General features: G+C 33.1%; 4 protein-coding genes and 1 pseudogene across 4 annotated transcripts; 4 read left to right on the top strand and 1 right to left on the bottom strand.

Moving 5' to 3' along the window:
• Nucleotides 1–22,911: 22,911 nt before the first annotated feature.
• On the top strand, nt 22,912–26,149 carry LOC100254880 (uncharacterized). The gene is made up of 6 exons (XM_010652123.3): nt 22,912–23,088; nt 23,834–24,051; nt 24,160–24,400; nt 24,530–24,615; nt 25,519–25,610; nt 25,736–26,149. The coding sequence occupies exons 1-6, from the start codon at nt 22,981–22,983 to the stop codon at nt 26,002–26,004; spliced, it is 1,014 nt and encodes a 337-aa protein (XP_010650425.2). The 5' UTR covers nt 22,912–22,980; the 3' UTR covers nt 26,005–26,149.
• Nucleotides 26,150–28,288: 2,139 nt separating this feature from the next.
• Nucleotides 28,289–33,538, bottom strand: LOC100259981 (uncharacterized; annotated as a pseudogene).
• A 3,398-nt stretch (nt 33,539–36,936) lies between these two features.
• On the top strand, nt 36,937–38,079 carry LOC104879415 (F-box/kelch-repeat protein At3g06240-like). The gene has a single exon (XM_010652150.1). It carries the CDS (start codon nt 36,937–36,939, stop codon nt 38,077–38,079), a length of 1,143 nt encoding a protein of 380 aa, XP_010650452.1.
• Nucleotides 38,080–42,079: 4,000 nt separating this feature from the next.
• LOC109122611 (retrovirus-related Pol polyprotein from transposon TNT 1-94) lies at nt 42,080–52,593 on the top strand. The gene is made up of 7 exons (XM_059737104.1): nt 42,080–42,146; nt 42,265–42,336; nt 42,430–42,674; nt 42,772–42,919; nt 50,594–50,805; nt 50,887–50,982; nt 51,094–52,593. Exons 1-7 carry the CDS (start codon nt 42,080–42,082, stop codon nt 52,591–52,593), a joined length of 2,340 nt encoding a protein of 779 aa, XP_059593087.1.
• Nucleotides 52,594–55,079: 2,486 nt separating this feature from the next.
• On the top strand, nt 55,080–62,697 carry LOC100854683 (UDP-glycosyltransferase 92A1). The gene is made up of 2 exons (XM_003632003.4): nt 55,080–55,379; nt 61,156–62,697. The coding sequence occupies exons 1-2, from the start codon at nt 55,304–55,306 to the stop codon at nt 62,568–62,570; spliced, it is 1,491 nt and encodes a 496-aa protein (XP_003632051.1). The 5' UTR covers nt 55,080–55,303; the 3' UTR covers nt 62,571–62,697.
• Nucleotides 62,698–72,089: the final 9,392 nt, after the last annotated feature.

Below are 72,089 nucleotides of genomic sequence, written 5' to 3'. Positions count from 1 at the left end.
GGATGCTCGAGTGGTGGAAGCAACGTTCAAGCATTGGAACTGCTCAAGTGCTTATCCAACGCTTAAGATCCCTATGATATTAAATCGAGATATAAAATTTGGATCAATGATCTACAAACAACCACACGCAAGCTCCCCATGAATTGATGTCCATAATCTAAAAAGGTAAATGTCATCATCCTTTCAATATTACATCTACCATCCTTGAGTCTCAAATACTCTTATTATGTGATCAATTGAGATACTCTAACTCTCTAAGAGTATATGTCAAATTCCACTTAAGGAATTACTACGACCACAGATTTCATGATCACATGTCCTTAGAATTATCTAAGGGAACACATTATCTTAAACTCATGAGATATCATAGTGTCTATCTTTAGAATACCTATTGCCACCTACCTTAATCAATAGGGACCTAATCTGTAGGGAATATGTGACCAACTTAGTGGCTTACCCATAGGTCAAAGCCATTGAAGGCCTCAACACTAGCTCAATATTCTCTCAAGGTTGAGAGTGTATGTAATATAATAATTTGGTGAAGTCATGACCACTTGATTATGACTCATCGTAGGTTTTATCCAATGTGTAACCATACGTATTAGTGCACTCACCATAAGAAACCCATGTTGATAACCAAGAAAAGTCATTCCTTTAATTAAGAGGTAGTGCACTATGACCTTAGATGGATTGCTCCAAACCTATGAACCAGTTGTGACTAACTCATTTACATGTAAGGAACCCATGACTTAGATGTTCCTTACAACTCCTAATGCAACCAAGTCATGTACAATTCAAGTGATGCAAACTTGAATGCTTAAGATTGATAATGCATAAATAGGATAGTAAAAGGAGAGTTGGAATCATAATATAAATATTAAGGAAATCCTTTCATTATTACATCATGTCACACTTTTAAGGGCTCTATAATAACAAAACATAGTTTTATTAAATACTAAAGTTGCTTATAACGTATAACATTTTAGAATACTTAGATTACAAAACCATTAATTTGAATTTAATTAAAAATCTAATTTAAAATATTATATATTATATATTTATATTATTAGGAAAGTGGATAATGAGATTTTAGTGAAGTTAACAATTAGCAAACTTACAATGGTCAACTAAGAGGGGGATGAATTTAGTGGTTGTCTTTAATTTTCACAAAATTTATATTACATTTCAACATAATGAGATTACATTCAATGAACAATAATCAATAACAATTGAAGTAGTAAAGTAAATAAGAAAATGTAAACTCAATCTATGTGGTTTGACACAAAACTTACCTATGTCCAAAGATCCTTAAGCTCTAAGCCAAGCCATGATGTTTCTGTACGTTAGGAAACCTCAAATTGCTCTGTTCCTTGACTTTGGATCATTAGGTTACATGCAATCCTATCTTATGCTCTTTAGATCTAAGCATTGTAGAAAACTTTGATATTAAAAAATAAACCAAAAATCTAGAAAAAAAAAGTGTTATACTTGCGATCTAGATGTTCCCAAATCAACTCCTATCGGTGTAAAGAGATCTAAATCTACATATGATCTCATAAACTCAATTGTCCTCCACTCAATGACCCCTCCTTGAATGTAGGAACTAAGATGGTAGAGATCTCTAGGTTGGAGGTTAAGGTTTTCTCTCTTTGGAGTAAAGAGAGAGGCTACAAGATTGAAATCCTAACATTTAAAAGGGGTATTTATAGGCTTCCTAGTAGGTTTAAGTGACTTGAGTCTACCATGAGTTTGTGTTACTTGATCTAACCTGAGAAAGTTGCTAATTGATTAATTAACTTAACAAGGCTCCAAATTAATCAATTAGCCTAGTCCGGAGATACTGTTGACTTACCCTTGTGCAACCTTGCATAATTACCAAAACACCTTTATGCCTATAAGTGAACTAAAAACCCATCCAATTCTTATAAACCATGTTATCAAGGAATATGATCTCCAATGGGACCATTTAGACCCATATGACAGTACTAGCTCCCTTAGATCAATCCAATTTTAAAGTTGACTCAATATTCTATTATAATGAGTCAACTGCACTCTGGTGCCCTATGTATATTACAACGAGATACCAAGTGCTCAGGTCTATGACTTGCTATCCACTATATATAGTCTTCCTATGAAGGCTATCAACCTTTCAAGATTACCCCTACCATCCTTGAGTTACAAATCCTCTTATTATGTGATCAAGTGATGTATTCTAGCTCATTAAGAGCATATGTCAAATTTCACTAAAGAAATTATTATGAGCCCACAAATTTCACAATTAAACATCATTAGGATCACCTAAGGGACATACTATCTCAAAGTCCATGAGATATCATGGTGCTTTTATTGAAAATACCTGTTGCTACTAGCTTTCGTCAACAATGAGCCAATCCATAAAGAATATGTGATCACTTTAGGATCTTACCCGTAGGTCAAAGCTAATGCTAACTTCTACACAAGATCAACATTATCTCAATGTTGAGAGATAATTGATGGGAAAAACCTAGATCTCTCCGTTTTCCAAGTCCGAATCAGGTTAGAAACATGCATAACTATCATAGGCTTTTTCTAAATCCTATACACAATGGAAAAAAAATAAAACATTTTTATACTTTAAAAGGATTTAGAAAGTGCTAACGAAAACCATACCTCATATTTCGATGTTTCCAAATCAAATCCACATGGTGAAGATAAAGATCAAAATTGAATAATTCTTGCAAACCCGAAGTCTTTCGTCTGATGACTTGAACATTGATCTTGACACACTTCTAGTGGGGAGGAAAAGAGGATGGATGTTATAACTCTCAATCTCTTTAGATGGTGGAAGGCAAAAGCTATAGAAACCTTAACCTTTAGGGTGTATTTATAGGGTTCCTAAGTGGGCTTAAGTGACTTGAGCCCACATGGGCTTGGGTCACTTAATCTAGTTTAAAATGGGTTCTAATTGATTAATTAACCCAATAGGGCCTACTAATTAATCAATTAGCCCAATCTAGAGACCTTGTTCACTTACCTCTATGCAACCTTGCGTAGTTACCAAAACAGCCTTATGCACAAAAGTGAACTTAGAGCCAATCCGACCCTCATAATCCGTGCTAACAAGGTATATTGAGCCAATTTTAAACTTGATTCAACATCCCACTACAAAGAATCAACTGAACTCTAGTATCTTATGTAAATAACAATGTGACACTAAGTGCTCAAGTCCGTGACCTGCTATCCATTGTGTTCAGTCTCCCTATGAACTGGTGTCTGTAATATACCAAGGTGAAATCTATCAACCTTTCAAGATTACCTCTACCATCATTGAGTTACAAATCCTCTTATTATGTGTTCAATTGACATATCTTAGCTTTCAAAAGAGCCAATGTCAAGTTTCACTTAAGAAACTACTATGACCATAGTTTCCATGAACACACCTCTTTAGAATCACCTAATGGGACACACTGTCTCAATCCTAAGAGATATCATGGTGTCTCTATTGAGAATACCTATTACTATCGACTTCCATCAACAATATCCATAAGGAATATATGATCAACTTACGATATCACCTATAGGTCAAAGTCATTACTAACTATAACACAAACTCAATATTCTCTCAAGGTTGAAAGACAACACAATGAAGTAGCTTGGTGAGGTCATGACTACTTGATAGCCTTAAGTCATGACTCACTGTAGGTCATGTTCAATGTGTAACCATTTACACTAGTGCACTTACCATGGGAAACCCATCTCAATAGCCAAGACTGGCTATCCTTCCAATTGGAGGTGGTGCACTACAACCTCTAATGGATTGCCTAAACCCATGAACCCGTTGCGAACAAGTCATCTATGTGCAAGGAACCCATGACTTAGATCTTTTGTACAACTTCTAATGCACCTAAGTCACGTACAATGCAAAAGATGCAAGCAACAATGCTCATAAAGTATAATACATGGAATGAGGATAGATAAAAGTGAAACTAGAACATCATTAAATAAATAATGAATTCCAATTTTATTACATCATGTCATGCTTTTTAGGGCTCTATCCTAACATTATCCCACTAACCCTCAAAGCATCATGCCTATAAAAGATGTCAGATACTCATTTAAAACCTATGTTATCCTAATGACCAACAAAGACTCTTCATGTTAATGTCTTGGTGAAGGGATCTACCAAGTTCTCCACATAAGGTATCTTGTCAACTATCATGTCACCCTCTAAACTATCTCAACACTTTGGAGACAAACACATAATTCCTTATTCTCTTAAGATACTTGAGTATATGCTTGACAGTTGTCCAATATTTTGGACCTAGATTAAGTTAATATATACTCACCATACCCACTTCAAAGCAAATATCTGGCCTAGTACATAACATTGCATATAAAAGACTACCCACTATAGAGGTATAGGTTACTAACTACATGTACTCTTTCTCTTTAGGTGTTTTAGGACATTGATCTTGAGAAAGGGAAATTCCATGCCTAAAAGGTAACAAACCTTTCTTGGAATCCTGCATCACATACTTGATCAAAAGCTTATCTATGTAGGTAGCTTGATATAGCGGGAATTTCCAAATCTTGTGGTCCCTAAGGACCTTAATCCTAAGAATATACTGCACTTCTCCCAAATCTTTCATCTGGAACTGAGTAGGAAACCGGATCTTAACCGATGACAATAATCCTACATCATTACTAATGAGTAGAATGTCATTAACATACAAGAGCATAAAGACTATCATGCTTACCTGCACCTTCTTGTACACACAAGACCCTTTGCTATGAGAATATCTGATTACATCATATAGATACTAATATCAAGATAATCATTTAAGAACACTATATTGACATTCTATTGTAATATCTCATAAATAAGATACACCGTAATCAGTAGGAGTACTATGATGGATCTGAATATGGCTATTGGTGAAAAGGTTTCTTATATTCGGAACAATGTTTCAAACTATAACCTTTAGTTACAACCTAGCCACATAAAAATCAACTTTTCCATCTACTCCTTTGTTCCTCTTATAGGCTAACTTACACCAATAGGTTTTATCCCTTTAGGTGCTTCTATAGGAACCTAGACTACATTAGAATCACAAGGATTCTAACTCTACTTCCATAGTTTTTTTTCCAAATATGTGCATCCAAATCACTCATTGCTTTATCATAATCTATGGGATCGATCTCATGTTCCTTTAGAATGACATTGAAAGACTTTCCCAAATACATGAATCGGTCTAGTTGTTTAACAATCTTCCATTACAACTAGGCATTGGTGTATGAGAAATAGGAATGGTTGGTACTGGATCCATAATATGTTGTGTATAGTGGGACTATCTTCTAGTATTCTCCAATCTATATCATTGTTTGCCTTATTACTGAATGAAGCCAAAATATGTGCTCTAATGGCACATATTTGACATGATTTTTGTACCAAAGGACACTCAAATAACCCAACTTGACCTAAATTGAATCCAAGGCCCTAGCCATGAGTTTAACTTGTATTTTGGAGATTTATCTCAAGTTTAAGGGAATAAAAGGGTGCAAGTTGAATCACTTTAGATTTTGAAAGATCAAAAAAGGGTAAAACGAGGAAATAAGTGAGTCAAGACTCATGAACCATGAGGAAAGGCAAGACGAGGATATCATGAGTCTGAAAGATGAGAAATGACCATTATGGAGTAAGAAAGAAGGTAAGAAAATATGGGAAATGAGGTATGAAGCAAGATTCAACTGCATAGAAACTTAGAACTCAAAATCTGATGATAACATATACTCTGAATTTGAGGACAAATTTGGAGCACTTTATAGAGTCCATTTTATACATTCTATAATTGTTTCAAATTTTGGTTAGTGAGGAGTCTAATGCTTCAAATAGTGTGCAAATCGGAGTTGAAATGAAGAAGTCATGGCCATTTGAAGACAATTGCACAAAGTTGAACGACCATTTCGAAATGATTTCGAAATTTAAATTATGAATTCGAAATCCAACTTATGAATTCGAAATCTAATTTGAAATAACCCCAATTTCGAATTCACCCACTGCCACTTTGATGTTTCACCTCCATTACCTCAGGAATTGCATGTAGAGTACTCCATCTGCTCTAAGTGGGCCCTATACGACTAGAAATCACCATTTTATTATTTTTAGTCATTTTTGGGTAATTATTTTGTAATAAGTGGCCAATGAGAGTGTGCCACATGTTAGGTAATTGATGATATTATATAAACTCTCTTAGTTCTAGGTTTTAGAAATCTTGGATATTTTTCCAGAGAGTTTGACATTGAAGGTGGAAGAAGACAAGAACTTTGGTTTTTTTTTTTTTTTTTCCTTTTTTATTAAATATATTGTTTTTAATTTCTTTTGATTCAAATTATGGATTTTTACCCTATTATGGATTGTGAATGTGACATTACCCCATGAGAGACTAAGAAGCCAACTTGGGGCTTGAAACATGAAAACCTAAGGGCTAGGAAACCTATAGGGACAATGGGTAAATTATTATAACAATGAGATTAATTATTGGTTAGGTGACAATTTATCATTTTTTTTTTGTTTTTTATCATATCCTTGTGAGTTAGTTTAGGAAAGATTATTACCCGATACTAGTGATTCTTGGTAATTCTTGATCATTAGTTATTCTGATCTTTCCTATCGTTATTTGCCCCAAAACAAAGCTATAAGGAGCAAGAAGGGTTAAAAAAGTCATATATTAAACTGGTAATCAATCTCATTCATTTGATGGTTTTAGGAATCTGTTTTAAAATGGGAAAAATTAGGTTTCAAATGCAATTTTGAGTTATTGAACTCAAGTTGATCGCGAGCAGCTAAGAACCCCAAAACTCTAAGATCACTTTACTTAAGAAGCCCTTGTTCTCTCTATTTCTATACCTTAAGTTGGATTGTGAAAAAACCCATACTTGAATCATTTGAATTTAAAATCATATTTGGTTTTTTTTTATTAATTTAGTTCTTTTACTTAGTTTCATTTCATTCACATATTATTTTTCACTTTAGGATTTAAACAAAAGCAATTCATTTATTCTAGTATTGACAATTTTCATAAGCTAGTCCTTGAGGACGATACTCGAAGTGCTACAAAAGCCATAGTGACTTTTTTCTCTAGTTTTTCTTGACAAGAGTTGCTATGTAAAAAGGCTAAGTATTTTGGTACAATATAGAAGTTTGGTCAATTACATATCATATAGTCTTCATCAGAAATATGGTATTTGTAACAACAAACACCTTATGATAATCTTGACTATAAAGTAATAATCCCTAAATTCTCTTTGATATCTTATAAAGTGATACACTTCTTTATAAAAAGAGGTATTATACATCCTTTAAGATATATTCCCAATGAATATGGGAAGTAATGAGAAACCAATCACCGATCTCACTTTGTCTATTAGAGTTCAATATCTTTTTTCCATTGCTCCATTTTGCAATGGAGTCCTTGGTGCACACAACTAGGATATCATCTCATGCTCCATATGGAAAAGATTGGACCTACTAGACATATTACCTCGATTTAATCAAAGTGCCTTGATATGTTTACCTAAAAGGTTATTTGATTCCTCCTTAAATTCAATGAATTTATCAAAGGCATCAGATTTCCTATCTATATATCCAAAATTAGAGTATTTATCAATAAAATGATCTAATACCTGTACTTTCCATATATAACAAAAAAAGGTTCATATGTGAGAGCATGCACTAACTCCAAATATTCATTGGTTCCAAGTCCTTTAAAAATAAAAGGGGCCTCTTGGTCATTTTACCATCTATATAGGATTCATACATTGAAAGATCTTCTAGATTAATATAGGATCCTATATAGATTAATATGACCTAGGTATTAAAAGCCAAATGTTTTACTAGTGCTAGGTTCTTTCTTTTAGTGAGATCTGATTATTCTCATTACTTGGAAAAATGATAATGGAGTCTCACATAAAAAAGGTAATAACTTCCACCAGCTTACACAACTAACCTTGCAACTGAAGTTAAGGTAAGTATAATCCCATCATGTAACCTTCTCACTTGTTGAAAACCCTGTAAAGAACTACAAATAGTGGGGTTTAAATCTATCCACCACTATTTATTTAAACAATGAGAATATGATGAGTACTTGCCTATTCTTAAGCACTTTGATAATTCATTTTCTAGTATCCTAAAAGATCACAAAAGAATCAATGCCCATGAGTTTGTTTTCTCATTCATTTTCTTAAATTTTCCTTATTTTGTGTTGTTGTTCTTCTTCTTAGGAGAAAAACCTGAAGAACCTTGACTTCCATATGTATACCCTTTTACTCTTTGAGAATCTTCTTACCCATCCCAAAAGAATCTAGTAAGATCTCTAAGATAACTTGAATCCTAGTGTTCATAATAGTCTTAAGGGCAACTTGTCTAGTTGACTTGCCTTTATCACCAAATAACCCTTACAACTTTAAAGAGAATATCATAGACTATGACAATAGACATGTGTTGCTTTTGAAACACATTATCTAAAGACCCAAGTATGAGAGACTTAGTCTTTTGATTTGTCTTATGGCACATTTGATATGTTTCTCTTACTTTATGATAGGCTTGTTCAAATGAAATAACAAACTCTACCAAAATCAGCTTCTAGGCAATTAATATTATATTCAAATTATTTTTAGTATATAATTAGGTCCAATTTAAACAAAAGATAATAGGTAACAGATTAAAAATATAATATCTGTAATAAATTTAATAATTCCATGCATTAATAAAAAGAAACTGAACATTCAAGGCATGTTTGTAATAAATTTAGCAAAAATTTTATTACTCTCAAACTACATATATCCATGCCAGGTATCCTAGTATTATAAGAATCAAGCCTACTTTAGGCAGGTCATGACTCTTATTACTAGGTAGAGACCCTCTCTAATTAATCAACCCACCTTAAACCTTGATCAACATACCTTTATATTTAGCCCTTAGCTCATGCAAGTGGGACCACTTTAGGTGATTCTACCACTTCATGTGTAAGTTAAGTGTGTAACCAAGATCCTTGATATCAATGTTACCAAGTGAAAAGTTCCATCTTTAGGATTGACCACTCCCACTACAAACATATATAGTCTTATCTATAAAGGATAGTCCATATCCCTTAGTTCCTTGGGCCACCCCATCTTTAGGATGGTGATGGGCCTAGAATCAAGATGGGCTCGATCTTGGAGGCTATGGGCTTGTTTATGGCCCGTTCCCACTTAATATTTTGGAAGAGAGACTTTAAGATAATTTTGGTAATTATCTTAAAATAAATTATCTATCACAAGAATTTCTAGAACTTTTATTTATTACTTGAATTGGGACTCCTATGCCAAATAGGAATATCTTTCATATTTCTTATCCTTGAACTTTCATTTTCAAACTAAATGATTTTTTCCTTCTTTCAGGGAGGGAGAGTCTAGAGGACCAATTTAGGTGTCATTCTCTTTCTCTATGGGGGGAAAGCTTGGAGAACCACCTAACCTAAATAAAGGAAATTCTCAAAAGGAATTTGAAATTCCAAATGACAACAATCAATTTCTTAAATAAATAATAGTGGAAATGAAACTCATGAAAATTTATTCTTTTAAGAAAATCCAAAATTACCATTTTAATTTATTTTATTTGAAACAATATCTTGATAAACTATCTTAATCATGAATTATCTATCATATATTTTTTCAAAAATAATTTATTTCTTTAAATTAGACTATTGTACTAAATAAGAAAGATCTTATTTCATAAAGACTTGGAAAAATAAAACTTATTCCTCAAAATAAAAAGATTTTTAGAGATCTAAAATTTAAAAAGATTTATTTTAAAAAAAAATCTTGAAGAGTTTAATTTTGAAAAGGAAGTAAGTTCCTTATTTTTTTCCAACTTGTCTTTTTCTAAAATAAAAATTTCTTAATTCTTAGGACATTACAATTTAATAAATTATCTAAAAAAAAGGAAAAAAAATGAAAATTCATTAACTAAAGAATACCAAAACATTTTCTATGCCAAAAATAAGAAAACATAAAAGGCATAAAGGAAAATTAAATAAATAATTCTCATGGCCTTAGCGATCCTGTTGCAAATTTGGTAACTAAAACTTGGATAAAAGCCAAATTAATAGCTCTATAGCCAAAGATAGGGTTAATGAAAAAGGAAAAACCAAAAGGGCCCAATTTCCACAAAAAGAGCCCAAAAAAAGGCCTAAAGATTGAGCCTAAACAACCAAAAACAATTTGGCCCGAACTTAATCTCGTAATTGCATGCCCTTTGTGCAACTTTGCTTCCATTAGCCATATCTCCCTCGTTTCAACTCCGAATTGCAATCCGTTTGAAGCATTGGATTCCTGACTTCCTGAGCTTCAAAATGTATGTGGTTTTCCTCAAAAATCTCATAGGAGATAGCCCCAATTTTGAGTTGAATTTAGTGTCATTGTGCTACCATGCTCTTTGTGCAGCCTTGCTTCAATCAACTATATCCCCCTCATTTCAGCTCTGAATTGCAATTTGTTTGAAGCATTGAATTCGTGACTTCCTAAGCTTCAAAATCATAGGTGGCTTGTTCCAAGAAACTTTCAGAAATTCATCCCGATTTTAAGTTAAAAATGATGAAATTGTGCTGCCAAGGATCTCAAATCAAGAACTTCTAAGATTCTTTCTTTTCCCTTAAATCACCATAGGAACTCATAAAAGAAACTTTAAAAAGCCTTCTTTTATCTTTTCCAGCAAGGGAATGTGCACGGACACTTTGTGATGCTTCAGATTGCTTCCATACTCTCCATAGGTTACAAAGAATGATAAAAAAAAATTGGATTTTTATAACAAAATCCTATACTCTAAAGATTTGGAGTTTACATATCATTCTAAGATAAAAAAAAAGGGATTTTTACAAAAAAAATAAATAAAATCCTATACCTCTTATGAGGCTTACAACCCATCTAGGAAAAGTAAAAACCAATCCAAGTAATTATTACATCCCCAATAAAAAAAACATTCACAATTATAACCATCATATTATAATAATATCATAATAAAGAATACACATTAATTATCTCTAGGGCCATGGGAAAAACAAAAAACCTGGAAAAATAAGTTAGCACACCCTATAATGGTTCTAGCATGATTATTAACCTATGACTCTGATACTAGTTGATGGGAAAAACCTGGATCTCTTCATTTCCCAAGTTCGGATCAAGTTAGGAATATGCATAACTATCCTAGATTTTTTCTAAATTCTATACATAATGGAAAAAAGAAGAAGCATTTTTATACTTTAAAAGGATTCAGAAAGTACTAATGAAAATCATACCTCAGATTCCAATGTTCCCAAATCAAATTCACATGGTGAAGATGAAGATTGAAATCGCAGAAGTCTCGTACACTTAAAGTTTTCCACCCCGATGACTTGAATCTTGATCTTGGCACATTTCCGATGGGGAGGAAAAGAGGGTGGAGGCTATGACTCTCAATCTCTCTGGATGGTGGAAGACAAAAGCTATAGAAACCCTAATCCCTAGGGGGCATTTATAGGATTCCTAAGTGGGCTTAAGCGAGTTGAGCCCACATAGGCTTGGATCACTTAATCTAGCCCAAAATAAGTTCTAATTGATTAATTAAACCAATAGGACATACTAATTAATCAATTATCCCAATAATTAACCCAATCCAGAGACTTTGTTCACTTACCCCTATGCAATCTTGCGTAATTACCAAAACACCCTTATGCACAAAAGTGAACTTAAAGCTAATTCGGCCTTTATAATTCATGTCAATAAGGTATATGAGCTTAGAACAGGAACCATTGGGACCCATAGGAATACTAGCTCTCTTAAAATCCAATTCTAAAGTTGATTCAATATCCTACTATAGAGAATCAACTGAACTCCAATATCCTATGTAAATAATAGCGAGACACCAAGTGCTCAAGTCTGTGACCTGCTATCCATTATGTTCAATCTCCCCATGAATTGGTGTTCGTAGTCTACCAAGGTGAAAATTATCAGCCTTTCAAGACTACCTCTACCATCCTTGAGTTACAAATTCTCCTATTGTGTGTTCAATTGACATTTCTTAGCTTTCAAAAGAACCTATGTCAAGTTCCACTTAAGGAACTACTATAACCATAGTTTCAATGAACACACCTTCTTAGGATCACGCAATGGGATACACTATCTCAATCCCAAGAGATATCATGGTGCCTCTATTAAGAATACCTATTGTTACTGACTTCCATCAACAATGATCCAATCCATAGGGAATATATGATTAACTTATGATCTTATTCGTAAGTCAAAGTCATTGCTAACTTGAGCACAAACTCAATATTCTTTCAAGGTTGAGAGACAACATAATGAAACAACTTGGTGAGGTCATGATTACTTGATAGCCTTAAGTCATGACTCACTATAGGTCTTGTCCAATGTGTAACCATGCGCACTAGTGCACTCACCATGGGAAACCCATCCCGATAGCCAAGACCATCCATCACCCTAATTAGAAGGTGTTGCACTATAACCTCTAATGGGTTGCTTAGACCTATGAATAGGTTGTGAACAAGTCATCTATTTGCAAGGAACCTACAACTCAGATCTTCTATGCAACTCTTAATGCACCCAATGAGGAAAATGTCGGGATATATCAACGATATATTACCGATATATCGTGTATCGGGAGACGTCGACACGATAAATTGTGGAGAAAAATCGGAGAGGAGAAAAAATGCTGAAAATCGGCAAAAAATCGCCGATATATCAGCATTAGGTGATAAATCATCGATTTAATGGAAAAAAATGACCTAAAATGAAGAAAATCGCCGATATTTTAGTGATTTTTTGGTCGGTTAATGCGCTACAGTGCACTCGCTACATTGCACTCTAAAAAATGCCCATTTTTTGTGCCGATGAGGGGATTCAAACCCCAAACAAAAGGTTTAGGGTTAAGCTCATTAGACCACCAAGGCAAGCTCACCCTTTGTTAAATGTATTGCACTAAAAGTATATATTCAAAGTCATCATGTAAAGAAAATTTTAAAAGAAAATTTTAGAGAGAAAATTAATTATAATTAAATACAAAAATTTCTTTTAATTGATTACCAAAAATATAAAAATTATCATAATAATTTTCTTCATAGTGTTTTTAATATCATTAATAAATTAATTAAATATTAAAAAATTGTACATATATCATAATTTATTTTATATCATTTAATACAATTGAATTAAATGGATCATAATTTTAATATTAATATATATTTTTAAGTTAGACATATTATAATCAAATATCATAATATTATTATGAAATAATATTTGATGTAATTTAATAATAAATGTACACTTATAAAATTCATATTTTTATCGATGCATACGATATTATTATCAAATATGATAAATCATATTATACATACATCAAATTCTTTAATAAAACAACTTGTAAAATATTTATTATACTTCTAATTACATTTTTATGAAGTTTTTCTTATATTTTTATAAATTTTGATCAATTTTAAGCTTATCGATATTTTTTTCCAAAATATCCGCTGATATATCTCCGATATATCTGATATATCCATAAAATTGAAGTACCGATATATCCATAGTTACCGATATTTTCATCCTTGAATGCACCTAAGTCATGTACAATGGAAAATATGCATGCAACAATGCTCAAAAAGTATAATACATGGAATTAAGATAAATAAAAGTGAAACTGGAACGTCATTAAATAAATAATGAATTCCAATTTTATTAAATCATGTCATGTTTTTAAGGGTTCTATCCTAACAACAATATAGTATAGTAGTTTAGTGAAGTCATGACTAACTAATAACCTTATGTCATAACTCACCATAGGTCCTATCCAATGTGTAATCATATATACTAGTTTTCTCACCATGGGAACCCCATCTTGGTAGACAAGACCAACCATCCTTCTGTTAGGATAGAACCCTTAAAAGCATGACATGATGTAATAGATTTGGAATTCGTTATTTATTTAATGATGCTACAATTTCACTTTTATCTATTCTTATTCCATGTATTGTACTTCATGAGCATTCTCGTCTAACATATTTTGTATTGTATGTGATTTGGGTGCATTAGGAGTTGTACAGAAAATCTAATTCACAAGTTCCTTGCAAATAAATGACTTGTTCATAGTTGAGTCGTGTGTTTAGGTAACTCATTAGATGCAATAGTGCATCACCACCTAATTGGAGCGATATCTAGTGTTTTCTATTGGGATGAGTTTCTTATGGTGAGCGCACTAGTGTGATTGTTATAATTGGATATGACCTATGGTGAGTCATGACTTAAGACTGTCAAGTAGTCATGACCTCACTAAGTTGCTTCATTATATTGTCTCTCAACCTTGAAAGAATATTGAGCTTATATTGAGGTTGTCAGTGACTTTAATATGTGGATGAGGTCGTAAGTTGATCATATATTCCCTATAAATTGGGTCACTGTTGATAAAAATTGGTAGCAATAAGTATTTTTAATAGAGACACTATGATATCTCATTAGATTGAGATAGAGTGTCCAATTGGGTGATCTTAAAGGGGTGTGTTCATGGAAACTATGGCCATAGTAGTTCATTGAGTGGAACTTGACATAGGCTTTTTGAGAGCTAAGACATGTTAGTTAGAACACACAACATTATATCCATATGTAACTAATACTATGTCTATGTTATAACTAAGTCCAACTCAACAAATACAAAAAAGTTCCATGCATTAATAAAGTAAACTGAGCATTCAAGGCATGTTGGTAATTAATTTAGCAAAAAATGTAGTGCACTCAAACTATATGTCCTTTTGTAAGGTATCCTAGTATCCTAAAGATCAAGCCTACTTCAAGTAGGTCATGATTCTTATTACTAGGGTAAAGACTCTCTCTAATTAATCTACCTGCCTTAAACCTTAAAAAGTTATCCTAAGACGATGATTAACACACCTTTTAATTTAGTCCTTAGCCAATGCAAGTGGGACCACTTTAGATGATTCTACCATTTCATGTTGAAGTTAAGTGTATAATCAAGATCCTTGACATCAATGTTACCAAGTGAAGAGTTCCATCTTCAAAATTGACCACTCTCACTACAAACATATATAGTCTTATTCATAAAGGATGGTTCATATCCCTTAATTCATTGGGCCACCTTATATTTAGAATGGTGATGTGTCCAAAATCAAGATGGGTTCGATCTTGGAGGCTATTTTGGACCCGTGTTTTTCACGTGCGTCCCCACTTAAACGGCGAGACTCGTTTTTTATTTGTGAAAAAAATGATTTTGTAAAAACTAGAGTTGCCATTTACTTTTATTTTTATTTAAAAGGAGAAATTAAGTAGGAACAAAACCCCTGAAATGACTCCTGACTTTTGGAAAAGCTATTTGTAAAAAACTCGAGTCTAGGTTCAAGGATCAAATTACCTATTAGGAAGATACCTTAAAGAGGTAGCACATTTCAAGTCTTAAATTAGTCTCTACTAGCTAAGTAGAGGGACATATGGTAATTAATAAATTTATTATGGATACCCAGATAGGTTAAGGCGATTTCAAAAGTCTGCTAACTTTATCATTGCTAAACAAAGATTCAAACTACAATCATAAAGAAATGATACTATGTGTACTTGAACCACAACTTAAGCGTTTCACAAGACATCTAAGTTAATTCAAACAATAAGATATATAACGTACAACATGTAGTCTATTCTATTCAAGAGACCAAGCATTTGTTAAAACAATTCGAAACACAATCAAACATGAGGGTATTTTACACACAAAGCTTATCTATTTATAGAACTAAAAGGATACAAAAAGGGGGGAGAGGTGTACTTGAATAGTAAGCCAAGCACTCTCATGAAAATATTGGGTCAATTCACAAGTAATAAATAATAAACTTAAAATCAAAGGCTAACTCGACAATATATAGAGCACATATCAAGAAACAAATAATGATCATAAATGAATACAAAGAAATAAGGTAAAAGAACTCATAAGGTATATAATATATCAAAAAAAGAATTTTTTTTTATCTAAAGGATGTTCAAATAAAGTGTATAATATATCTATATCACAAATCAATATTAAAAAAACTCACAACTATGCACTAAGGTGATTGAATTATTAAATTGTCTAGAAAAGTAGTTTGACTTCCATAATGTGACACATTATCGAAAGATTTCACGAGTGTTTATTTATGTAAAAAAAGTTGATTTCCAATTCAATAGCTTTAACGAATTTTATTTATAAAAGAAAGTTTCAATTAATTTAAATAAAAAATGCTTTAATTCCATTTGCCAAAAATACTTTTAAAAATTTTATTTACAAGAAAATAATTTGTTACTTTTATTAGAAAACAAATGATTTAATACAATTCTATTCAAGGAAATGTTCCATTTTGACTTTATTAAATAATAATAATAATTACCAACACTTAATAATCTTTTGGAAATGAGCTTAACTACACAATACGATGAAAGAAAAAAAAAGGCATTTCAAAACACTTATTACAAAGAAATTGGTTTTTCATTCTTTAGTTTCAGAAAACATGGTTTCATAATTATCCACTACACAAACTCCTCATGGCTGCCACATTTCCACACACTCATTTCACAAAAAGGTTTCCTCATAGTCGAAACTAGGTTTCTAACTATAACCTTTAGCTATAAACCTAACCTTATATGTCTCAATCTTTCCATCTACTCTTCTCTTTCTCTTATAGATCTACTTGCACTATATGAGTTTTATTCCTTTAAGTGCCTCTACAAGATCCTAGACTTTGTTAGAATATATAGATTCTAATTTTGTCTCCGTCATAGATGAACTTCAACATTACTCATAACTTTTTCGCAATTTGTGGGATTCATCTCATGTTCCTTTAGAATTGCCTCAAAAGACTCTCCTAAATACATGAACCTATTTGATTATATAATAACCCTCCCACTATGACAAGGCTCTTATAACTAGAAGTATTGGGAATGAATGATTCTTGAACCTCTAGATCCATATTTTTTATGTTGTTGCATTATTACTTATCATATAGTCTTCTTCTAGAAATCTAACATTTGTGCTAACAAATAACTTTTAGTTTACTTGATCCAAGGGTTATAGTGTAGTATCATCCCTAGGATTATAGTAGTATGCTCCCCAACGATCTAAGAGTTGGGATGGAGTAATCCAAATATTCCAACAATTGGTATGAGAGTCCTAGCTTAGGGAAAAACATCTTAGATGCTTTCTAGGATATGCTCAAGTTAAATCATTCAGTAATCTATTTACATGGGGTACTTGAAACCTATTAAAGAGATTATGGTAAGATTTACTATGCTCATGTCTAACCTATTTCAAATACTGTAGAAGAAAGTAGCAGTAGAGGATGCCTCCATAGATAGAGCAACCTCCTTGGCATTACAAAAGTTGTTTTCATACTAATGGGAGTCTTAACCTTACTTATATAGCTAAGTCCACACTTATTATTGTCTGATTTCCCTTTGCTAATAATTTCTTTTAAGATCTTTAACCCCAAATGAAGTCTTTTGCTAGTTCTAGCCACGTCCTTTCTCGTCTTGTCCATTTCAAGTGATAAAGACTTATTTTTATCAAGAATGATATTATGTTCAATCTATGAACTATCACTTTACCAAGCAAGTAGTTTTTATTAGATTCTAGAGTGTCAATTTTATTAAGTAGGGCATCATTTTCAAAATTTAAAATATTATAAAGTATAAAATATCATAAAGTTCTTTAGTTTTTAATGATTTCCTACTCATTTTGACACTTCTAGTGTTAATTTTCAATCTTTCTTCATAAAAGGCATCGTAGACAACATGTGTATCATAAAAATCAATTTTGATTGATTTTCACTTAGAGGATCATATTCTTAATCAGTTAGGGAAGTAAAACTGCAACTGAGTTAGAGTCATCTTTGATTTTCATTTTAGTCATCTGACTTACAATCTTCAGATTTGGTGTCACTCCAAATCACTTGTATCGTTTTTTTAATACTTTTTTTAGGACTTAATTGGGTAATCAAATGCCATATGCTCTATTCCAATACAGTTAAATATTCAATTTTTTGATTCTTAGATGGATGTTTTTCTTTTTATTTGCTTACTTTTAATCATTTTCCCTTCTTTGAGGCTGATTTTTCAAGATATTTTTGTGAACTTTTATTATTTGCTTAAATTTCTTAGTAAATAAGGAAAGATGATTAAAAAAAAAAAGAGTCAAAACATTATTTATTTGGTTATTTAGACTCGTTACTATCATTTGTAGAAACTTTTAGAGTTGCTTCCTTAAGCTTCTTTGAATTAGGTTCTCATAGGTTTGAAGAGACCTAGGAAGTTCTTCAACTTTCAGAGTCAATGTCTTTGGTTAATTTCTTCTATGATAGTCACCTTAAGTTTAAATCTCTAAGGAATGGATTTATGGATTTTTCTACCCACCTTAAATTGAGGGATCTTCTTGCCTAGAGGTGCACTTTCCTCACTTAGGTTCTTCATGCTTTGTGAATTGTTGGAACTACATTAAAAATACCTTACACATCAAAATAATTTTCGTAAGATACTAGTAGCAAAAAGTAACACTGGGATTACTGAGTACCTCAAACACACTAAAATATACTTTTTAAAGTATCGAGATTGAGTTCTCATCAACCATATTGAAATTTGATTTGACTATATTATTTAATTTAACATATAAATAAGAAAAGTTCTCATCTACTTACATTCTTATGAACTTAGTAGTTAGTATTTGGATACAATTGAAGTACTCTCGTGCGTAACAAATTGAATATTCTAAGGTGGTGTTTGTTTTTTGGCTGAATAGAAAAAGCCAAATATTTTGGCTTTTTCTATTCAGCTAAAAGTAACCTATTGATATTATCCAATATAATTAAATTAAACTTATTGATAATAAGTTCATTTTAACTATGTTGGATGATATTAATATGTTACTTTTAGCTTAATAGAAAAAGCCAAAATATTTGACTTTTTTTATTCAGCCAAAAAACAAACACCACCTAAGTCTCTTTAGCACATTTAAATGTTGCTGTCATGTGAAATTCATGGGGACTCACACCATTAGAAATGTTATAAAGAGCTCTAACATTTGCTTCACTTTATTTCTTATCAAGTTTGTCCCATTCATATTTGGAATTAAATTCACCAATTGATGTCTCAACAACATCCATCTTTAATGGAGGTCCCTGTCCAAATTCCCAAACTTATTTACCTCATGTTTTTTTAAGAAAGACAAAAAAAATCCATATAAGCTTTCTAATGAGGACAATTGTTTCCATCAAAGGAGGGAATATTATTAATAGATGATCTCATTTGTTGTAGTTTCATGAATGAAGAAAATAAATAAGAATAAAAGAAAATTATTTTTGAATTTAACATACTCTAATACCAATGAAAGTTTGTTGTTCTTGATTTCTAAAACTGCCTTGGAGTAGGACAGGGGTATCAATCGATAATCAGATTATTTAGACCCAAAAATTAGGTTTTTCACAATTATTGATATTCTTTTTATAGAGTCTCACAAAAACCCTACAATTGTAAAAATCATGGGTTTAGTCAATCATAGATCAAATCTATTAATTATAAAAAGCAAGTATATAGTTTTGCCTAGACCCAATTCCAAATGCTACATTCTCCCTATAGACTTGCTTTAGTTAGCAACTACACTCAGCTTTCACACTCACCTCAAACTCCTTAATAGACATCTCAACTCTTTAATGGAAATGTAGTCAACTATAAGCTCTTCTTGAATAAGAAATCGACTTTAATAGTTTGGGAATGTTTTGATAGGATAATGATCGTGTGAAATTATAAATGTGTGAGAATTTTAAACACAAATAGGCATATTTATAGAGTAAAAAGCTCAGTAGCTCGGTCTAAGTAATGCATACACAAAATAGATTTCTATAATTTTCAAAATTACCAAAAAAACAAAAAACAAATTTTCACAGTGAGTGCTTGAGCCCTCTTATTATTTTGTAGCTTTTTTTTTTTTGCTTAATGTACTACTCATCTTTCAAAAATTAATGTTTGCATGCCTATGTACTTTTTATTTACTACTCATCTTTCAAAAATTAATGTTTGCATGCCTATGTACTTTTTATATTGCTAAGCTAAGTTGTCTTAACCTGAATCTTCAAAGCCCAAAAGTCCAATGGAAGCACATAGCTAGTTCTGGACCATTAATGTTTAGAACAAGATTGCCAACCTATATCCAGCTAATCTAACTTACTAGCAAATTCTTTCTCTAAAATCCACCACAATATAATTATTCAAGTTGAAGAAAATAATTATATTGAAAATGGTTAATGAAATTGAGGACAATGAGGAAGAAGAATATGTTAGCAATAATATGATCTCATGAGATGTTAAGGATGGTATCGATATATATAGATCTTGATTATTGAGGATGATTAATAAAGAATATCATGTCTTTGTTGCTAACTAGTTTTGAAAATAGTTTCATGTTCTCTTGAAACAAAAAACCCAAAAAACATAGTTGACAACTAGAAAACATAAGAAATTGTATTTTTTTTAGAATATATTTGAGTTGTTTTCACGTTTTTTTTTTAAGATTGTTTTAAAAAAAAATTATATAAAGATGAAGAATGATAGAAAATAAAAATTATTTTTTTAAAAATATTTAAAATATATAAAACAAGTTAAGAACATTTTAAATTTGTAAATAGGCTTTTGTTTTACAAAACATTAGAAAATAATTTTAAAAAAAACTCTAATAATTTTTAAAATTGTTTTTGAAAACACTTCCTAAGAGAGCCTTTAACTTTTGCAATTTTATTTTATTTTTGTTTTGTTTTGTTTTGTTTATATGTAATCTATGTTCATTCAAATATGTAATTATGGTTGCACATACAAATTGATCTAATAGTTTTTTTGTTCATTTTATTGGTTAGATACTTAGAAATTTGGAACTTGGATGTTGGAATATTGGTGTAGCACTTTGTTAATTAATTAACTTTGGTAGAAGTAAAAACTAGGAATTTTGGTATATTGAATGTATAGATAAATAATATTAGATACTTTTATAGTTTATTAATGTCCCATGTATAGTTTAACCCTAGCCGAAATGCACCATCCTTCTCATCCCTTTCACCTCCACCACCACCATCCTCACCTCACCTGGTGCCGCCACCGCCACCATGCACAACCACCGGTACCACTGCCGCTGCTGTACACCCTTCCACCCTGCTTCCATCGCTACCGCCATGCATGCATATTCCAAGTGCGTGAGCAGTACGTTGGAAATAATATCTGGCTGAGCAAAATGAATATTGTTTCTGTCCCTCCAATCAACCATGCATGCAGAGCAGGTCTCAATGATACCTGAAGTCATTTATCATTTTTCTTAATGAATTTAAACCTCTCTGGAGCATGAAATTAATAACTGTGAAGTTATAACACTCAGAATTTATTTACAAATTTAACACCCTCGCAATCAATACCAAATTCAAGAACCATGCAGGTAACGATTCAGAACAAACTTCAGGTCATCAAAGAAACTGAAACTGATCCACTGGCCATGGGCACTCAGAGAAAGCATTGATTTTTCAAGATATTAATTCAATTCAAAATCGATCTCTACTATATTTCACTTGTCATGTTTCTTTTAATCAATGGACAGTTTCTTTGGTTTCTTTTTTTATTTTTTTTTTCGTTTTTCTAATTTGTTTGTTTGTTTCCTGAGATCCAAACATATCCTAATGGATATCAAGTCTGAGAAAGGCAAAGAAGAGGATATAATATGTTAACGAATATGTCGAATGACTCCAAAGCAAAAAGGGAAAAAATTTCAAATTCCCTTTTTTTCCTACAAAAAAAAAATCCAGAGAATCTCCTTTTTTCCTTATTAAAAGAGAAAATCTAAGAAAACAAATTACTCTTCTTTATAGTAATAAAGTGATCTTCTTCTTTCTCTGCAGACCATATTGAATGCAGGGTAATCACCATGTAAGAAAATTTCTTTAGTTTCTCTTTCTTCTTTTCTCTGTCGTCTTTATCTTTAGATTTTCTATATTTCCATTGTTTTTCCTTTTCACCAGACCCATCTGCTATATTAACGAGGCTCATCTGCCATTGCAAGAGTCAATTCAAAGCCAAACACAAAGGTTAGTTTTGTGTTTTCCATATAGCCCAAAGATCCTATTGATATAACATTGTTTTTCTATTTGGCATGATCACTTATTCTCAACCTTATATGGGTTTCTAAGGTCATGATGTATCTTCAGTTTTTGCAATTGAAGGTTTCTCAGAAACAACATTGACTCTTCTTCCTCTCTCTCTCTCTCTCTCTCTCTCTCTTTTCTTTGCTAGTTTGTTGAGGAAAAAAAGATGACATTAACTTTGGGGAGATCAAATCTCTCTCTCTCTCTCTCTCTCTGCTAGTTTGTTGAGAAAAAAAGATGACAATAACTTTGGGGAGATCTGCATATGCTTGGTTATTCTAAGAATTTATAGCAAAATCTTGGAAATACTAATAAGTTGCTCCTTTTGGAAATTACTTGAGATATCCTTCTTTTTTCTGTCTCAAATTTTTATCACCCTCTCTCTAGAATTTTTCTGTACTTGATTTTATCGTTTCAATTATTTTTCCAACTTCTCCCTCATATTTTTGAAATAATTTAATTTGTCTCTTCACCAGCTTCTTTAATAGATGTTGTAGCATGACATATAATTCACATAATGCAATAGTTGAAATCTGCCTTTTCCACTTAATTCAATTTCAAGGAAAGAATTTTTGTACAAACCTTTTTAATATTAGAAATTTTTTATTTTTCAAATATTAAAAAGACTAAAAATATTTTTTAAAATTATTATCAAATAGACTGTTAATAACATATTTTTATAATTTATTAATGGAAGTTGATGATATGTACAAGATTCTATTCCTCTTAACCAAGTTTGATATTTATACCATCTGTTTGGTTATATCATGGTGTGATGATTTTGTTGCAGGGATTAATGGATTCTCTTACAACCTGGCATTCAAATCTTGAATGCTTTCTTAATGGAGTAACTCCAATTGTTCCTTCACAATCCCTTTCTCAGGTAACCTAAAATATTAAGGTCTACAATCATGAGAAATGAAGAGTTTGATAGTGTTTCTACTCGAAGTATAATAAAAGTGTTTTCTCTAAAAATGTTCTTAGAAAAATTACTTATCAAATATTTATCTAAAAAACACTATAACTCATTTTTTCTGATTTTTGAAACTGTTTTTTTTTTTTTTAAATTTTATCAAATACTTAACTTTTTTTTCAAAAGCATTTTTTAAACTAAAAGTGTTTTATAGAATCACCGTCCAATGGACTCAAAATGTAATTAATCTATGTACATGAAAAAGAAAAAATATATATAAGCTATGTTTGGTTCTTAGAAAAGTTAAGGAGGGAAAGAAAACAAAAAGGAAACGTAGAAGGAAAGAAATAAGAAAAATAAAAGATGGATTGAAAATCAATAAATTATTTTACATGCTAATTTAAACTCATTTCACATGTTTCTTTTCTTATACATAAAAATTAAATAATTTGAAAATATATAAATTTTAAATTAGTTTTAATCATATTTAATATTATTTTTAATTTTTTTTAAAGAAATCAAATATGAGGAAATTATTTTTCTTAATATTTTTTTTTCTTTTCTTAGTACGAACAAATATATCCATAGTATTTTTTTGCGTTTTCCTTCTTGCATTTGTAATACTTGTACCTTGTTCCAATGTTTAACAGTCTTAAGTCCAATTACTTTTCTTTCTTGCTTTGCTCAAGGGAAAAAGAAATATCCATTTATGCAGGATTGTGTTCAAGATTTAAACAACAGATGGAGACTACCTGGCCAGGATAAAATTGACTACTTCACTTTGGCAGATCTTTGGGATTGCTATGATGAATGGAGTGCATATGGGATTGGAATCCCACTCAAGTTGGATGGTGGAGAAAACATTATGCAATACTATGTTCCTTATCTATCTGCTATTCATATTTACACCAGCAAATCTCTGGCCACTCCCAGGTCTATAAGATATTAATCATGTTCTTGATCTCCATGTTCCATTACCCTTTTTGATGAATCCGTGGTAAAAATGGCAATTTTTTTTTTTTTTTGACTGTTTTGATGTAGGACTCCAAAGGAGGACAGTGACACTGCAGATCCTGAGAGTGATTGTTGGAGTGATGATAGTGAGAATGATAAATTGTCAAGATCTCTAAGCAACAACTCAAGCAAAACTTGGGACACCATTTCTGATGATTTGACTTCTGACCCTGAGGGTTCCTTGTCTATGAAAAATCACCTTGGCTACCTTTACTTGCAGCATAATGAGATGTCCTCTCCTTACTGGAGGATCCCACTCATGGACAAGGTGGTTATTATGTGTTTAAGTTCCTTAATTCATTCTATTTTTCAGTAAAAAAAAATGTAGGTCTGGATATGGTATTTATTTTTGAGTTGTGAGAAGAATGTGATGTTGACTCCATGTGTTTGGTTTCAGATAGTTGAACTAAGTAAGAATTATCCTGCATTGATGACATTGAAGAGTGTGGATCTCTCTCCAGCTAGTTGGATGGCTGTAGCTTGGTAAGGATACACAGTACATTTACAATATTTTTATTCGAAGCATTTTTAGTAAAAATATTTGCTTTAAGAATATTTTTAGGAGAAATGTATATCAAATGCTTATTTAGAAACATTATAAATGATTTTTTCAATTTTTTAAAAGTGATTTTTCAAATTTGTCAAATGTCTGGTTGTTCTTCAAAAGTACTTTTACTAGAAGTGTTCTCTTAAAATCTTGTCAAACACGCTTATAATCATGTTATTAATGTAATCAAATTTTTAGAAAATTAGTAGAATTTTGTGATGATATTGGTGTTTTTGTTTGGTGAAGAGAAACCTTGAAATAAAGAGTTAAAATCAAGGGTTAATACCAATCATGGGGTAAAGCGATTTAATCAAATAAGAGAATTTAAAAATTATTTAGATTATATTTGGTTCTAGAAAGTTTGAGGAAAAGAAAACGAAAAAAAAAAAAAAATAGAAGAAAAAAAATGAAAAAAATAAAAAATAGATTTAAAATCAATAAATTATTTTCATATCTTATTTCAAATTCATTTTACTTATGTAACTTTGATATATATATATATATATATATATATATATATATATGTGTGTGTCTATAAATTTCTTGTTTATTTTAATTATATTTTTGACTTTCTTTTGTATTTTTCACAATAAAACCAAACATGAAAATTTTTATTTATTTATTTATTTATTGTATTTTTTTCTCTATCAATAGTACTTTCACCCAAGCAAGCATGGCCCTATGAAAATTTGTGAGTGACCTACTATATGAGATGTCAAAGGCATGTCTTTAGTTGAGTGAATTTATTCTTTTTCTTATAACTGGTATTGTTGAAACGTTTATCTTTGAAGTTATTAACAACATGAAGGCATTATCTTTCTGGGTTGAATATTCATTAGGTATCCTATTTATCATATTCCACTGGGGAGAAATGTGAAGGACTTGTCCACATGCTTCCTCACATACCATACGTTGTCTTCATCTTTCCAAGGTATTTGCATAATCAATACAAGGATAATTAATACTAATTGTCTACTAAAGTAAGATTAAGAATATGAATTGGGTAAGTATATGACACATGTTATAACCTATAACTATAATTATTTGATCCCATAGATGTTGTAGTGGATGTGGATGATGATGGCGACAAAAGGAAAAGCAGTTTTTGCAGAGAAGGGGAATCTAAGGGAGAGAGGAGTAGCAGGGTTTCCCTTCATCCCTTTGGCTTGGCTACATACAAGATGCAAGGCAACCTTTGGATAAAGCCACAGACTTCTGATCATGAGAAGATGGTTTACCTTCATTGTGCTGCAGATTCCTGGCTGAAGCAACTCAGAGCTGATCACCATGACTATTTCTTCTTCACTTCCCATTCTACCATGTGAATGGACTTGTAATTTTTCTTCTCTCTTCTTCTCTGTGCTTGCAGATAATGGAGCAAGATGTAAAGACATCACCATTAATTCATCGAATTAATACTTTAACAGTTGTAATAATGTGCTCGCCAACATGCATTTCTCTTGGTCATTAATCTTCCTTTCCTTCTTTCATGCCAGGTGTTTCTTTAGTGATAGTTATATCAGAGTATGTTTGATAGTGTTTCTTCCTAAAATATTTATAGTGTAAGTGTTTTATCATAAAGTGGTTTTTGGAAAATCATCCATCAAGTGTTTACAAATATATATATATCAAAGTGATTTTTCAGAATTTTAAAAGTGTTTCCTAAATTTCACCAAACATCTATTATTTTTTATAAACATTTTTTAAGCTAAAAACACTTCCTAAAATTATTCTTAACGAACTCTTAAGAGTGTGTTTGAGAGTGTTTCTATTCGAAGTGTTTTCTTAAGAAATGTTTTAAGGTGAATCATTTATGAAGTGTTTCTTTAGAAAACACTATAAGTGATTTTTCAATATTACAACTGATTTTTCAAAATCACTTTTAAGTTCAAAGTACTTCCTAGAATCACTATCAAATGGAGTGTTAGGAAGTGATTTTGGGATGGGCAGAATGCATTGCTCCTAATACTTTGAAACAGTTTCCTTACTAAAGTTTGGTAAACATTTTATAGTTTTCATTTTTTTATAAACAATTTTTATTTCTTTTAAATTCGTCTATCTTAAAAAAGCAAAAAATGCTTTTAGAAAGTGAAATTTGTAAAATCTTGTTTGGTTGAGTTTTCATTAACAAAAAAAAAAAAAAAAAATGGTGGAAAGAAATTTGAGTAAAATTTTATATAACTACAATTGCAACTTAAGGTACTCAATCGGAATTCAATCCAATCTCTCTTTCGAGTTGGTTGGATTATATTTTTTTTCTATATATTTATATCAATATTTAAATAATAAACGAAATAAAATTTAAAATAATTGAAAAAGAGTAAAATTAAATTATATATCTTTTAAGAAAAAAGAAAAAGTATATGATATAGTTATAATATGATATTTTTCTTAAAATTATAAAAAACATAAATAAATTGAAAACGATTATATAGGTGAATATAAATTACAAATATCACAACATACTAAATAAGGTTTGGGTTATGTTTGGGTTTTCCTAACCTTGGTCCAAGTTTAATCCAAATTGAGTTAGGGTTGGAAAAACCTAATCAAACCCAATCCAAATATTAATAATAATTGCCCAATATCTTTTATTTTAAAATGGTTTATTAACCTATTCTAATATATTTAATAATTATCAAATAAATTATTCTAATATAACAATGTATCCCCTTATAATCCATAGTTTAATAAAGAAACACAATATCTATAAGATATTTGAAGATAATATTTGATTATATATATTAGATAATATGAGGTAAATATTACCAACATATTAAATCCGATTTGGGTTATGTTCAATTGTCCAAACTAGGTCTAAGTCTAATACAAATTAAGTTGGAGTTGGAAAAAACTTAATACAAATTCAATTAAGATATTAAAAATGATTACCCAACCTTGTCTAATAGTCAAGTTTGATTTGGGTTAGTTCCCACCCAAGTTGCACCCCTATATTTAACACGGATTTAATTAACCAACTCCAATAAACACTTAAGTCATATTTGGTTAGTTCGATATAGTAAGAGATAGGATAAGAGAGAGAATATTAAACTCTATTTCATGCTTAGTTAGTGATGGGATAAGATAAATTATGTCATCATTTATCTTATCCAATGTTTAACCAAATATGAGATAGAATAAGTGGTGGGGTATGTTATTTACCTTTTTTTATATATTATCTACATTTTTTTTATCCCTTCAACATAAGCTATGTTAATTTCATGGTAAGATATGTGATATACATATCCTATATGTCACAAATTTATTTATTTTTATCATTTTTTTTATATACTCATTTTGTAAAATAATTTATTTTATTTTAAATTAAATTTATGGTTAAAAAAGAAAATTTAAAAATATTTATAAAATAATATTAATATATGATATATAAATTATTTTTATATATTGAATAATACAATATAAAAACTTTTATTTATAAGGTTTAAATATTTTAATCATAAATATTTTTAGATATAAGAGAAATTTCATTGTTTTAAATAAAAAATATTAGAAAGTGATATAATTTTATTTTAAACATTAAAAAGAATACATATTTTATATTATTTTTTATTCGTTTCATAAATTAAATATAAACGTAATTTAACATAACATATCTCATTGATATACTACCTTATAATATTATGTTCATAGGATACATATATCAAATGATATATAATATAATTGGAAATCATATCCTAAAATATATATTTCATATCCAATGAGATATGATATCTTAAAATATACATATCCTATCCTATTTTATCATGTTAACCAAACGTAGCCTTATAATTTTTCTCTAGAGATGTCTCACTCTTGAAGTTCCCAAGTGATACCTTATACTTGACAAATCCTAAGTGATAACTTACATAAATTTTTTCCTTTTAAGTGATACCCCACATTTAAATTTTTTAAAGTAATATCTTAGTGATACACCACACTTGAGCTCACCTTCATAAGGTTTATAATTTTGATTTTACAAAGATAAACTCTTAGTTTACAAATTTGGCACAAATGAATGCATAGAAACTAGGATTAAAAGATGTACCAAAATGAAATGCAAGTTTTAAACTCAATGCACTCGAAATTTTTTCCTAAGGCTTAAGAGATGATTGAATAGTACTTTGAAAATATTATATCTTTTATAAATTAAGTATAGGGTCTTATTGTGGACCCGCATTTTCACATGCACCCCTACTCAGTTGCGAGACTCACTTTTATTTGGTAAAAAAATTAGTTTTTGAAAAGTTGGAGTCGCCACTTATTTTATTTTTTTTAAAGGAAAAATAAAATAAGAAATAAAACCCTAAAGAAGCGACTCCATAATTTTTGGAAAAGCGTGTTTTTGAAAAACCCGAGTCTAGGTCCGGGGATCAAGTTACCTATTGGGAAGGTACCTCTAAAAGGTAGTACTCTTCTAAGCCCTACAAAGGTCTCTATTAACTAAGTTGAGGGAAATAGGGTAATTAATTAGTTTATTATAGATACCTAGGTTGGCTAGGTGATTTCAAAAAATAGCATGCCAAACAAGAAAACCAATCACAAATCATAAAAAAGATTTAAGGTGTGTACCTGGACTGCTTCTTAAGCGTTATCACAAAAACATCAAAGTTAGTTCAAATAGTATATCATTCAACAAGCACTTTATAAAAAATAATTGAACAATGAAACAAATATCAAGACATCCAAGTGCTATCAAACATAGATGTAGTTCACAGTGACAAACATATTCACAAAATTTAGAAAGTGGTGATAGAAGGCGTACCTGGGTAGCAAGTTAAGCGCTAAAATGAGGAACAAGGTTGGCTCAATGATAGGTGTAAAATCATCTCATGTACCACAAAGAGGAAGCACAATCAAAGATATCGAACAAACAATATTGAAGAGAAAATCATGAATGTTGAGCCCCCTCCAAAGCCCTAATTAATTTTGCATGAGTTGATTTTATGAATTCCATTGTTTGGATACATGAAGTTTGTTCATGCTTGTTAAAAATCAACAAAATCATGAAAAAAGAAAGAAATAAAATAAAATAAAAAATGCATGTGGGAAAGAAATTTGGCAGCAAAAAATAAATTGAAAATGAGGATTCTTATTGCTTAGAAGAAATCTAGAGATGGATTTTTAAAGTTAGAATTATTCAATTGAAAAGGATTTGAAAATTCAATTTAAAACTGTAAATTCTCAATCAAAGAAACAAATAGAGGAAGAGGTATGCACCAATGTGGCCAAAGGAGTGGAGCCGGCTATGTCTATATGCAATGCCATGGTGCAGCTGCACCTTTTTGGAATCAAATCTGCAGCCCCACTTTCCCCAATGCGTGGCTTATTTCTTAAGGATACATCCCAGTTTTTCATGGGATTGACAGTGGGCTGCCCGATCCTGTATTAAGCAGAATTCAATTTGAATCAACATTTCTTCAGCGACTGCATCTGCCATTCTGTCCTTTTCTACACACTGGAAAGCTGGAGTTCTGATATGCTTTTCACTTTCTTATGGACTGGTTTCCAATGATGAAAATGGAGTCATGGAGAGCCAAAACTCTGCAGTCTTTTCTAATCTAAAGACGTTCTCCATGCATGTCAATGAGTCACCAAATGGTTGATGATCCGCCGGATTGCTTTCCTCTTGTTCTTATATTACCAGACTAAATCCTATACAAACCTTAACCACAAGTTTTCCCACTCCTGAATGTAAGCTCCAGATCATCCGTATCAGATTCTGTATAGTCCAAAATCTTCTGTTGGAAAACAGCTTCCAAACCAGATTCAATGTCTACTGAAAGGATTGTGTCCAAGTGTTGCTCAATAATTGTCAGGAACTCAAGGATGGAAGGTGCTTTTCTCTGCAAATTTGGGGATTGGGTCTTTAAAATTTCAATAAGGCGAGTAATGACAGCAGAGTCCATGACATCTTTCCCTGTAGTTGATTCTGATACAGCTGTCTCGTCCATGTTTCCAACAAATCAAATAGTGGCATCAGGGCTTCCCATTGCATTCAATCCCTTCTTTGATCCATTAACTGGTCCATCATAAAACTTTGATTTCATTTCTTTACCAGGGTCTAAAATCCGTGCCAAAATATCCAAAGTCTTTTCCATCAAAGTTTCAGATGTCCCTGAGTGCTTCAGAGCATTAAGTAAAGGATACATAACACCTTCAGATTCAATTAGCTGGCAGATGCTGTTGTTGACCTTTCCAAAGCACAAGTTACAGAAAATCTGACCGAATCATTATTATGGTCTAAAAGTCGAACTAGATGCTTCACGGCTCCAGCTTCCTTGAATGAGATCCGCATATGCTCATTAATAGATGCATCAGAAATTGATTCTGCAGCTCTTGAAATGGCCAACTCATCTTCAAGCCCAAGAATCAGAACTAACCAAGCAACACCATCCATCCATGGCAAAAGTGTAAACTGCTGACTTGTGGATACAGATTGGGATTTTCTTTCATCTTCCACTTCTATAGCCCCAATACGAGCAAGAAACTGTTGCTGTGTACGCCCAACTACTGCATTTATCTTGCTTTTATCTATTTCGGCATTCTTGTCATCAATATTGAATCTAAGGAGTAATTAAGAGGAGCCATACTTTGAGGGAGCTTTGGAACTCTGTTCGATCTTCGTACCATCAGGTAAAGAAGGCCACGAGTACAAACCTGGTGTCATGGCCTTGTAGGCAGCCGCACCAATCATTGGCACTATGACAAGACCCTCCTCAATGATGAGAATTCTATTTTATTCATCCTTAGCAAGTTCCAGCAATGCGTTTCTACATCAATTCTTAAAAGCTTTGCCAATTTTGGAATAACACCTGCTTCAACAATGATGCTGTGAAGAGATTTGCTTAGTGCCAAATTTACCAAAACCCCTCCAGCTGCCTCCTTCACTTTAATATCCTCATCCTCCAGGGACTTGATTGCTAGCGGCAGAAGATCAGTGTTAGCAATTTTCATTCTGAGCTTTTCATCTACAGACAGATTCCATAAAGTACAAATACTTTGCTCCTTCACCTCAGATGTCAAGGAAGAATGCCTCAACAAACCAGTTATCTCTTCTATTGCCCCACTTTCTGCTACTGACTCTCTGTATAGATTAATTGAAGATATTTCTCGAAGAAGGCCTGCAGCTGCTTCACAAGTACAACTGGAGCCTGATTTAAGGAGATTTACTGTGAGATTTAAGCAGCCTCGGAATTGCATTATGGCATCAATATACTACTTTCCTCCAAGTGAATATTTTCCACAATGCTACTATTGCCTGTTCCCTATCAAGAGGATCATTATCTAGCCCAAACATCCGAACAAACAATGCCACATAACCATCACAAACACTAGGAGAGCTGCTATTTATTGTATTTCTGTCCTGAACAGTAAACTGAGAGCAGAAACCGTAAGCAGTGAATGAAGAACGAGGTGATGATGACGATGATGATCGGAAGTGAGGATGGAGATGGCGACATCCCAAGCAAGGTCTGTCTGCTGGAACTGGACGAGCCACTGATTAGCAGCCACGCGGTTGCGGGACTGAGAGTCATGATTGAGGGCGTGAACAGCCTGGGCGACCTTGATTTGCAACTCCATCTACACCTCTCTTCTAAATAAGCAACAGACGAATTGGAGAATCATTGAAAACGAACGAGGAGAGACCGACGCCTATAATTCCCCTTATTTCCTACAGGCTCCCTAGATCAGACGGCTGCTGTCTCACATTTGTTGCACAGAGTCTTAGATATGTGCATGGATTTCAAATGTCTTATGGAGTGCATGAAGCGAGGGGTATGAGTAGTGGAGTAGTGCAATTCTTGGAGAAGAAATCAATCTGACACTGTTAATATAGAAGCCACCCATTCTTGATCAATGATGGAGCGAATCATATTGATCCACGCAAACCCCAAGGCAAACTAAACTGCAGTCAACCCAAACACGAAAGAAACCACACTCTTGAAAACCGGAACAGTTCCAATTCGCAATAGAAATTCAAGTATTCATAAGATGATGCTGAAAAATTCCCAGATTGGCTTCAAATCCCATATCTATCGATGGGTTTGCAGTTGCCAATCCTATGGACGCTTGTCTTTATGGATTTTCTCTTCCCAGATTCTTCAGGGGCGAGTTGTGCTCTGGTTATGGGTCCATAAACTGCAAGCAATCCATGAAGAACCCAAAATGATGGCCACTCCAATCATCCAAACAAATATCAATAATTGCAAATGGAATAAAAGTAGAAAGGAACATGGATTTAAAATGAAGAACTTATCTTAGGAAGACGCAGGCTGACGAATATCCCTCTCAAGAATCCCAGGACCAGTGAGGTCCTCCCCTGCTTCCAACTAGGTTCTGCACTCTTCTTCTGTTCTCTCTTCTTTTCTCCCTCCACAGTCCAGAAAAGTGTCTTCTCCCTTTCTCCGTTCTCCTTTCTTTTCTCCTTCTCGTTCCCTTGTTTTTTGCAGCCTGGAATCTCCTCTCTTTCCTAGTAGTGTATGGACTGTATCTCTCCTCCCCGTGCTCCCTATCACCCTTCCAAAAGGAATAAATCAATAAACGCCCTCTTCTCCTATGGAGAAAATCCCCCTTCTTCTATATCTCCTAGCCTCCTTTCTCTTCACGCTCATCATTTTTCTTTTTACTTGCCAAAACCAGCTTTGGTCATTTTCCTTTCGGAAAGAAAAATGACCCTCATGCTCACCGGACTGATTCCCCCCTGAACAAAGCTCTCATTCCATCCATATACATGCTGCCTTATTTCCTTTTTCTATGCCAAACCCCTTTGGTAAGTTTCCAGACCGATTCCCTCTCTGAACAAAACTCTCATTCCATCCATATACATGCTGCCCTGAACAAAGCTCTCATTCCATCCATGTACATGCTGCCTTGTTTCCTTTTTCTATGCCAAACCCCTTTGGTAAGTTTCCAGACTGATTCCCTCTCTGAACAAAACTCTCATTCCATCCATATACATGCTGCCCTGAACAAAGCTCTCATTCCATCCATGTACATGCTGCCTTGTTTCCTTTTTCTATGCCAAACCCCTTTGGTAAGTTTCCAGACTGATTCCCTCTCTGAACAAAACTCTCATTCCATCCATATACATGCTGCCCTGAACAAAGCTCTCATTCCATCCATGCACATGGTGCCTTGTTTCCTTTTTCCATGCCAAGCCCCTTTGGTAAGTTTCCTACAGAAACGTAAAATTATTAGATTTAATAAATGAATAAAAGGTATTCTAGAAAATTATAAAATAAAAATCATTAAAAAAATAAAATAAATATCATGCAATCCAGTATCATGTAAGTCATGCAAGAATGCCATGCAACCATACAAACCACACAAAAATGCAATCCATACCAGCTATGCAAACATGCAAAAATCACCTGAAAGGCAACTTAAGTGGGGTAGAGTGTGTCTAGATGAGCCTAAGTAGGCTAAGTGCATCTAAATGAGCGTAAGGTGCCTAAGTGGGTCTAAGGTGATGTCTAATAGGCCTAGAGTACTTAAGTGGGCCTAAAGTGGTGCCTAATAGGTCAAGTGTATCTAAATGAGCTTAGGGTGTCTAAGTGGGCCTAAGAGGGTGCCTAATAGGTCAAGTGCATCTAAATGGGCCTAGAGTACTTAAGTGGACCTAAGGTGGTGCCTAATGAGCAAAGTGTATCTAAATGTTATCCTAACAAAGAAGGAAAAAAAAAACTTAAATCTAAATTAAGGCTGCCCAGAATCACAATGGGGTCAAATGAGTCCTTCAACCAAAGTCTCCAAGGTGGTGTCTAATGGGCCACCGTGGAATTATTGTAAAGTACCAAACGAACACATAATAGGACATGTGCTAATATAACAAAATGGATGATCTACACTTATATAAGAGATAAAACATCAAACTAGCCATTAGGAATAAGTCTCCCTAAACAAGATGTTTATATGGTTGTCCACATAATGGTTGTTGAAGCATTTAATGAGGTGCAAAGAGTCGATGGAGGTCAAAAAACATATTTAGATGTCTACATGAGCGTCCACATGACGTCTAGTAGCTAAAACAACCACAATAGAATAAGTGGATGACTACGTGATTGTCCACATGACAACTGGATGATTGCTCAGTCATCCACATGTGCTTTAACTTAATATTTTAAAAGTTCATACATGCTTTATGACTAAGACATTCTTTATCTGACTCATATGAATATAAACCATCTTCTAACAAAGTTTTAATAGATATTCAATTCTAATGCACTTTGATTAAGTCAACAATGTTTTTAAAAAATCTTGAGAGTTTTTTATAAAAAAACTTAAGGTTCAAGGTAGTCTCCTAGGCTAACTAGGTCTCCTTAAAAATATTTTCATCCAAAAATAAAAGTGTAAAATTAATTAAAAACTCATGGATGAATGTTTTGGTGTTTTAACAAAAATATGTAATCCTAACTTAATGCATCCATTATCTTATATAAAATATCATAATAATAAACTTGATAAAACTTTTCTTGACTATTCTTAATTTCCTCTTTTGCTCTATGTATTTTCTTCCTTGATGACTTTAAGATGATCTTCTTGCTTATCACAATTAAATATAACCATTAGATCTAAATCTTGTTTTGTTATCATCAAAATCAAAATTAACCAAATCTATGTCTAGCAGTATTAACATTTCTGTCATGTATGTAATATTTGTAATCTTTTTATATCATGGGTCTCATAATTTTTTTTTTATATATATATACCATTTTATTCCTTTTCTGTATGGTTTTTAACATTTAGAAAATCGTTTCCAATTTTCTTAAAAAGATTTTTATAAAACACCAAATCATTATTTTCACTTTTTCCCTTTTTGAGCTCAATTTTCTAGAAAACCAAAAAAATACCATCTTGGTACTGGCTTTGATTTCTATTTTCTTTAAAAATGAAAACAAAAAACAATCAAAACAAACATGACTTAGGTGGTTGACAAAGTTCTAAAGTCATTTTTAAAAGTTCAAAGAAATATAATTAGTGGACAAATACTTAGTAAATGGTTTTTTGTTTCTTAAAAATTATGTTTTTGTTGTGTAACAATTTACCAAAAGCACGATGATGATTAGTTTTTTTTTCATCTATGTCCTGACACTAATTGATTCTTATAATTTAGTATTTTTATAACTTGTTCTTATTTATGTAGATGTTATTTACTTTAAATCTAATATTTCTCACAAGTTAAAAATGAGTTTTCTTGGTTGCGATTATATCTATATAGTCATATAAATTCATTTGGTCACACCTACAATCTATATCTACATGAGACTTTTCATGGTTAATTAATTTTTTATGTGATAATATGTTTAATATAAATATTGTTCATAGTATTTTTAACAAGAAATAATTATTCACAATATCACTTCAAAATAATGATAATAATAATACTAATATTTTATTATTATTAAAGAAGAAATAATATTAAAGAAAAGGAGATAATTAAAAGGAGGAAATGACAAAATATAGGAGTTTTCACTTTTGATGGAAGCCGGCAATGGGGGCTACCCACCATTTATTTAATAAAACGCTTCTTTTTAAGATTTGTTAGTTCTAACACACCTCCGACACCCTTCCTCGGAACCTCAGGAACCCGACTAGAATCAACCCTCAAAAGCCAAACGAAGAGATCGAGGTGGCAGGAGGAGAAAGAAAATCAAAGAAAGAGAATGATTAGTCTAGCTGGGTGGTTTTGGAGATTTAAGGTAATCCATCTTTCTGGTTTCCTTTTCTCATTTGGAAAATCAAATTAACCACCTGGTTTCAAAAGGCTTTAACATGATGTTTACACTGTTCAGGTGGAACAAGATCCTGCAGAAATGAGCAGGTAAGTTTTTGGCCTAATTTATTTGGAAACTTGTAGGATCTATTGTCTGGAGGATTAGTATATGTTCTGTTTTGCTATTAGTTCTGCTGCTCTTTTGTTCTCAGCTAACCGGTTAGCTTTTTCTTTTTCCTTTCGATCAGGATGTGATGTGATGTGAAATGATCATAATCATGCTGTTGTTCTTTACGTGCATCAAAGCAGGGACAGGAATGAACAAGGATTAAGTGCCACCCATTAGCCTAAAAACCTCTAAAGCATAGGCTTCCACATAGATAAACTGGCTGGCTATACTAATAGCATGCATATAAAAATAATTGGTTTAAAACCCTCTTCTTGTGTGACCCTTAATTACTAGTTGCCTTTTACATCCGGTCTTGATGGCATTATTCATTTAGTCGGATCAACAGAAGCTGATAAGAGAGAAAGAGGAGGATCAATGACTGGCCTTACCCAGGATATCATTGTGGAAATTCTCTTAAGACTACCTGTCAAGAGTCTAATACGATTCACATGTGTTTGCAAGCAATGGCTCTCTTTGATCACTGACCCCAAGTTCACAAAATTGCACTGGACTCGAGCCATTGATAAAGGGAATTACTTGGACAATAGAAGACTCTTGGTCTCTATTTACGTTAATATTGATAGAGCTGTTGATGCTGTTTCTCCTTCTGTGCGTGGCCAAATAGTGGGTTATTGTAAGGGTAAGGTATGTATGGATTTTGAATTAAATACCTCTATTTACACTCTGGTGAATGATAATGCATGTGTTGGTATTGGTTTTTGTTCGATCGGTTGCCAACTCGTGGGTTCATGCAATGGCATAATATGTTCGGTTTATGGATTCAATACCTTTCATTTATTGAATCCATCTATCAGAGAACACAAGACATTACCATATCCTGGGGAGATCCACTCTGGACGGGCTTTTTATGGATATCTTCTCCATGGATTTGGTTATGACTCCTCTACTGATGACTACAAGTTGTTTCGAGGTAGTTATAGTCCTGTCAAATCCACGATAGAAATCTTTTCTCTGAAAACCAATTCTTGGAGAAGAATTCAAGAATTTCCTACTTATCATCCTTCTCAGCATTCAGGTGTTTTTGTCAATACAGCTCTACATTGGGCAACAGATAAGGTTTCTGATGGTGATGGCATGCATCTTGGTAATAGAGTTGTCTCTTTTGATTTGAAGGAGGAGAAATTCATGGAAGTGCCACTTCCAGATGAAACATGTATTGGATCCTGTCCAACTCTTGGGGTCTTGGGAGGAGACCTATCCATGATCCAACATCATGTTGATGATAGTCACCAGATATGGAGAATGAAAGAGTATGGAGTAAAACATTCTTGGACTAAATTGATCAGACTTCCACCTTCCCCCATAACTAAAGTGGTTCCATTTGATTATACAAAGGATGGTGACATTGTAGTGCTGGTTAATAAACTGGAATTAGCTATTTACAATTCCAAAACAGAAGCTTTAGAGAATATTGCTCTTGTGGCTCCTCAAAGTGATTATTGGTACCGGGTGACCTTGTATATGGAAACTCTAATTTCACCCAATAGCCACAGTTGAAATGAAGAAACAACCCCATTTGGACATGGCATACAAGCTGAGGTAAATAAGAAAACCTTATTCCATCCTTTCTATGGGTTGATGTGGGAATCTTTCCAATATAGGTATTGTTGTCTTTAACTTTACATACCATGTTTATCTTTGTTGATGAACAATTGAGGCTTTAGATAATGGAACATGCAATGTAACCTAGTAGCTTATTGTGGGTCTCAATCAAGGAAGAGAACAAGTCTCTTACTTGTACTATATGGCATCTTGTTATAGATTTCATATTGATTTTAATTTATACTACAATAATGAAAGTGTTGTCACATAAAATAGAACTTAAAAATTGAGAGGATATAACCAAACTGTATTAGGAACAATTAAAATTAATATATATGGTTCATATGTGGTTAAAATATAATGAAATTGGATTAATTTTGCAATGGGTTTTTTAGGGCCCGTTTGACCATGTTTTTTGAAACTTGTTTCTAAAAACTATTTTTTATTTTTTAACTTAAAAATGGTTTTTAAAAACAAGTTTCAGAATGTGTGATCAAATAGAGCCCATATTTTTATTTTGTTTTTAAAAAATGATGAAAACAACGTAAAAACTTTTACTTGTTCGCTAAAAATTATTTTTTATTTCACTTTGTTTTTAAAAATTATTTTCGGAAATAGTGATCAAACAGTGTTAGAGATTTTTAAAAACAATTTTCTATTTTTATTTTTAGATCGCTGCTCTTAATGTCTTATAATTCTCCCTAATACATGTTAATTGGTGTTTTTTTCTTGTCCCATTTTCAATGATTTTCCTGCTGTTGTTTCCTTTAGGTCTGGACAAGCTGCAACGCAAATCATGTCTCTTGGAATTAATACTGAAAGCCTCCTACAGTAAGCATGCAGTTTCTGCCTCAACTGCACAATACCCCACAGATGATTCTATGATTCTATTTCATATTTCTATTTTCTTGTTCATTCCTCATGCGAAGTTGTGAAAGAAACTAAGATTTGAAGTAGAGCACAAGAAATATCAAAATGATCATAAGAGAGAGTATAACCTGAATGTATATGTGCATGATGATGAGCTTTATATCTATCCCTTAAAGCATATATTAACAACACAAGAGCAACTTAAACTGACAAGAATTAGGGAAAATTTTCATTAGCATTCCAACACAACTCCTTGAAAAAAATAAAGTTTCTTTCTTTGACAACAATAAGAGATCTTTAAACTATAATTTTAAGGGTTCCCCAAAAATTTGAGAGAAAATTTAAGGGAAAGAAAATAGAGAAGAAAAAAAAAAAAGTAAAAGAAAATAAAAAATAGATTTAAAATTAATAAATTCTTCTTATTTACCAGTTCAAACTCAATTAACTTATTTTAACTCATTGATATAAAGATTAAATACTTTTAAAATACGTAAATTTCTAACTAGTTTAAATTATATTTGATTTTATTTGATATTTTTCATAAGATAACAAAATATGATAAAATTATTTGATTTTCTTTGATATTTTTCATAAGCCAACCAAGCATGAGAGAATTATTTCATTTAATATTTTTTTATTTCCTTAATTTTTTTGGGAACTAAATATAACCTAAGTGAATTCGAGAAAAAACGCAATAACTTGTAGAACTTCTCCTAGTAAGATAAAATATTTTTCCCAATTGGAGATTACTTTAAGATATGTACCAATCTTATTCCGTAACCAATTATGGCCTTTAAATAGAAAAGAATACGTTTCACTTCCATGAAATTAACTTGTGTTGGGGCTTTGAAAATGCTAGCACCCTCTGTTTACAAGGCTTCTATGCTTGGTTCCGTCAACAAGTTGTTTGTAACCATATCAAGTTTTGAATAATGAATGTAAAATTTTTTGAGGATTCTAGTATCTTTGCTAGAGAAAAGAATATCCTTTGTATACCTACCTTAAAAAGTTAAAGAAGAGTGATGCTAATATTACCCTCTTTTAAAAAAAAAAAAAAAGAATTAATTATTTTTTTCAAATTGAAAAGATGGTAGATAATGATGAGGATAGAAAATAAAATGAAAAAAATAATAAATTTCTACTTCTTTTACTATGGAAAAAATTATTAAATTTTAAAAATATTTGTATCTGTTTTTTAAAATATATATATATATATATATATATATATATATATATATATATATAGTTTTAAAATATAAAATCTAAATAGTAATTTTTGTTACTCTCTCTCTTTAAAACAGAAGTCTAAAATTATCATGTTGTCACCTCCCCTTTGTAACAATGTGTAGAGAGAAGTATTTTTCAAGTTACAATTTACAATATTTTGGACAAACTAATCACACATTTTCTTTTCTTTTCTTTTTAAAAAAAATCTTATTCTTAACTTAAAAAAAAAAAAAAAACAAAATAAAAAACATAGAGCCTATTTGACAATGTGATTTAAACATAGTTTTCTATTTTTAAAAATAGAAAATTGTTTTTAAATTTTTAACAATGTTTGACCATTGGATTTAAACATAGTTTTCTATTTTTAAAAATAGAAAATTGTTTTCAAATTTTTAACATTGTTTGACAATTGGTTATGTGAAAACAATTTTTTAAAAATAAAGTGAAATAGAAAACAATATTTAGAGAATAAGTAGAAGTTATTTTCACCCATTTTTAAAAATAAAAAGAAAACATGAGCTTGTTTAACAATGTTTTTTTTTTTAAAAAAAATTGTTTTTAAGTTAAAAAATAAAAAATAATTTTTAAAAATAAATTTTAGAAAACATGATCGAGCTATAATTTTAGGGGAAAATACCAGGAAAAGATAGAATGTAAATAAATTTTTATTTGAAGAAAGGATTGAACATAGAAAGGAATTCTAAACCCCGGTGAGCTAAAAAATATCCAATTGAGATGTAGGTGATGAAAGATTATAATGTTTCAAAAAATAAAATCATTTATGAATAATAATTTAAAATAAACAATAATAGGTTAACTTTATGATTATTTTTATACTATGAAAATATTTTTCATTTTTATTTTGATAAATTATAGTTATTTAATTAAAATATCATAACCCAAGCAAGTTATAATTTTTTAATTTTTAAAAAAGACATTTTGTTTGATGAATGGAATTTAATTCCAAGAAAAAGATAAGTAGTCGAAGTATTGACCAAATTTTGATTAATAAGACATTAAATGGTGTAATTTAGGGTTTAAGACTTGTATTTTTCTCTTATAAATAAATTTTAATTTTTTTTATTGGTGACCATATTCATTTTTCCTAAATTAAATTATATTGTAGTTAATATGGTAGATAAAATGTTTAAAATTTTGAAAAAAAAAATTAAAACATTTTGTATTTTAATTTAATTTATTTTTTTTAAAAAATAAAATTATATTCTTTTTTAAAAATGAATAATATTTAATTTTAATTTTGAATTAATTTCAAATTAAAAAAGAGTTATTTTATTTTAAAATTTAACCCTTCGAATCATATTTTGAAAACCATTTTTTAGTAAAAAGAATAAAAAAAATACAGAAAATTATATTATATTTTACAATCAATTGATATAAATTAATCTTCAAGAAAAAAAAATAAAATTAAGAGAAATAATTTTTAATCATTATTTGCTTAATATAAAATAGTAATTATTTCTAGACTAAATATTTTATTTATTAATTATAAAAAATAAAAAATAAAAAATAATACAATTTTGACATCTTCGAAGTCCACGAATATGATAATTAGTTATCACCATATTTAACTTAAATTTGTTCATGTAAAATCACGTGGCATTAGAGGATTAATTTGACCATGATGTGTTAATAAAAGAGAGATATTTAGCTATTTTTTAGCAAAAATAATTTGTGGAAGTATTTTCAAAATTGAAATTATATTAGTTATAATATTTGGAGGAAAGTAATTTTTTTCTTTCTTCTTTAGGTGGATTTCTAATCTTTAGAAAAGAATATATTTTTGGACTAAAAAGGGAAAAGGGTGATTGTAGGTTTAGGAAGATCAAAGAAGACAACAATGGCGGAGTTACCTCTTCACATCATGGAGAACATACTCTTGAGATCACCAGTCAAGTCTCTGATCCGTTTCAGGTGCGTTTGCAAAGCTTGGCGCGCATTAATTTCCCATCCCCATTTCGTTAGAAGTCACCTCCGACTACCACAAACCCAAGCTAGAACTCGGTTTTGCATCTTGGACTATAGCGAACGTGGCAACAATCATGGTAGTTCGAGCCTCTACCAAAGAGTACTGTGAAGCATTTAGCGATGATGACGGTGGGTCATTGGCTTTTAATTATTTATTTGATATTGGAAAATGTAAATACGAAGTCGTTCTTCTGGATTCCTGTGATGGGTTATTGTGTATAGCTGATTTGGCGAATAAGATTGTCTTATGGAACCCATCTACCAGACAATGCAATCAATTACCACCAAATCCTAACGTTCTGGATTTTCTTGGTTGCCATGGATTTGGGTATGACTCCTTTGCCGATGACTACAAGATATTTGTTGTTTCTATGCTCGATCCTAACACTGAGACCGTGGTGGATGTTTTCTCGCTGAAATCCAATAAATGGAAAAGAATTCAGGAAAAAACATCACACCAGGGTTGCGTACATATGTGCAACTGTTTTACATGGGGCACTCCATTGGGTAGCTTATGATCCAATTCATGACTTTGATACAATCATGGCTTTTGATTTTGAAAAGGAGCAGTTTCGGGAGCTAGCAATTCCGAGAGAAGAAGAAGAAGTATATGTTAAGTTGAGGGTTGTAGGAGGATGCCTTTGCGTACAGGGTTTTGAAGATCCAAGTAAGATGTGGGTTATGAAAGAGTATGGTGTTGACACATCTTGGAGTAAGATGGCTTCCCCATATAACAGTCGTAGGAATAACTTGAATGAAGAATTCAAGTGTTACTTGTTACACACTCTGAATAATGAACATTTGTTGTTGGACAACAAGGAAAAACTAGTGTTGTGCGATCTAAAAGAAAACACGTAAAAGAACATTATAAGGTGGTTCCAAGATGATGCCAACTTATACGTGGAGACTCTAGTTTCACCTCATCCATCACTTTAAAGTGATAAAGAAGAAAAAAAATCGATTTATAAATAAGGTGAGTGGTGTTATTGTGTTATTATAATATCAATTAGTGCTTTCTATGATTAATAGACTAAGAGTCCATAGTGTTATTATGTTATTATAATATCAATTAGTGTTTTCTATGATTAATAGACTAAGAATGTGTTTTACAATGATTTAAGAAAGTGTTTCTAATTTTTTTAACACTTAAAATTTTTTATCTTTCAAGCATAAAAAAGATCAAAAACATATTGGCAATAGATCAACAATTCAATCACTTGCTTGGGTTTTGACATCTTGATTTCTATGTTAATTAATAGTTTCGGTGAGTGTTTAATATCTTGACTAGTATATTTGGTTTCTACATTAATATCTTGACTAGTGTCCTGGGTTGCAACATTTTGACTAATATGCTTATTAATTGTTAATTTGTTTCTTTCTTGTTAATTGTTAGTTGTATAATGACGATAGATGTTGGGTAGCTTAGTTAAATTGTTGGCAACTTGACAAAGAGGGTGAACAACCAAGGTTAGAGTAGGCTATGGAATCCTTACTATGACAGCCTTCACTTTCCATGCTATGCAGTGGCTTGGGAACTTTTCATCTTCAAGTATCCTATTTTTCATCTATATCCATGTACACCAAAAATGATCCTTTTTTCCTTGATTACGAAAATTTAAGGTATGTTATGCAATATGATAAAAAAAGAACTTCAATCATTCAAGGAACTTTGGCACATATGTTTGATTTTGTTTGGTGAAAATGGATATCAAATTGATCGATAATCAGTTGTCTATATTTGGTGTTGAGAGAATTTTTTGTGTTGATGCTTAATATAATTGGCACTCCTCTTAGGAAAGTGATGATGATATGTAACAACCTACACGCAATCATGTTGTTTTGGGTTCAATGGACCCTCACAACTTTAAAATACTTCTACAGGGGTAAGAAAAGTCTATATTTATATAGTGCCAAAAACTTTTTCCCCTATCTAATATGTGATATCATAAATCTCCTCATGCAAACACAACATGTAATGCCCAAGTATTTTTTTTAAGGGTAATTTAGGAAATTACTAATAATAATTCAATTAGTTAATTAATTAATTTAATAAAGTGGAAGAGGGGTAAAAGTGTAATTTTACGAATAAATACCCTAGGTATAAATTAGAAATTCTATTTCTTCCTATTCTTTTCTGAATAGAGTTCCTGTTCGCAGAATTTCAGAGAACGTAGGTTGGAGTCAGATTTCAGGGTTAAAGAACAGATCTCTATAGGTAAGATTCTAACCCCTAGTTTAATATTTTAGATTCATTGATTAATTTCAAACACATTAGATATCTTTTGGAAAACCCAAATCTAGATTAGGGTTAGTTTATTTTATTTTTAATTCGTTTTAAAATCAAAATAATAAAAAATTTTAAGATTTTGATTTTATTATTGGAATTTGGGAGATCTTAAGTTTTATTAGATGAGAAGAAAAAAAAATTTCCTTGAAAGGTTTCGATTTTAGGCTAGGGTTAATTTTATAAATAAAAAAAAAGTAAATAAATATATTATTATTTGTGGTTGAAGGGATTAGAAAATGTAAAAAAAAAAAGAAAGAGAACGCGTGTGCACAGCATTGGAAGGAAGGAAGGAAGGAAAAAAAAAAAAAAGGGCGTACACATGTACTGTGCTACTGGAAGCAAGGAGAAAAAAAAAAAAAAAGGGCGTGTGCCAAATGGAAGGAAGCCTTTTATATATATATATATATATATATATATATATATATATATATATATATATATATATATATATATATATATATATATATATATATATATATATATAATGAATCATGATGAAAAAAAAAACTTACTTTTTGGTTTAGTGTACCCGAGACATCTAGGTAATGGTTGAGTGGCTTTTGAATTGGTTAATTAAAATAATAATATTTAGTTTAGATTAATAATTAAGATAATAGTAATAATAGTCTTTTTTTTTTGTAATAAATAGAATGAGAGATTTAGCAAAATATATATATATATATATATATATAGAATTTTATAATGAAATAAAATTATAATTTAATTAAATTAGTAATGTGTTATTAGAAACAAATTGGGAATTTATTAATTTTATTTAAATAAGGAATAGATTAGTTAAATGATAGATAAATAGTAATAATTATTTCTCTTATGTTATATTAGGAGAAGAGTAGATTTTTCCAGAATTATTTTTCTCCCAAGCTTTCAAGGACTTCTTTTGAGGTAAGGGAAGTTAATGCAATATTTATAAAATTAAATTATTTTATATGTTATTTTGAATTGTGAAAAAGAAAATGATATTTTGTTACCATGCATGGATCAAACTGTTTTGTACTAAATATTATGTTGGAATATTTTGTTTTATTTATGACACAAAATATGGAGATATTATGTTGTGTAAATTTGAATACTTGAACAAAAACATCACTCTGGTTTATTTGGCTCTTGTCAACGGGATATAATAGTTGACTATTCGGCCCTGTCAACGGGATATAATAGTTGACATTTACATTTCATGGTGGGAATGTAATTGATTTGAACCCCAGCCTCTAGGGGTTTGGTTAGAGGTTACTAGTATTAGTAGTGTTTGGTTCCGTCCACCAGGAACAATTTGAGGCTAGCCATCCGTTTGAAAAGTCCCACTTAACTGGGCATTTGATATTTGATAACCAGAGTAATGAAAATTGAATGGATTTGATTGAATCTTATGTGAAAGTGTTTGAATTTGATATGAAAATGGTTGGTTGAATTTTGAATATATTGGTATTTTTGAAACTCTGATATTTGATGAGAAAAAAAATGATATCTCCTATTTGAAATGAAAATATTTGATCCATGAACTGCATTAATATTTCTTATTGGGCTGTGAGCTCATTCCCAATTGTTGAAAATTTTTCAGGTACTCTTAGTTCGGGTGAGGAGTGATGGCTAGGCTGAGGAATGATCATCATTAGGATTTGACTTAGGATTTTATGTTGGATTTTGTTTAACTGTTAGTTATGTTCATTTGGATCCTTTGGTATTTGGAAGTTATTTGGATATTGATCCTTCAAATTTTATGTTAGATCAAAGTTGAATTTTGGAGATTTTGAAATTTGTTCTAGTACTTGAATTGTTTAAGTTTGCAAATATTTGGACAATGGATTTTGGATAGTGGATGTTTTAGTTTTGAAATTGAATTTTGAGGATTTTAGATTTTTTTCCGCTACTCTGAACAGGTATTTGGTAATTGGTAACTTCCAATTACAAGATAATTGTTTGGGTCAAGTTACACTGTAAGCCTTCGGGTTTAAAGTGTGAAATGACCGTCACGCCTTTGGAGTGGGTCTTGGGGCGTGACACAACATCCTCATTGTGTTTATAGGATTACGAGACCAAATAAACAAACACCCTTCATGGGGTCAAACAAATTCTCATATCAAGGTTGGAGATCGGCTCTGGTACCATTTATAATAACCCGCACCCAATCGTGTAGATATTGTCATCTCTAATCCCAAAGGAGCCCTTACGTATTTAAAACGCATTTATATGATTAAGAGAAGTTTATACTTATATAGTATTATGAACTTTTTCCACTATCCGATGTGGGATATTACATGATATATATGCTACCCAATCATTAGGGTTGTTTGGTATGATGTACCATTATATAGGATCTAGTTCAGAGGAATATATGAAACTAGTATGTAAAAGGGTAGAGATTTTATCTATGTATCTAAATTAGTAGGTAGTTCCAAACATAATTTATAGATATAAGAAAGTCATGACATGTCTCCCAATTATTAGGTTGGTTAGTTAGGTATGATCTTTCACCCTTATTCTTCCTTTCCTTGAGTAGGAGGCTGAATTACAAATTTGAGATGGATTTAAGGCTATACTTTTTGCAAATGTTAGCATTGCATGCAGAGCTTCTACCTTATTACTCCATTTCCTTATATTTCAAATGTTTGAACTTCTTACTAGGCCTCAGTTAAGGGCATACTGAAGCAACTATTGCTGGGTAAAGCAGCTGGAACCACCCCATCACAATGCAATGGTGCTTCATCGAAACAACTTTTTTTGAATTATTTTTTGTGAAGATATTATGTATTGTTGATCGACAATGAAAAAATTTTCAAATATTCTTCATATTTGAGTTGTTTATTTTTAGAACATATTCTTAAAAAACTATACAAAAATTTATCAAATCAGAAAATTATTTTCTATTTTAAATCATAGAAACCATTTTTAAAAATAATATCAAAACAAACCTAAATCTTTTTCTCTCTCTTCTTAGTTGGAGTTGTATGATTAAATCAAGGAGTACATGTTTGAGACGTTAGAATAAGAAATTCATTCCATTTCTATTTTTTATTGGGTTTGACTTAATAAAATTATTGTATAATAATAAGAATTATATTCTTCACAATACTCGGGTTAGACTTGGGTTAGGTTTTGTCAATCCGAGCTTAATTTGGACTAGACTCGGGTTAGGGTTCGAACAATGCGAATCAAATCCAAACTTTATTTAATGTTTTTATAATATTTATAATACATATTATCTTATATAATTATATTAATTTTCTTTTTCTATTTATAAGAAAAAAAATCAAATATATCACACATTTTTCATTTTTTTTTAGAATGATATAAATTTATATTTATTCTTTTGTTGCTATTTTGAAATTTTGTCCTATTAACTATTTAAATTTTCATATAAATACTTTAAAAAAGTTTTTTTTTAAACATATATATAAAATGGATTTTGGATTATACAACTTAATCAACACAATCAACCTAAATTTAACCCAATCAACTCAAATCTAACCTTAACTCAACCCGAGTTTAGAAAAATGAGGTTGGATTGGGCTTAAGTTGAGTACCTTGGGTTAGATTTTGGGTTGGGTTGGGCTCGATTACTCATCAACCCAACCAACTCACCGTGAGAAAATGAAAAAACAAAAAATGTCTTTTTAAAACAATGAAGTCCCTACCTCCTTATTGGATGATACTAGAAAATAAAATTAATTTAAGTTAAATTAGAAGCTAAAAATTTTTCTTCTACTTAATGAAAGAAGCTTGAGTGACAAACAATCTACCCATAAAATAGTACAAAGTTTGCAAATCTTTAAGAGCAAGTTCTTGACTTAATTTGTTGATAAGTACTTGGACGTAGTTAACATTAGTTTCCAAAATAATCACGTCATCCACATATATCTGAAGTAATATCAATCTCTTAATTTAAACAAAGAGTGATGAATTTGCCTTGTTACAAAAAATCCCAAGGTTAACAAATATCGTGATAATTTATAATATCAGACTTGTTTTAATCGTAAAGATATTTATTAAGTAAACAAACATAAGTTGGAAACTTTAGAATAGAAAAACCTGATGGATAGTACATGGACCTTTTTCTCTTAATTTTCCATAAAGGATAGCTTTTTTTTTTTTTTTTTATGTCAACCAACTCTATTGGTCAATTTGAACTAATTGCAATTGAAAGCATCAACTTTATAGTGGTAGGTTTAACAACTACATTAAAGATTTCATCATACTACAAACCAAGGACTTGGGTGATGCCTTTAGCCCCTAATTGAGCTTTAAACCTTTCTTCTATATATAACATGTTCTTTATGTTTTGTCTTGAAGGCCCTTGTCCAATATATTATGTTAACATCATTTGTAGTTCTACATACAAAAGTCTAACTATTGTCTTGCATAAGGCCTTTAGTTATTCTTTTATTATTTCAACCACTAGGGCATATATGCCAACCCTTGGGTTTTCAAGGGTTGTCTGACAAATCTAGAAAAAGGTTTGTCTGACAAATCTAGGCAGACCCCTCAATGGCTAAGTTAGCTTGAGAGGATTTTTTGGTAGAATTTTCTTTAGGATTAGATTGCATACCTCTCTTCTAGCTATGAGATTGCTTTTATAAGTGGACATCCATAACGTTCCTCTTGCTTGCATGACTACCTTTTTATTGTGCATTTACTTAAACAACATTTCTCCCTCTATGCAACGTCTAGCACTTCTGTGCTGGATAGACCTGCAAGAAAAAAAGTGTGTTTGGCAAATCCAAGTAGACCCTCCGATGGCTTAGTTAGCTTAAGAGGATTTTTCTGGTAGAGTTTTCTTAGGGATTAAATTGTGTACCTCTCTTCTAGCTATGAGGTTGCTTTTATAAGCGGACATCCATAACATTCCTCTTGTTTTCATGATTGGTCTTTTATTGTACATTTAATGCATGACACTCAATCAATGGTTGTTAATAATGGTCATTCATTCGTGACATGTAACAACTGCTAGGTTACCTTGTTGAAGGCTTAACAGACTCATTCATGATCAACTGTACAGGTAGGCACTGCTCGAGGAGGCATGCTTAGCTGGGTGCCATACTACCCAAAGAGTTCATCCAGACAGTTCACACTCGAGTACCCACAAATAGACCTAATTAATTTTTATAAAATAAAATAAAATTAAGATTTTAAACTTTTCTCAAATTAAAAATTCAAAAATAATATGGATGGATAACATGGAAAAATGTGATACTCAATTCAATTCCAATAGGTATATATCTAGGATTTGGATCTATAATATATTTCAAATAGTATATAATACTTTTCCTTAAGTAACCTTTTTTGGGGTTTGATGAATTGAATGAATAGGTGTGCAAGGTTTGAATTCCATCAAATGAGGCTCTAATATCATATTGAATAACTTTTCCTAAAAGCTTTAATTTTTAAGATTTGAGCTTATAAGATATATTAAGCATTCTAATAATAATTAGCCTAAAGCCCACACTGGCAAGCAATACAACTGATGAATCCATTTTCCATGGAGCTATTTGAGGTCACATCCACATGTGCATGCTACTTTGCAAGCCTCAACACCACCCTGAACCTTTAAATTACCACCTTATACTAAATAAGACTGATGAAAGGGCAAAAACTACTAGGAAATATTTATAAATTGTTGGATACCACAATTGTAGGGGGAGTTGCAACCATAGAGTCTGAGTCAAACAGTACAGTTTTGTGGCATATGCGGTTAGGGCATATGGGTGAGCGTGGGATGATGGAGCTTCACAAGAGAAATCTTTTGAAGGGTATTAAAACATGTAAATTTGATTTCTGCAAGTATTGTATTTTTGGAAAACAGAATAAAGTGCAATTCAAGACAGCCACACACAAGACAAAGAGGGTTCTTGACTATGTTCATACAGACGTTTGGGGACCAGTAATGGTAGCATCTTTGGGAGGAAGTATGTATTTTGTGAGTTTTATTAACAATTATTCATGAAAGGTTTGGGTGTACTTCATGCGGCACAAGTCAGAAATGTTTGCCAAGTTCAAGTTGTGGAAAGCTAAAGTAGAAAACTAGACAGGGAGAAAGCTAAATGTCTCAGGTCAGATAATGGTACTGTGTATACAAATTCAAAGTTCATGGGATTAAGAGACACTTCACAGTACGCAAGACACCACAACAAAATGGTATAGCAGAAAGGATGAACAGAACAATAGCTGAAAGAGCTCAGTGTCTCAAATTGAATGCAGGCCTTGAAAAGAAATTTTGGGCAAAAGCAGTGAACATGGCATGTTACTTGATCAACAGGTCACCCAGAGCAGCATTAGATGGGAAAGTAGCAGATGAGGTATGGACAGTCAGTCCGATAGATTAATTTGGTTTGAGAGTATTTGGGTGCCCAGCTTATGTGCACATTCCTAATGAGGAGAGATCAAAGCTTGATGCGAAGTCCAAACAGTGTATCTTTCTGGGGTATAAGAAAGGGGTGAAAGAATTCAAGCTCTGGGATCCAAAGGCAAATAAGGTGGTGATTAGTAGAGATGTGGTTTTTGATGAGAAACCCATGTTATAGTGTACTCAGAAATGAGAGAAACAAGAACCAAAAAGTTGCAGCAGTAATGAGCAGTTGATACAGGTGGAATTAGAGACCCATGATATAGAGGATCATGCTCGAAATGCAAGGAAGTCTAGTTCAGAAGATCAACAACATCATAGTATAGCCATAGACAAACCCAGACGCACTATTAAGCCACCTACCAGGTATGGTTTTGAAGATTTGGTTTCTTATGCATTGATTACTAGTAGCAAGGATCCTATTACCTTTCAAGAGGCAATACACAACCAAGAGAAAAGTAGATGGATGGGAGCTATGGTGGAGGAGATTCAGTTTTTACATAAGAACCAAACATGGGATTTGGTGGAGCCTCCAGAGGGGAAGAGAGCAATAGGATGCAAATGGGTGTACAAGAAGAAAGAAGCAATTTCAGAAAAAGAAGGTGAAAAGTTCAAAGCTCGTTTAGTAGCAAAAGGTTACTCACAGAGGAAAGGGGTTGACTATGATGAGATCTTCTCCCCCATGGTCAGGCACACTTCCATCAGGACAGTGTTGGGTTTGGTAGCACATTTTGACATGCAACTAGAACAAATGGATGTAGAGACAACTTTTCTTCATGGTGATTTGGAGGAGTTGGTCTATATGGTACAACCAGAAGGGTTTATTCAACCTGGACAAGAACACTTGGTCTGTAAATTGAGGAAATCACTTTATGGGTTGAAGCAGTCTCCAAGGCAGTGGTACAAGTGTTTTGACTCCTACATTATCAGGATTGGCTACAAGAGATGTGAGTATGATTGTTTTGTTTATGTAAAGAGCCTAGATGATGATTCATCATTTATTTTTCTATTACTCTATGTGGATGACATGTTAATTGCTGCAAAGAGTATGGTTGAGGTCAATAAGTTGAAGTCCTTGTTGAGTAAGGAGTTTGACATGAAGGAATTAGATGCAGCCAAAAAGATTATTGGAATGGAGATTCACAGAGATAGAGCTTCAAGGAGATTATGGTTATCTCAGTATAGCTATGTTAAGAGAGTGTTTGAGAGGTTCAACATGGATGATGCAAAACCAGTAAGTACACCTTTGGCAAATCATTTTAGGTTGTCTACTAATCAATGTCCAAAGACAGATGATGAAGTAAAAGACATGTCAAAGGTTCCATATGCAAGTGCAGTGGGATGCTTTATGTATGCTATGGTTTGTATAAGACCAGATTTGGCGCATACTGTTAGTGTGGTGAGCAAGTTTCTATCAAATCCGGGAAGAATGCATTGGGATGCAATCAAGTGGATTTTTAGATACTTAAGGGGTACTACATACTATGGCATCATGTTCAGCAAACAACAAAGTGATCCTTCAATTAGAGGATATGTTGATGCAGACTATGCAGGTGACTTGGACGACAGGAGGTCTACCACAGGTTATGTATTCACCCTTGGTGGGGGACCTATTTGTTGGAAGTCTATGGTACAGTCTTTAGTTGCACTATTTACTACTGAGTCAGAATATATGGCAATAGCTGAGGCTACAAAGGAATCATTATGGCTTATAGGTTTGGTTAAGGAGTTGGGTATTTAGCAAGGTGGAGTTCAATTATATTGTGACAATCAGAGTTGCCATTTATTTGGCAAAGAACCAGTTGTATCATGCAAGGACCAAACACATAGATATGAGATTTCATAAGATCAGGGAATTGGTCTATTCTGGTGAACTGTTACTTGAGAAGGTTCACACATCTGAGAACGCAACAGACATGTTAACAAAGCCTGTTACCACAGAAAATTTCAAGCATTGCTTAAACTTGATTAATGTCTCTAGTTGCTAGATGGGAGATACCCCAACCTATTGTCCCAGGTGGAGTTATAAGCTATATTTCTAGTCTCCTAAGGGGGGAGTGAATATTTTCCAAGGTGGAGATTGTTGTAGTATGTGGCTCATATTTGTTGTGGGGCGAACAATAGGTTGGGGGGTGGTTCAGGGGTGTTTTTGGAATTTTCATTCCTAATGGTTAATATAAATACCATTTTATGTAACCCTAATTTGAACATAGTGAAAATCCTCTTTCCCTGTTCCCGTGGATGTAAGCAATTAGCCGAACCACGTTAAATCTTTGTGTTCTTCTTTCTCAATTTTCTATTTTTCGCCATTAATTGTTACACAGATTTCAACATCCATAGCACACCAAACACTAGCCTGAGCAGCCAAATGCATTACATGGGAAAATGCAACTACCTCAAATAGCTTCCAGACACACCTGTACACTCAAGAAGAGTTTGTCGGACACATTTCAAAGACGGATCATAGTAGTCCTTGAAACTATCAAGCCCGACAATGCCATCGCCAGCTATCCGGGTGTGAGAAGAAAAAAAAAAAAACCAATGGTCGTAACAGAATGATTACGGTTTTGTCTTTTTACTTATGAATTTAACTTGATCATAGTTTTAACTTTTTTCTTGATTAAAATGTTTCATATTTTTAATTCTATGTTTGGTTCTCGGAAAATTTGAGGGAAAATGAAAAGGAAAGAAAATAGAGAGGAAAAGTAAAAGGAAAGAAAAAGTAAAGGAAAATTAAAAATGGAGTTAAAGATGATAAGTTATTTTTGTTTGCTACTTCAAACTCATTTTATTTATTTTAACTCATCAATATAAAGATTAAATAATTTTAAAGTGTATAAGTTTCTAATTAATTTTAATTATATTTAATTTTCTTTAGAATATTTTATAGGACAATCAAACATGAGAAAATCATTTCCCTTAACATTTTTTTTCTTTCCTTTGTACTTTCTGGAACCAAACATAACCTTAAAGAAAATAAAAACTTAGTTATGGTGTTAACATTTTTCTTCGTTAAAGTTTTTTATTTTTTATTTATATAAAATAAAAAAATAGAATATATTTTTCATAAAAAAGTATTTAATATTTTATATTAATTTTCTTTTAATTTTATTAAAAATTAAAATTTGTGCGTATTGAAGATTGACACAACTTTTAGAAAAAATGTATTACTCTTTTATGAAAAATGTAATAATATTGCAGTGTGTTGAAAATAACACCACGATGAGAAGAATGTGTCACTTTTTCATAGACACGTAAAACATATCAAAATTGACTAACAGTACATACAGGATGAAATCACAACCAATGCTCTTCTCATGTTGTATCTCCCTACCAAAAAAGAAGTGTTTGAGTTTGATAAATCAATACAACATTAAAAAAAATCAAAGCAAATTGATCTCATTCACTAAGAATTATTGTTTTCTTTTGACTGGAGCTCTCAGTAACTTTTAGTTCAAATTAAAGACCACACACTACCTATAGCTAGCAACCCCATCTCTGCAAAAGATTTATTGCTCTCAGTAACTTTTAGATCAAATTAAAGACCACACACTACCTATAGCTAGCAACCCCCTCTCTACAAAAGATTTATTGACACTGAACTACTTTCCTTCTAGAGAAGTCCATTTCCAAGGTAGGACTATCAACATTCTACTTGGTAGAAAAATACGGAGGAGTAATATATTGATGATGTTTTTGGTATAAAAATGAGGGATAATCGATTAAAAGGGATGAAATCTTGCCCACTTTGAAAAACTAACTCTTCATCTTTTTTTAACCTAAAAAATATCAATTTTTGATAAAAATGCTCTTATATTTTTTTTTTCTTTTAAAACAAACATGTAAATAATGAAAATATTGAAGGGTATTTATGTTAAAAATTGGTTACTCTTCAAGTTCAAAAATGAAGAAGATTAGTTTTACAAATTTGAAATGTTTTCATCATTTTTAATCGATCAATCCCAAAAATTATTGATCAAGGGCTTTTTTGATGTAAAAATGATTCATCAGGGTATTTTTGGTATAAAAATAAATGAGGTTCGTTATCATACCACCGAGCAAAAGTTAGTTGGAGTACTAGTGACCGTGAAGGCATTAATATCCAAAGCCACTCCCTAATCCCTGAGCCATCCCCACCATTCCAACCACGCCGAAAGGTTTCTTTCCATTACAAAGTATCAAGAAGAAGCGTGTTTCATGTCCAGACCTACTGTCTAACCTTATCTATGCTACCTAGCCATCACTGATTCACCACCACCTCCACAACAAAAGAATAGGTTTCCATGCTTCAAGCTCCAAAAGTTTTTTAGTATATGTCTCAGCATTTACCCGTTAGTCTCTATTGTATCACCGCCACCAGAAAAAGGGTTCTTTACCTATACAAAGCCCCATAGCCATAGAATATATACCAAGTCTGAGGACTCAGTCACATCCATAGGAGAAATCAGGAGATGGGTTCTCAACATGAGCATATAGTGATGCTCCCTTTCATGGCCCAAGGCCATATCATACCTTTCCTAGCTCTATGTCACGGACTTAGTCGTTCACTAAGCTCGTGCGGCACTTAGACAAGCCAAGACGCTTGATCTTGCTAAGTCAGCCTTGCTCCCCAATGCTTAGCTTGCTCGGCTAAGACACTTGCGACTCAAAAGCTTAAGAAGCTTGGTAGGCAACTTCTTAAAGAATGGAAGCTTTATTATCTCAAGGAAGCCTTTACAAGTGCTTGGATGCTCACTTGCTTGGTGCCTTGGCCAAATGAGGCCCTCACCTATTTATAGGCACCAATGGAACTCTCTGGAACCTTGGAGGGTTCCTTACATTTCAAGACTATTCTAGAATGTCCTACATCATTCTAGTTACAAGCCTATATACAAGTATATACAAGAGTCTTCTAGACTTCTCTAGAAAGCCCCGGACTCCTCTTGTGCCTTCCACCATAGTGTAGAATTGTGTGGACTTTTCCAGACTTCTCTAGAACCTTCCACACTCTTCCCATTCTAGGAGTCTCCAGAAGCTTCCTGGCCCTATATAAGGCTATGGGGAGGCTCATTTGGGTCAGCTTGTGACACTCTCCCCCACCTATGCCGCAGACGTCCTCGTCGCGCCTTCTGCCCGGAACCGCTCGATCTGTTCCTGGAACTGCCATAGTGCCTCTGCTGGCTCCCAGCTAGCCTCACTTTCTGGTAGTCCTTTCCATTTCACTAAGTATTCTGTAGCAGGAGGTACCCCTCGTCTCCTGATGACCCGGTCTGCGAGGATGAGTTCTACCTCCTTATCATAGGAGGTCACAACCGCTGTAGGTGCCCTCTTGGACAACCCTCGGCTTGGATTATCCTTGTCTTCATGATAGGGCTTCAAATAGCTGGCATGGAAGACAGGATGAATCTTCAACCTCGGGGGCAGCTCGACTCTATAGGACACCTTGCCGACCTTCCCAAGTATGGGGAAGGGTCCTTCATACCTCCTCACAAGGCCCTTGTGCACCGGCCTTAGGGACTTGAATTGTTGAGGAAGGAGCTTGACAAGCACCATGTCTCCGACCTTATACTCCGTGTGTCGTCGCTTCTTGTCAGCCCACTTCTTCATTTTCTTAGCGGCCTTGTCCAAGTATGAGCGTGCTATATCAGCTTGCTCGTGCCACCCTTTTGCGAACTTGAAAGCCGCTGGACTTCTCCCCGTGTAGCCAATTGTTAGGGTGTGAGGAGTTAACGGTTGCTGTCCCGTAGCTAGCTCGAACGGACTCTTGTTGGTCGCCTCACTCCTTTGTAGGTTGTATGAGAACTGGGCTACATCTAGCAGCTTAGCCCAATCCTTCTGGTTGGCACTCACGAAGTGCCTTAGGTAGAGCTCCAATAAGGCGTTCACCCTCTCAGTCTGTCCATCTGTCTGTGGGTGAAAGCTTGTGGAGAAGTGAAGCTCCGAACCCATAAGCTTGAAGAGTTCCGTCCAAAACTTCCCAGTGAAGCGTGGGTCGCGATCACTGATGATGAACTTAGGCAACCCCCAATACTTGACTACGTGCTTTAGGAATAGCCTTGCCGTCTCTTCTGCCGTGCAGTCAGTCGGGGCTGCTATGAAGGTTGCGTACTTAGAGAACCTGTCTACCACCACTATGATAGACCCATTGTCCTCTGACTTGGGTAGCCCGATGATGAAGTCCATGGTGACGCTGTCCCATGGGCGCTCTGCTATAGGTAGTGGCTCTAACAGGCCTCTAGGTTGTCGCTGCTCCACCTTGTCTTGTTGGCACACAAGACAAGTCCTCACATAGGCCTCAACCTCATCCCGTATTTGAGGCCAATAGTACGCCGACTCGAGTAGTGCCCTAGTGCGTCGTTGCCCAGGGTGCCCAGCCCACTTGGTGTCGTGGCACTCCTTAATCAGGTTCCTCCTTATGTTCCCCCACTTAGGCACGTAGAGTCGTCTCCCTTTGGTATAGAGTAGGCCGTCCTCCACCCAAAATCGCTTAGTCTTTCCTTCATGAGCCAGGGCGATAAGGCTTTTAGCCACTGGATCATGTTGCAGTCCCTCCCTTAGAAGATCCACTATATCTCCTTGGGGCTGACTCGTCATGGACGCTAGCTCGGCTTTGCGACTTAGGGCGTCGGCCACATGGTTAGCACTTCCTGGCTTATACTCCAGCGTATAGTCGAACTCAGCCAGGAAGTCTTGCCACCTAGCTTGTTTAGGACTCAGCTTCTTCTGTGTTTGGAAGTAGCTAGTGGCCACATTGTCGGTCTTCACTATGAAGTGAGACCCTAGTAGATAGTGCCTCCAGGTGCGCAAGCAGTGGACGATAGCAGTCATCTCTTTTTCTTGCACCGTGTAACGCCTCTCTGCGTCGTTTAGCTTGCGACTCTCAAATGCGATTGGGTGCCTCTCTTGCATAAGGACTCCCCCAATAGCGAAGTCTGAAGCATCTGTGTGTACCTCAAAGACCTTGGTGTGGTCGGGTAGTGCCAACACTGGCTCCTCAGTCACAGCCTTCTTCAAGTCCTCAAAGGCTTGTTGGCACCTTTCATCCCATTCCCATGCCTTATTCTTCTTAAGGAGATCAGTGAGTGGGGCAGCCCTTGCCGAATAACCCTTTATGAACCGCCGGTAATAATTAACTAGACCAAGGAAAGATCTGAGTTGAGGTACCTTGGTTGGTGGATCCCATTCTTGGATGGCCTTCACCTTGCTATTATCCATCATCAGCTTGCCATCTCTGATGCGATGCCCAAGGAAGCTCACTTCCTCCTTAGCAAACGAACATTTCTCCTTCTTTACGTATAGCTCGTTCTGCCTCAAGATCTTAAAGACCTTCCTCAAGTGTTCTTTGTGCTCCTTTAGAGTGTTACTATAGATGACTATGTCATCCAAGTACACCACCACGAACTTGTCCAAGTATGGGTGGAAGATCTTGTTCATGAGGGTGCAGAACGTTGCTGGGGCATTGGTGAGTCCGAAAGGCATCACTAAGAACTCATATGAGCCATACCTGGTCACACATGTAGTCTTCGGCTCATCTCCCTCCGCAATCCTGACTTGGTAGTAGCCCGACCTTAAGTCCAGCTTCGTGAAGTACCTGGCCCTTCCAAGTTGATCGAACAAGTCAGCAATGAGAGGGATGGGATACTTGTTCTTCACCGTCACCTTATTGAGTGCCCGGTAATCTATGCACATTCGTAGGGACCCATCATGCTTCTTCTGAAATAGGACCGGCGCGCCATAGGGAGCCTTGGACGGTTGGATGAACCCCGCATCTAGCAACTCCTTGAGTTGTCTCCTTAGCTCCTCCAACTCAGGTGGTGCCATCCTATATGGCCCCATAGCAGGGGGCTTGGCTCCTGGCTCCAACTCAATCTTGTGATCTTCCTCTCTTCTAGGAGGAAGTCTCTTAGGCAACTCGGGCGGCATCACGTCCTTGAACTCATCAAGGACCCCCTCGATTTCCTTAGGAATGGGTTCTCCCGACCCATCATCCTTCTCTTCCTTTAAGGTGGCGAGGTAGGTCACCTCTTCCCTCTTTAACCCCTTCTTTACTTGCATAGCAGATAGCATAGGGGTCTTGAGCGTACCTTCAGTGACTGTAGGGACCATGCACGGCTTCTCCTCCTCTAGGATAGCCATTGAGCGTAGGAAAGGTAGTGGCACGGCCTTGACCTTCTGTAGGAAATCCATTCCTAGCACCATCTTGAAGTCGTCCATGGGTGCCACTGTGAAGTCGACCCTTCCTTCCCACGAGCCAATGTGCATAGTCACCCCGCGAGCTACTCCCTGCGATGGCTTGGCGGCTGAATTGACTGCCTTGAGCCATCCTCCTTCTTTGGATGCTTGGAGCTCCAACCTTTTTGCCTCATCCTCCGAGACAAAGTTGTGAGTGGCACCTGTGTCCACCAGGGCCTTGGTGGCCTTACCATTCACAAGGGCCTCCACGTACATCAGCCCTTTGCTTTGAGGCGTCTTAGGCGTCGGCTTGGCCTTAAGGGCATTTAGGAGCTGCAACGATCCCATCTTAGCATCGTCTTCCTGCTCCTTCTCCTCGATCATAGCATTTAAAGCCTTCCTCTTAGGGCAGTCCCGTGCCCAGTGCGGACCATCGCACAAGAAGCAATTGGTCCTGGGCTTGAACTCCTTCCGCTTGTCCTTGCCTTTGCCATCCTTGCCACTAGGGCCCTTGCTCGATCCTTCCTTAGGAGTGTGGCCCTGCGACCTCTTGTCTCCCCCACCTTTGGCCGGGTTACCCTTGGATGGTGGCTTGGGCTTGGAGGAGTCTCCCCTTCTATAATCCACTAAGGACTCGGCTACTGCCATGGCCGTGGCTAGGTCTTGGACACCACGTCTCCTCAACTCTTGCTCGGCCCAGCTTTGCAAGTTGTCCATAAAGTTGAACAGCAGCTCCTCCTCAGCCATGTTAGGTATCTCAAGCATAAGAGTAGAGAATTCTTTGACATACTCACGGATCGAGCCCGTGTGCTTGAGACGCTTCAAACTCTTCCTTGCTAGATAAGCCACATCTTCGGGATAGAATTGCCTCTTGATTTCTCTCTTGAAGGCATCCCATGTGTCTATGGTGCATGTCCCTCTCTCTATGTCGGCAAACCGTCGACGCCACCATAGAGTAGCATTATCGGTGAGGTAGAGGGTCGCGGTGCGTACCTTAGTGGCTTCATCCGTCAATGCAATGGCCTCAAAGTAACGTTCCATGTGCCACAAGAAATTATCCAGTTCCTTGGCATCCCTCTTGCCACTGAACGTGTGTGGCTTGGGCACCTCCACCCTTGGTGCCTCATGAGTGGCCATGACGCGTGCTGACACCGCAGTCTTGTAGATGGCCAGCTCTTGTCGGATCTCTTGGTCTCGGGTATCCATGCGTGCAGCCAAGGCCTCCATCCTTGACTCCACACTAGCGAACATGGTCATGACCTTGTCTTGGAAGGACATGAACTCCTCATGTGACACCGGCTGAACTTGTGAGCCTAGCACTCCCTCGCGAAGGTCTTGGATCTGTTCCCTTAGATCCTCTAATCCCTTCTCCATGCCTTGCTCAATCAAGTCCACCCCTTCCCGGGTGTCCGCCATGGCTAGCTCCACCTTGGCTAGCCTTGCCTCCATGTTGGCTAAGGCGTCATGAGACTTATCCTTCCTACCTCGGCCTCGTGCAGCCCGCTCTATCTCCCGTCCACGGGTTTGCTCGCTAGTCTCCTCCACGTTAGAGCCCGACATGCTTCCTTTGGTATGCCCACCTTGTAACCGCGCTCTGATACCACTTGTCACGGACTTAGTCGTTCACTAAGCTCGTGCGGCACTTAGACAAGCCAAGACGCTTGATCTTGCTAAGTCAGCCTTGCTCCCCAATGCTTAGCTTGCTCGGCTAAGACACTTGCGACTCAAAAGCTTAAGAAGCTTGGTAGGCAACTTCTTAAAGAATGGAAGCTTTATTATCTCAAGGAAGCCTTTACAAGTGCTTGGATGCTCACTTGCTTGGTGCCTTGGCCAAATGAGGCCCTCACCTATTTATAGGCACCAATGGAACTCTCTGGAACCTTGGAGGGTTCCTTACATTTCAAGACTATTCTAGAATGTCCTACATCATTCTAGTTACAAGCCTATATACAAGTATATACAAGAGTCTTCTAGACTTCTCTAGAAAGCCCCGGACTCCTCTTGTGCCTTCCACCATAGTGTAGAATTGTGTGGACTTTTCCAGACTTCTCTAGAACCTTCCACACTCTTCCCATTCTAGGAGTCTCCAGAAGCTTCCTGGCCCTATATAAGGCTATGGGGAGGCTCATTTGGGTCAGCTTGTGACATCTAGCTAAGCAAATTCAGCAAAGAACTGGCTTCACCATCACCATTGCCAACACCCCTCTCAATGTCCAACACCTCAGAACCACCCTCTCCACAACATCAAATGACTCATCCCAACCGAGTATCCGCCTCGCCGAACTTCCATTCTGCGGCTCTGATCATGGCCTCCCGCCCCACACTGAGAACACTGAATCCTTGTCTCTTCAACAGTTTGTGACCTTTTTCCACGCCTCCAATTCTCTCCAAGCTCCTTTTCACAGCCTTGTTTCTGGGATCATTGAGAAAGAAGGCAGGCCTCCTCTTTGCATAATATCTGATGTGTTCTTTGGATGGGCCACGGAAGTTGCCAAGAGTTTAGGCACTGCCAATGTCACATTCACCACCGGTGGCGCCTATGGCACTGCAGCCTACATGTCTTTGTGGCAGAACCTCCCACATCGCGCCACAGAATCTGATTACTTTGCGGTGCCAGGGTTTCCTGATTCCTGCCGCTTCCACATCACTCAGCTTCATCAGTACCTGAGAGTGGCTGACGGAACCGATGTTTGGTCTAGGTATTTCCAGCCTATGCTAGCAAATTCTTTAAAGTCTTCAGGGTGGTTGTGTAACACAGCTGAGGAGATTGAGCCTCAAGGCCTGGAGATATTTAGAAACTATGTAAAGCTTCCTGTGTGGACCATAGGACCTCTTCTCCCTCCAGCTCTGCTCAATCATTCACCTTCCTCGGGTAGCATCTTCGGGCAACGAGCCTGGAAAGTGCCTGGAGTGTCTCCTGAGAAATGCCTGGAATGGCTGGACAAACATCCACAAAGTTCAGTTCTTTACATCTCCTTCGGTTCACAGAACACTATTAGTCCGTCTCAGATGATGGAGCTAGCCATGGGCTTGGAGGACAGCGGGAAACCCTTCATCTGGGTGATTAGGCCTCCAGTTGGTTTCGACATAAAAGGTGAGTTTCGAGCAGAATGGTTACCAGAAAAGTTCGAACAGCGAATGGCTGATAGAAACCAAGGCCTGATTGTCCACAACTGGGCACCCCAATTGGAGATCCTATCACACAAATCAACTGGGGTCTTCCTCAGCCACTGCGGATGGAACTCAGTGATGGAAAGCCTCTGTGTGGGAGTTCCAATAATAGCGTGGCCGTTGGCTGCAGAGCAATGCTATAACTCCAAAATGCTGGTGGAGGACATGGGAGTGGCTGTGGAGTTGACAAGAGGACTGCAGGGTGCAGTGGTGAGGAAGGAGGTGAAGAGAGTAATAGAGTTGGTTATGGACAGTAAAGGGAAAGCAGAGGAGATGAAGAAGAAAGCAGCAGAGATTGGAGAGAAGATAAGAGATGCAATGAGAGAGGAAGGGTCTTCTCTGAAAGCAATGGATGATTTTGTCTCCACAATGCTTTCCAAGAGACAAGGCTACTGAGGATCTTCTTGGTTGAATAACTATGAATAAACTTACTTATTTTAGAATAAGAGAAACAGAGTTTCTTTCTTTCTTTCTTTTTGGCTAAAATATTCCATAGAAAGATGGTCATCTTTCATTTTACAAACTAGAATCCTCTTTATCTTTTTATTTATGTTCATTTCTTCTTGGTTCGGTTGGGCGATATTTTAGAGATTATGAGAGCATCTCGAAAGATGGGGCTCAAAGTGAATCCTTTGAGGGTCCAAAATGGTGACATATATTCCTCAAGCTCTAGTGTATTTAGAGCAATAGGCGTTTTTTACAATTCTCAATCATATATTAAATGTAAAGGTTTATTCCCTTGAGAGAGACCTTAACTTTGTTATCCAAATCACCGAAAAATATATGGATAATAAGTGTAGACAATAAATATATAAATAACATAAAGCAAATAGAAAATTGAAACTGACAAATGAGATTCATTGAGGTTAGATTTTGACTCTATGTCCTAAAAATGAATTTGTCTCACTTAGGTGCTTATGGTTTATTAACAATCGTCTCCCATGATATAATGCTAACTTTTTTGTGATAGTAGCACTTTAAATCATAAGAAACAATGAATCACTTAGTAATTTCTACTCTCTTGAATATTAAATATTTGGTAGAAATTAGAAATTACTAAACGTGAAACAAAAGAGGACTTGAATGTTTTAAATGACAAAAGAGGAGAAAGAGGGGAGAGAATAGATAAATAATTAAATAAAAAATGAATGAGAAATTTCATGGGACTCCCTCTTTATAGATTTGTTGGTGACTTATTAGAAGAGATGTGCCTTTAAAATACTAAACACATCCTTTGAAATATGTAGTATGCATTAGGAAAATATGTATCCTAATTTCCATTCACCTATATCAGACACATCATTTGAAATAAGTAGTATCCATTAGGGAAAAATGTGTCCTAATTTCCATTCACCTATATAAAAATTCCAACAAACTTTATAAATTTTTTGAGGATATATTTAGCTTAATGATGAATGTAAAAGTTTGAGATTAAGTATCATGGAACTGCCCAGAGGCGGTGATAATCCTCAATTATATATTAGCATAAATTAAATAAATTTTTAATCTTTATAAGTTATTTGATTAGGATATTAACAATGAATTAATCCATAAACTTCTAATCATGGACCTTCATAAACCTTCTTAGAGACCCCACGAAGATATAAACCATAAACTTAAATCCATGAAATATATATATAAAGATTGAGTACATAGATTTAACTATAAGTCATTATTATCCCTGAGAATTACATTGTCACAATCTACACTTGTTCTCACATTCATAACGCAACTCTTCCTTCTTAGTGAATGTCTAAACAATTTGAAGGGGCACAATCAACCATCATGAGCAAATTCAAATAATATTTGAGTTTGATTGTGTGGGAATGTGCAAGGATAATGACAATAAACTCTTGGGTGCAAGGTTGCTATATAGCACAACCAATAGATATATTTATAAGATAATAGCTCAAATAGATTGAGCAAATTTTAGGAACAAATCTTTATAAAAATGATTTGAAAAATCGATGAATTTTGAAAAGATTTTCAAATCTATACAAAGTAAATAGAAAATTGAAACTCACAAATAAAATTGATCGAGGCTAGATTTTGACTCTATGTCCTTAAAACTAATTTGTTTCACTTAGGTGCTTATGGTCTATTAACCATCGTCTCCCATGATATAATAATAACTTTTTTGTGATAGTAGTACTTTAAATCACAAGAAACAATGAATCACTTAGTAGTTTGTACTCTCTTTAATATCAAATATTCGATCGAAATGAGAAATTACTAAACTTGAAGCAAAAGAGGACTTGAATGTTTTAAATGACAAAAGAGGAGAAAGAGTGGAGAGTATAGATAAATAATTGAATGAAAAATGAATGAGAAATTTCATAGGAGTCCTATTTATAGATTTGTCAGTGACTTATTAGAAGATATGTGTTTTTAAAGTACTAGACACATCCTTTGAAATATGTAGTATCCATTAGGAAAATATGTATCCTAATTTTCATTCACTTATACTAGAGACATCATTTGAAATATGTAGTATCCATTAGGGAAAGATGTGTCCTAATTTCCTTTCACCTATATAAAAATTCCAACAAACTTTATAAATTTTTTGAGGATATAATTAGCTTTGTGATGAATGTGAAAGTTTGAGATTAAGTATCATGGAACTGGCCAGAGGCGGTGATAATCCTCAATTATATATTAGCCAAAAATAAATAAATTTTTAATTTTTATAAGTTATTTGATTAGGATATTAACAATGAATTAATCCATAAACTTCTAATCATGGACCTTCATTAAGCTTCTCAAAGACCCCACGAAGATATAAACCATAAACTTAAATCCATGAAATATATATAAAAAGATTGAGTACATAGATTTACCTGTAAGTCATTATTATCCTTGAGAATTACATTGTCACAATCTACACTTGTTCTCGCATGCATAACACAACTCTTCCTTCTTAGTGAATGTCTAAACAACTTGAAGGGGCACAATCAACCATCATGAGCAAATTCAAATAAGATTTGAGTTTGATCGTGTGAAAATGTGCAAGGATAATGACAATAAACTCTTGGGTGCAAGGTTGCTATATAGCACAACCAATAAATATATTTATAAGATAATAGCTCAAATAGATTGAGCAAATTTTAGGAACAAATCTTTATAAAAATGATTTCAAAACTTGGTGAATTTTGAAAAGATTTTCAAATCTATACTAATTTGGAATTAAATCTTCACAAAAATGGATTTGCTAGCATAGAGAAGTTTAGAAAGATTGAGAAAGATTTTTTTTTTTTTCAAATTCAATTTTCTTGCCCAACTTAAACATTACTCCACTATATGCCATAATTATGTCATTATCTTAGTAACTCAATAACACTTACATAATCTATGTTGTTAATGAATATACTATGATTTCAAGTCTTCAAGGCCAATGTAAAACTTGAGATGTATATAGGTTAGAATCCAAGAATGTATGGAACAAAATTAATTGTCAACCTAAAATAGTTTGTCGATCTAGTACACTAATAATCTTCCCCTTCAATAATTTTGAGAGAAAATAATTTACATAAACCTCTCAATATTCTCAAATAAAGTTAAAATGTCACTCAATAATTTTCAAGTCTAAACCAAACATCCTAAACTATAATCTTCAATTATTACGCAATGAATTTTGAAAAGTCCTGAAAACCCACGACTTGCATGCACATTCTTAAACAAAAATGCCCACAAAGAACACTACGTGGAAAAACTTTATAAACCATATACTATGTGATAAAGGTAATTGTTATAATCCAAATAATAAATAATCATGTATCAACATCAAATGTCAATCATCAAAATAAATCAACATGATCATAATATCATCAAGAATGTAAATAAATAATAAATATCCATCGTAATCATTTTTACACATCAATCATTTTCCTTATTTTGTCATAAAAATGACAAAGATGAGTAAAGAAAGCAAGAAAGACCAATGTATGCAGAAAGAATGAAAATATGCATTTATAGATGAGGAAAGGTGTGGGTGTTTGATGCAACTTAAGTAGGGTTTGAAAGGCTTCCTTACTTTTAGTCCTTTTTCACACATTCTTCAAGCTTTTTAAATGCTTGAGATGTCCTTGGATAGCCCAAAATGTCCTCCTTGATATAAAATTCCGCAAAATTCATCTACAAGTCCAAAGAAAACATATAGACACAAAAGATGTTAATTCTTATGTCAATAACTCTCAAAATATTGTCGAAGATTAACATATTATAATTATCACAAATAACCCAAGTACAACTCACGAAATTGAATTTAGATTATCTAAATTCTTTGCAAAAACTATTTAGAAAAGCAAATTAATGACAAATTAGACTATAAAACTTTTCAACAACCAATAAGATATAACAAAAAATAATATCAACTAAAATAGTTAATATCAAGGTCGTTTGCCTAATGTTTGAATAAAGTAATTCAATTTATAAATTCAATTTGTTAATTAGCTAGATCATGTTTGTTTTTAAATCAATTAAAAACTCATTCAATTTGAAAATAGTTCGACTAGATTTCTGTTTAACATGATGATGTGTTGATATTGAAAGCATAAATTTAATTATTCCCCATTAATTGATTATTTTTATTTTTATTGATTTTGAAGGTAGAGAACTTTAATCATAAATATAAAAAATTATCTTTGATGAATATTTAGCCATTCCACAAAGGGGTTTTCCCAAGTATCTTGATGGCTTTCACTCTTAGTTTATGGATATGTAATATTAATTTAACTAAGGTAACCTTTTTCACTTCAAATCTAAGTTTTGAACTATATCAAATATGATATGGCAAGTTATATTGAAATAAGCATGATGTTATGAATCCTTGAATTTGAAATCTCTTTTTCATTAAGATTAATAGAAGATCTTATAGCATAACCAAATCAAATTCCCTATTTACTTCGTTTTTAGTTTTTTTTTTAAAAAAAAAAAATTAAAAGTGATCCCCAAGTATAATTGATATAAGGATGAACTTTTCAAAGAATAACAAAATAAAAAAAAAATAACTTAAACCATTTAAGAAAATAATAATTAATTAAGTAATCAACAATTTTCACCAAAATATAAGCATGAAATGTAATGAACCTAGAACCTAAAAGAATGATTCCCCTCAATCAATCATCTTGGATCAAGCATATGACATTGCTCCAAGAAATAACCAAGAACACTTCCCATAAATTCATGATCTAGACTCAATCAAGTTAAGAATAGCATACTAACAACGAAGTTCTATAAAGAAAACATAACTAGAAAAACTCTAAGGACTAAAATAGACATAACACTGGGAATAAAAATACAATACTAAGACAAGACCTTAGACTATGAAACAAAATGTGCTATGAAGAAGAGAAAACTCCTAATTATTTCCTAAGAAACAAAGTCTTAAAAGAATCTAAGGGAATGACTTTTGACATGGCAAAGCCTTTACTCTAAAGCTTAACTTGGTCATCTTTCCTAAATCAATTTTGCCTAGTTTAAGGACCCTAAAAGATGAATTTGATTACCAAGATGGAAATCATGAATATTCATACTATATTTAGCTTGGTGTGAGCTTTTGCAACCCATTGAACAGTTTTTCTTTTTTTTCTATTAAATAAGATTTTGTCTCTCGATGCTTTAAACTCAACTACAAGCTTGCTAATTTTGCCCATGGAACTCTTCAAACTTTCTAATATGACACCTATCATTAGTATAACCAATCTTATGACAAAACGAGCTTGTGTAAATGAACCTATTGGGTATTAGACAATAAGAATTCCCTATTTAGCCTTAACAAAGTTATGCTTTGCATTAGTATGATTAGTTGACTGATCAAGACATCATAGACCTCTTTTATCATCAAAAGACATACATGAATTTATCAAATTGTTCAACAATTCAACATTTGGGTGTCTTTTTCTTTTTACAATATAAGTTCTTTTTTCATCTTTTCATCTTATATATAAATGTTGTAATTTCTTTGAGAAGGTTGGAATTTTCCAATCTAAGGGATTCATTCAAATTATTTATCTCTGAAGCCCTATTTTTCTTTTTCATTTTTTCTTTTGTATTTCACATTTTCAACCTTGAATTTTAGACTTCATTCAAGTAGGGCTTCATAAGCATCATGTATACTATCAAACGAACATTTAGAATCATCATTAGACTTTATATCAATCATAGGATCAAAATCGAAATTAATTGATGCAACAAAAGCAATAAAGTCATCATTTTGATCATTCTTGCTTCTCTTGAGTTTGAAGATTCACTTTCACTCTACTCAGAATCACTCTAAGTCACTTGCATTGCTTTCTTAGCATTTTTTGGACTAGGGCAATCTGTAGCTATGTGTCCTAATCTTCCATAATGAAAACATTTAACCTTTTTATCTGTGAATAAATTGAACTGAATTGTTATTCTATATATAATGTGTATAGTTAACAATTCAATGATATTGTTGTCTGCTTGAAATATCAGTGAATGAATTGAACTGGACTGTAATAGCTCTGATTCTGTTCTCCAAAGGACAAATCTAGGACATTTATCTTGAAAATTATTTTGAAGGAGCTGTTAGATTGATGTAGCATTTTTGCTTTTGTCTGAAATACTGATTTTTTAAAACACTTGGCTATATTGAACTTGGAAGGAAAAACTGTATATTTTGGTAGGCCAAGGATGGTTTATTGCATTGAATTATTTCAACAACAAAAATTAAGATTACCGAGAATTCGTTGTAGGTAGTCAATTGCTTTTTTCCTATCAATTGCCAATTATTTAGGTTTGTGAAGATGGCAAACCAATGATTAATTTAGTATTACAGGTGGTTTGGTTTTAGTGATCCAAATCCAACCAAACCCGATCAATTCGATCATCATCATCATATAAGAATTATGTTATGAAAGAACAAGAATAGGTAATAAGAAATTAAACATAATAACAATACACAATTTTACGTGGAAAACCTTAGATGGGAAAAACCACGAACAAAGAAGAAGAAAATTCAGTATGTCAAAAATTAATACAAGAGATGAGAGATGCGAGTAACTATTGCATAGGCATAAATATCATAACCCTAAATCCTATACATCATCGTATATATATAGGCATAAACATCATAATCATAAATCCTATACATCATCGCATATATATATATTGGCCCGATCCTTCCGCTACCACTATAGACCCCCAAAAAATCTCATTATTTTTCTTCACTATATATGTCGCATCATGAACTTTTTGGGTTAGATCAAATAGAATTCAGGTCACAAAACTCTAATAATTTAATTACTATTGTATAATAGAATCGTTATGATGATAACATTGTTATTATGTTAGGAGTATAGTAATTAAATTATGATGATTAAAAGATCAAGAGTTTGAGCTTGAAATTTTTATGAATTTTGAATTCCCAAATAAAATAAGTAAAAAAATTAACTTCAATCTCCTTTTTTGAACTTTTTTTTTTTTTTTTGGTTCTTTAAATAGTTTATGAATGACCCTTTCTAGATTTGAGACTAATGAAATACACTCAAAATATTTGTGAAAAAGAAAATAATTTTGCCCCTTGAAGTTGAAATCATGGATTGCAATTTCGGTTTTTATCACCGATATATCATATATCAGACGGTCTCGAAATGATTTTGAGCACAGATTATCGAACGGGAGGAATATCATAAAAATATAGGGAAAATCGCCAAAATATTAACGATATATCGGTGTGAAACGATATATCTCTGTCTACCGATGTTTTTCTTCTTGATCATATTTATATCAATTACACCTACAAAATAACTTTAAAATGTATATTCTTGCTTATTTTATTATTTTTTGGAGTTTTTCCAAGCATTCTTATAACCGATATTTCTCTAATATTTCCGTAAAATCAAAAGACCGATATATCTGTAATTATCAATATTTTCATCCTTGGTTGAAATTGTCCTTAAAGAAAGTTGTTGGAGTTTTAGATTATTAGCTAGTCATTTACTTCAATCATGACCAAACTATAATATTAAAAGGACATCATAAATATATATAATATATTTTTAAAATTTAAATAACAAAAAAATTAATATCATTTTTAGAAGGGGAGATAATTTTGTAATTATTTTACAACTTTCAATTTTTAGATTTTTAAAAATAAGGACATTTTTGTTATAATATAATAAAAAAATAATGGGAGATTAGATTTTCAAAATTGGTTTCTACCGCCTTTTAATCAAACAACCCATCTTTAAATAAGTCGAAAACTTTAATAGATTGAAAAGGCTTCTATCAATGGTACCCACCAATTGAGTTCCATATTTGTAACCATTAAATTGATTGTTGTTGCATTTATGGCATGTACACTTCACCTTTTACCTAAAAGTATTAATGGAAGAAAAATTAAAATATATATATTGTTAAATTTGTGGACAGGGTGGAGTAAGTTTAAATTACTTTTTCCCCAACGTTTCGAAATGATTACCTTTAAACAAAAAATTAAAAAATAAAATAAAATCTACTCTCTAATTTGGGAACATATCTTTTGATTCCAAAATTGGAAAGATAGGATGGAATAGAATAAGATTAAAGTGGTGTTTGTTTTTTAATTGAATAAAAAAAATTGAAATATTTAATTAAAAATAATTTAATGATATTAATCAATAGAATTAAAATGAATTTTTTATCCATATGTTCGATTAGTTATATTGGTAGATGTTAATAGTTTATTTTTAATTTAATAAAAAATAAAATCAAATATTTTTACTTTTTTTAATCAATTAAAAAATTAAACACTAATTAAGAAAATGAGTCCCTTTTTCCTTAATTCAAAGTAAACACGCCATTGGTTGTATATGGACATAAGCGAAAGAATAGCTTTTAAGTGCGTGAAGGCATTAATGAGCTTCAGCAACACCACAACTGCAACCACACATTATTTTCTTTCAAGCATAAAGTCCCAAAAGTGTAGTACATCTTGAATCTCCCAACCCCCATTCACATCCCTAACAAGGTTTGGTAGTATATTTTTAAACATATTTTAATACAAAAAAAAATATTTTAAAACAAAAAAATAGAAGTTAATAAAATTAAAAAAAAATGATTTTAAAAAATAAAAAAATCATTTGTAATACTTCTTTAAGAAAAAACATTTGATAGATAATTTTTTTAGAAATACTATATAAAAATACTATTTTGGTACATAGGAATAGATAATGGAAACGAATATTTTTTATTTTTTTCTTTGTAAATGAAAATGAATTTAGTGATTTTATTTCTAGTGTTTGGATAAAACTAATAATTTAATATTAGAATGATTATTTATTTATATTCTAATGTTTGGTAATAATAGGAATGAGAATGAAAAAGAAAAAAATTGATAATAATTTCCTTACACATAGTTTAAATTATTTTTTTTTTTATTGTTTAAAAAATAAATTTTAAGAGTTTTTTTTTTTTGTTACTAAATAATAAGAAGACTAAAAAAATAGTCTCATTATGGGAGAAGAGACGAGACGTGGAAGTTTGATGAATGAAATTCAAGGGTAAAATAATAATTTCAAACTATTTTATATTTTCTCATGGATAAATGAATCAAAATACTACTTAATTACAATAAATTAAAATTTTACTTATAAATGGGATTTGAATTTTATTGAAATTATTTTTTTTTTCATTACTATCTTAATAAAATTTAGAGAGAATTATGTTTTGGAGCTAGATGGACCCCCAAATTAACAAAAGGTCCATATAACCCTTCAAATTGAGTCCAAGACCCAACGAAAGTATGGAAATTGAGTTGAAGGATATTATCCTTCAATATTTTCAAAAATGCCCTTTGTTGATTTTGAGAAAAAAACATATTTAAAAAATATTTTTTATTTAATTTATTATTTTTTAAAAATACTTTTATGTAATTTAATATTTTTAAAAAATACTTTTATTTAATTTAATATT

This window comes from Vitis vinifera, chromosome 5 (genome assembly GCF_030704535.1).
Source record: "Vitis vinifera cultivar Pinot Noir 40024 chromosome 5, ASM3070453v1".
Lineage (NCBI taxonomy): Eukaryota > Viridiplantae > Streptophyta > Magnoliopsida > Vitales > Vitaceae > Vitis > Vitis vinifera.
The sequence above is the reverse complement of the archived record's forward strand: the minus strand, read 5'-3'. Positions and strand labels throughout refer to the sequence as shown.

What these genes read in the sequence shown, in the direction of transcription:
- LOC100254880 (XM_010652123.3), top strand. Translation starts at nt 22,981, where the DNA reads ATGATTTTGTTGCAGGGATTAATGGATTCTCTTACAACCTGGCATTCA. An exon ending in CTTCACAATCCCTTTCTCAG is followed by an intron (nt 23,089 to 23,833) that starts GTAACCTAAAAT and finishes CCATTTATGCAG; the next exon opens with GATTGTGTTCAAGATTTAAA. An exon ending in GGATCCCACTCATGGACAAG is followed by an intron (nt 24,401 to 24,529) that starts GTGGTTATTATG and finishes GTTTGGTTTCAG; the next exon opens with ATAGTTGAACTAAGTAAGAA.
- LOC104879415 (XM_010652150.1), top strand. Translation starts at nt 36,937, where the DNA reads ATGACTGGCCTTACCCAGGATATCATTGTGGAAATTCTCTTAAGACTA.
- LOC109122611 (XM_059737104.1), top strand. Translation starts at nt 42,080, where the DNA reads ATGGCGGAGTTACCTCTTCACATCATGGAGAACATACTCTTGAGATCA. An exon ending in AGCATTTAGCGATGATGACG is followed by an intron (nt 42,337 to 42,429) that starts GTGGGTCATTGG and finishes TATTGTGTATAG; the next exon opens with CTGATTTGGCGAATAAGATT. An exon ending in AAACATCACACCAGGGTTGC is followed by an intron (nt 42,675 to 42,771) that starts GTACATATGTGC and finishes GATTTTGAAAAG; the next exon opens with GAGCAGTTTCGGGAGCTAGC.
- LOC100854683 (XM_003632003.4), top strand. Translation starts at nt 55,304, where the DNA reads ATGGGTTCTCAACATGAGCATATAGTGATGCTCCCTTTCATGGCCCAA. An exon ending in CATACCTTTCCTAGCTCTAT is followed by an intron (nt 55,380 to 61,155) that starts GTCACGGACTTA and finishes TGTGACATCTAG; the next exon opens with CTAAGCAAATTCAGCAAAGA.